Source organism: Bufo bufo, chromosome 1, assembly GCF_905171765.1.
Source record: "Bufo bufo chromosome 1, aBufBuf1.1, whole genome shotgun sequence".
NCBI classification, from domain to species: Eukaryota; Metazoa; Chordata; class Amphibia; order Anura; family Bufonidae; genus Bufo; species Bufo bufo.
In genome coordinates this window covers 761,743,225-761,810,922 of record NC_053389.1, presented here as the reverse complement: position 1 = coordinate 761,810,922, position 67,698 = coordinate 761,743,225, and the positions used below count along the sequence as shown (strand labels likewise).

General features: G+C 45.9%; 2 protein-coding genes across 2 annotated transcripts; both read right to left on the bottom strand.

Annotated features, from left to right (window-relative positions):
* Positions 1-7,437: 7,437 nt before the first annotated feature.
* LOC120986218 (PDZ domain-containing protein GIPC1-like) lies at positions 7,438-30,024 on the bottom strand. Its single transcript, XM_040414656.1, has 7 exons — positions 29,930-30,024; positions 23,498-23,819; positions 22,771-22,956; positions 22,506-22,686; positions 17,128-17,243; positions 16,926-17,007; positions 7,438-8,343 (listed from the first exon to the last, which is right to left on the bottom strand). Exons 2-7 carry the CDS (start codon positions 23,780-23,782, stop codon positions 8,192-8,194), a joined length of 1,002 nt encoding a protein of 333 aa, XP_040270590.1. The 5' UTR covers positions 23,783-23,819; positions 29,930-30,024; the 3' UTR covers positions 7,438-8,191.
* Positions 30,025-51,644: 21,620 nt separating this feature from the next.
* On the bottom strand, positions 51,645-61,292 carry DNAJB1 (DnaJ heat shock protein family (Hsp40) member B1). Its single transcript, XM_040414655.1, has 4 exons — positions 61,187-61,292; positions 59,504-59,755; positions 53,152-53,720; positions 51,645-52,642 (listed from the first exon to the last, which is right to left on the bottom strand). Exons 2-4 carry the CDS (start codon positions 59,712-59,714, stop codon positions 52,412-52,414), a joined length of 1,011 nt encoding a protein of 336 aa, XP_040270589.1. The 5' UTR covers positions 59,715-59,755; positions 61,187-61,292; the 3' UTR covers positions 51,645-52,411.
* Positions 61,293-67,698: the final 6,406 nt, after the last annotated feature.

Genomic DNA, 67,698 nt, shown 5'->3' with positions numbered 1-67,698 from the left:
TGAGAAATGTGGGCTGTTGCACATGTTTTGCATTGCGTGGGAGTGACTGATGCACATACACTGGGAAACTAGGTGCAGGGGCCCTATGAGATCTGCCCATGGATGCAGGTGATAAGGCCAGGTTTTAGTATCACAAGTTCAGTTCACTGTACGTCACTGAGACAATTGAATAGATGGTTCACACAGGCACTGAAGCACAGTCTTTACAGGTGGCATATGAAGTTTCCTCAGGCTGTGTATGGGAGGTGGGGGCTGAGTCTGTTTTTTATATTCTGCCATAGTCTTCCCAAATCGACCAAGGGGTACAACTTGTCTCTCTCAGTCCCACTAATATAGTACAGTCTCTACAGATGGCCAGTCAGTTTTTTTTTTTTTGTATGATGGGGAACTTGAAGTTTATTTGCTCCCACCACATGCAGAGAAGTCTATAGCCACGGTGCAGGCATTTACCTTCTCTGACCGATACACTGCAATCCTCCTTGAATGGCTGCTGAACTCGGTAACCCTTTCCATCAAAGGTTGGAACATATGCTGTCACTCTGCTGTTTTTGTAATCCACAGGGCAGGAAGTTTCCCTATCAGCTCTGCTCCTAGCTGCTTACACACTCACTGTCTACATAAGACTGATTCCTGCAGAGGAAGGGGTGGTGCCAGCCCAAGCCTAGCAATAGTAACCAGGGACTGACTCTCTCCATATACAGCCTATAGTAGTTCTCTCCCAGTGAGCCCTCATTAGTAATCATGCCCCCAACAGAGTCAATGCTCCTGAGAGTGCCCTCATTAGTAGTAGTGCCCTCCACAGTACCCTCAGTAGTAATAATGTCCCCATAGTGCCCCTAGTAGTAATAAACTCCGCCTACAGTGCTCCTAATAGTAATAAAGCCCCTTTATAAGACATTTCTATAGAGCCCCCAGTAGTACTAAAGCACCTCTATAGTGGCCTCAGACGTAGTGACAAAATAATCAAAATACTCTCCTCACTCCCAAAATATGTGATGCAGCTCTTATTTGCCTGCATCCTGGCCCAGGCAGAAGCAATGACGAAATCACTATGTGACCACCGGCGCCATTCTACTGCCTCCTAGGCTTTAGGCCTAGAGGCCTATGAGAGTGAGCAGCAGGGATGGGAGCCATCGTCTCCCACACCCAGCCCCAGCTGCAGTATTTAAACGCGGGGCACAGGGTAAAACATTCTGGGCCCAAGACCTGGATGTTTTAGCCTAGAGATGCCCAAGAACATTGATGGGCATTTTGGGCCTCAGGCCCCAGGTGGCTGCCCAAATTGCCCTATTGTAATTCCTTATTGTTTATGACATATCCATAGGATATGCCATAAATGTCTGATACATGCAGTTTCCACCTCCAAAAGGAGTCTCCATCGTCGTATCTTGCTTGGTAAGAGAGCAACTTGGTTTTGCAGCGCTCTAGAAAATAGAAGCAGCATCACTCTTATCTATGGCTGTGTTTCATGTTGCAGCTTAGTCCGATTCACTTGAACATCCGGGCATTATTCCCTTTCTGACTGATGATGTAGACACCTGGGGCTAATGTCTGCGATTGGCAATAATGCCAATTGCAGACATTTAACCCCTCAGATGCATGGTCAGTTGTGATCATGGCATCTGAAGGCACTTTATCCCGGAATGTTGTGCCACCGTAATGAAAAAAATAATTCTAAATGGCCGATTCTACGTTTTTTCGTTGCTTCACTTCTCCACAAAAGTTAAATAAAAAGTGATCAAAAAGGCATACACTCCAAAATGGTATCAATAAAAACTACAGATTCCATAGGGTGGACTTTGGGAAGCACTGTTACTACGTGGGGGACTATCTGTATGGCACTATTATTTCTTCAGTATAGTATTCAGGGATATTGAGGAGCACAGTGGGCACAGTATTGGGGGTAGCAGCAGGATAACACTATTGGGGAACCAGGAAGTGTAAAATGATGGAAAAGTGAAAAATCTAAGATGTCCATGTGGCAGACACTGCAGAGACAAGAAGTGGCTAAATGTCATCATGGCAGTCTGCTCCCAATGGAGAAGATGAGGAAAGAGAACGTCTTCATCAGAGGAGACATCACTGGAGGCACATAGTGCTGTATTCTCCTGTATGTTTGGTAGTGCTGATTGTAATGTTAATCTAAATATGTCTTTAGCACTAGGGCTGGGGGTATACTGTTCAGTATACTTTTTTTTTTTTTATTGTGAGGGCCAAGCTTCAGGAACAGCCCAGCACCGTTGGGCCACTTAATCTTCCCTTGTCCATAATTGGAATACCCCTTTAAGTTTGTTCTGTGAGTACACGGCCATGACTTCTACTGGTTGGGAGGTGCTTGATATTGACTCACTGGTACTAAGACTAACTTGACAAAAGTGAACGACTCAACGAGCCACTAAGGCCTCAAGCACGCGGCCGTTGTTCAGTTTTTTTTTTTCGCGGACCCATTGATTTTCAATAGGTCTGTGGAAAAATTGGAAAATGCACCGTTTGGCTTCCGCGTCCGTGATCCGTTTTTCCAGTCCGTGAAAAAAATAGGACCTGTCCTATTTTTTTCACGGACCCATTCAAGTCAATAAGTCCGTGAAAAATCACGGATGCACACAAGATAGTCATCCGCATCCGTGATCCGTGTCCGTTTTTCCTATCATTTTCAATGCAAACTTGACTTTTCTTTTTTTTTCACTTTTCATGTCCGTGGATCCTCCAAAAATCAAGGAAGCCCCACGGAAGAAAAAACGGTCACAGATCACGAAACAACGGAAATCCGTTTTGCGGATCGCAAAAAAAAAAACGGTCGCGTGCATAAGGCCTAAGTCGTATTTCACATACATTCTATAGCATCAGAGCGGATAAACGGCAGGCCCTGTGATGGATGCATGCTGTCTGCAGGAACGGCCGAAGCAGCTGGGAGCATTAGGAGTTACAGTAACAGCCTTTGATGCTTCAAGGCCTCTCACTTCATGACGTGCTGTGCATCTGAGAGGAGCGGTATGTCAATGACACAAGAGGTGACCCACGTCTTTATAGTCACTCTCCTTCCCAAGAGCTCTGACATAGTGCAGGCAACCAAGATGCAAGTCGCTAGCAAGGGTGGGGTTAACAGAGCGACGTTCTGCGGGTCTCTGGAGACTTAAAGGCTCTCAATGTTTAGGGAACTGCTAATCTTCTCACAGAGGCAGCTGACAAATTCCCACACACAACACGTCTCCAAACGCATCACATACACTACATACATATAGAAACACGCAGACATAAGCCAGAATCCAGGCCCGATCCATGCGGAGGTCACGTCAATCCCGGGCCAGGCCATCAACCATAGGCTCCATACATATCCCCCAGCCAGGACGCAGCCCTGAGCACACAATCATCGTCACCGCAAGCATCCATACATCCCGCAGCCACCTCCTTCCTGTAAATGTGGGTGTTAATAGCTCTGTGGTGATTACTCTTTAGAAATCGCACCGGAGGGACGTGAATTATTAATGAAGATGAGATATTTGTGCACAAAACCCGATCCCTATATAAATGGGAAGGGAAGGGGACAATAGGCTTAATAATTGCAGCTGAAGAGGAGCCGTCGCGCCTCTCCAGACCTGACCGCTTTAGTGAATACTTGCATGAAATAACAATCATTTTGGGGCATCATTTCTGCGTTGTGCTGTTCCTCCGTTATTCATCCTGGAAATGTATAAACAAAGTGACAACCAGATAGTAAAAAAAGAAATTATCACTGGTCAAGAGACGGGCGAGATACATTTTTAATTTACCCTTTCACAATGCAAAGTTCAATTTATTCAAAATTCCTTTCAATCCGGCATTAAGCGACGGATTAACAGATATTCTGGATTATTGGACAGTTCTATAAACATACATAATTCACTAGAGAACCCTCAGGAAGAAATTCTGCCCAATTTAAAGTGTTAATGGGTTGCCCTATTATAACAACTTAACCCCTATCCTATGGTTAAGTGTCTGATCGGCGGGGGTCTCACTGCAGTGCCCCCCTTTTGGAAGGGAGCAGCAGATGTACATCACTCCATTCAGCTCTGTCTACCTGATGGAGATAGCGCAGTAAGCGCTCGGCTATCGTGGGCAGCCCCAAAGAGCTGAATGGAGTAGCCGAACGCATGCATGACCGCCGCTCTAGTCAAACTGGAGGAACATAGGCCCCCGTTCTCATGATCGGCAGGGGGCCCAATGGTTGGACCTCTGACGATCAGATACTTATCCTGTGTATAGGGGATAAGTTGTTGTCATGGGACGTCACGTTAACTTTGCATTCTACAGGCGAACCCAAAACTGGCAAATCTGCAGCAATATCCAAATGTACTATGTGCAGATTTTGCTTTCAATCTGACTCTTTGTGAAGAGTAAAATCCCCAGCAAAAATCCATGGAGCGTAACAAATCACACATCTAAACGCGGCTTAAAAAGGAGCCGTCGCCTCTCCTGACATGTCTGTTCTAGTCACTACTGTCATCCCCCTGTAATCATTCTGGAGCATCTATTCTAAAGGACTCTAGACTTCGCTGTTCCTCCACTATTCTTTCTATAAAAGTATGAATGAATTGACAACTGGGCATCACCCTTATATCTGTTAATGGGGGGTGTCCCTGCACAGCCCAATACTGGCAGCACTGATTGGACAGTGTCAGACTCTTTAAAGGGGTTGTCTCATCTAAGATACCTCTAGGACTGTGAAGGCTAACCTCCGGCACTCCAGCTGTGGTAAAACTACATTTCCCAAATTGCACACTTGCTTGGCTGTTCTCAGAACTCCATAGAAATGAATGGCATCAAAACTATGAATTAACACATGTGGAATTATATACATAACAAACAAGTGTGAAACAACAGAAAATAGGTCATATTCTAGGTTCTTCAAAGTAGCCACCTTTTGCTTTGATTACTGCTTTGCACACTCTTGGCATTCTCTTGATGAGCTTCAAGAGGTAGTCCCCTGAAATGGTCTTCCAACAGTCTTGAAGGAGTTCCCAGAGATGCTTAGCACTTGTTGGCCCTTTTGCCTTCACTCTGCGGTCCAGCTCACCCCGTTTTTCTTTACTTAGCTGCTTTTTTCTTGCCATAATACAAATTCTAACAGTCTATTCAGTAGGACTATCAGCTGTGTATCCACCTGACTTCTCCTCAACGCAACTGATGGTCCCAACCCCATTTATAAGGCAAGAAATCCCACTTATTAAACCTGACAGGGCACATCTGTGAAGTGAAAACCATTTCAGGGGACTACCTCTTGAAGCTCATCAAGAGAATGCCAAGAGTGTGCAAAGCAGTAATCAAAGCAAAAGGTGGCTACTTTGAAGAACCTAGAATATGACATATTTTCAGTTGTTTCACACTTGTTTGTTATGTATATAATTCCACATGTGTTAATTCATAGTTTTGATGCCTTCATAGTCATGAAAATAAAGAAAACTCTTTGAATGAGAAGGTGTGTCCAAACCTTTGGTCTGTACTGTAGGTGTGGGTCCCAGTGGTGGGACCTGCACCTATAAGACAATGGGGGCATCTCTAAGAGATACAGTATGAGATGAGAAAATCCCTTTAAGGACACCCCCCCCCCAACTGGTAACAACCAGCTGTTAATTTATTCCTAAATTTTATAAGGAATAACAGAGGAATGACATAACAGAGCTCTAAGACACCCCAGAATTGTTATTTCATGGGGAAAACAATAATTTATTAGACATGCCAAGTGTAGGGAAAGGTCTTCTTTAAAGGAAGACATCCCACAAATACGGCTGTCTCCATCAGTCCCATAGACACTGAATAGGCTGAACATGTGTCTACCGCTCAGTTCTGGAATTAGGGGGCTTGGAACCCCATTCTAGTGATTGATGGGGTCCCAAACCACTGCCATGTCTTATGCCACCAGTAGTTGCCACTGTATTCTGATCCTACACTGCAGATGCATGTGACCCAGACTGCTCCATAACTGCGGACGGCAGATGATCTTCCATAGTCGTTTACGATCATACACGTTTTACATGATTTCATTTTCATTTTCATCCCTTTCTCTTGCAAAAGTTCCATGAAGGTGCACGGCCAGAAGGGAGGCTGAATGCAAAGTGCACATTGCAAGTCTGGAGAGGTGAGTGATAGTAGAAATAGATGGCTGTTTACCATCAAAAACAGCACCACCTCGTCCAGGCTGAGCAGTAATACCAGACACAGCCCATAGACCGGAACGGCGCTGTTTTTGGGCAAAGGGCATTTTCTACTCTTATACAACACCTTTAGTGCATGTGCACACAGTGCGTATAGCGCAAGGATTTTCCACATGAAAAATCCACAGCGTAATACGGAACCAGCTAAGTAGATGAGATTTTCCAAATCTTATGTACATGATGTAGAAATCTGACCGACAGCATGTCAACTGTTTGTGCAGGAATCCACGCCAAAATCCATGAGAAATTGGTGTGGAAATGCAGCAAAAAACAGACAAAAATCCACATAAACGACACTGCTGTGTGCATGTACCCTTAAGGGGGTTTTATTATCTCAAACATTGGTGACATATTGCTAGGATATGCCACCAGTGTCAGGTAGGTGCTAGTCCTACCTCTGGGACCTGCACTTATCTCCAGAACGGGCCCCCGAAAGTAAAGGAGAAGGCACTGCGCATGCGCTGCATGCTCTCCATTCCTTTCTATTGGAGTTCCAAAAATAGCCATGTTGACTGTTTCCGGATCTCCCATAGAGTCACCGCTCCATTCACCTCTATGGGATTGCGCTCGGCTATTTTCAGCACTTCCATAGAAATGAAGTGTGGCCGCGCATGCGCTGTAGACCTGTGTTCACTTTGGGGTACTGTTCTGAAGATAGGATCGTGTCCCAGAGGTGGGCTCTGCACCTATCTATTAGTGGCATATCTTGGCGATATGCCACCAATGTATGAGGTGTGAATATCCCTTTAACATGTTTGCTACCCCAGGCCACCAAGTAGTAACCATTGCTTCAACGTTGGAACACCAAGGAGTAATTAAACCCTTCAGTGCTCTCGACATGTTGTTACATAGAAGGCATATGCCCTGTCTGCCGATGCAAGTCTTAAAAATACCATGTTATAGCATGGTGCCCCCTATAGTCCAAATAATATGTTAGATAACACGTTCATGATACCGTGATGGCATGGACTTGTGCCCAGTAAAAGCCATATCAATACACTGGAAACATGTGGCATGAGATAGAAGCTTTGTGCACTTCGGGTATAAGACCAGGAAAAGAAGGAGCTAACCCTGCTGTATGCAGATCGGCACGGGGGGCGAGGTTCTCCTCTATACGCAGGTAGCGTCGCTGAGTTCTTACCTTTATAATTTTGGTAAATCGGTTGGATAGATCACATAAAATCCTAATTTCTGTACACTGGAACTATTCTTACCAACCTAAACAAGAAAGCGCAAGTTCCTACGTATAAAATCTTTAATAAATTCTGCTTTTCGCTTCTCTTACAGTCATAATAGGGAACACAGAAAATAGACTTGTGAGATGACGACATAAATTATCTAGCTCAATGACCCCTCCGATCCATCAAGAAGCATGGCAGCCATTATTGCAATTCTGCCAGTCTGCCACTGGGTGGCGATAACTCCCAGCCTCTTATGAATACAGAGGGTCTGTAACATACAGCTCTTTTAGTAGTTATAGACTTTAACGTTAGAAAAGTGTCCTGTACGGGTGGAATCGGTATGTGTTCTCCCTGTGAGATGTCCTCTTTTAGAGGGGAAGGATTCCAACTACCCCATTAGCTTAGCTAAATCTCAATTCACTAGATATTCTCCGGATCCATCCAAGGAATGTAGTGGAGTGTTACTCTGGAGGTTGTTGGGGTGCAGCATTGTCCTCGCCACCTCCTGTCTAGCTCAGTACATCCTGCAATGGGTTTGCATCTGAAAAATGTGAATTAAATGTTCATGCCCATTTGTCACCTAGGAGATCAATCAGTGCCAGGCTCCTCGGGACAGTCTCGACAAGCGTGAGGAGCACTTCCGGATGGTGATGTAATAGCAGGAGAGAGAGCGACATACTATGACCAGGATCTTGACAGCAGTGGTTTAGCCCTTAGAAGATCCCTCTCACCAGTGTCCTTGCACTTCCTGGGACTAGACACAGATGTAGATGGGAAGCAGCGGATACACCCCAGGGGTGGTGCAGGGGTTCAGGTAACTTAGTAGCGTCCAGCCTTGGCATCGCCTATAGCACCCCAGACATCAAAGACAAACTCATCTGGGAAAGCGAAGTCCCCTAGCGTGCGGTCCAAGGCCTGGGAGAAGTCGTCAGGGTTCTGTTTATCCATGCCCAGCTCCACCATGGTGCCAGCTGCAGGAGAGGGTAAAGAAAGGTCAGATTACTGCAGAATATCTGGCACAGATTTCATATCCAATCATCCAATTACACTAAATTAGATAAATGATGGATCAGGGGAAAAAAAAAAACAAACAAAAAAAAAAACATGAGGCGGTAATAATACGGAGCTGAACTGTACAGCTGACGGTTTACCCATCAGGGACCATTTACTACAAACATGTGCTCCAACCCCGCCAGATACCTGCTCTCATCATCCATCCATAGTTCACTGCAGCACGACTCACACGGATAGCTTGATCGGAAATTTAATTAGTCAAATTTGTATTTTAGAACATATGGCTTGTACTTCGTATTACTGCACCTCAGCTCTGCTACATTAGTCCACGGCTATAATTTGAAGAGGAGCTGCCACCTCTCCTGACACGTCTGTTTTATTAACTACTTGCATCTCCCATGTAATAACCATTCTGGAGCATCTCTTCTTAGGACTCTATGTTGTGCCATTCCTTTAGTATACCGTCTAGAAGTTATGAATGAATTAGTAGCCCTCTGCAATGAAAGTCCAGATGGGTGTTACCAGCTGGGGGTGTGTCCCTGCACAGTCTGACATTGTCCAATCGGTACTGCCAGAGTCAGACGGTGCAGTGACACCCCTCTAACTGGTACATCCACCTGGACACTCATTGCAAACTGCTAGTAATTCATTCATAACTTCTAGTAGGAATAATAAAGGAATAGCAGAACATAGAGCTATAAGAATAGATGCTCCAGATTTGTTATTACATGGGGGATGCAAGTGGTTACTAACACAGACATGTCAGGGCAGCTCCTCTTTAACCACCTCAGCCCCCAGTGCTTAAACACCCTGAAAGACCAGGCCACTTTTTACACTTCTGACCTACACTACTTTCACCGTTTATTGCTCGGTCATGCAACTTACCACCCAAATGAATTTTACCTCCTTTTCTTCTCACTAATAGAGCTTTCATTTGGTGGTATTTCATTGCTGCTGACATTTTTACTTTTTTTGTTATTAATCGAAATTTAACGATTTTTTTGCAAAAAAATGACATTTTTCACTTTCAGTTGTAAAATTTTGCAAAAAAAACGACATCCATATAGAAATTTTGCTCTAAATTTATAGTTCTACATGTCTTTGATAAAAAAAAAATGTTTGGGTAAAAAAAAAATGGTTTGGGTAAAAGTTATAGCGTTTACAAACTATGGTACAAAAATGTGAATTTCCGCTTTTTGAAGCAGCTCTGACTTTCTGAGCACCTGTCATGTTTCCTGAGGTTCTACAATGCCCAGACAGTACAAACACCCCACAAATGACCCCATTTCTGAAAGTACACACCCTAAGGTATTCGCTGATGGGCATAGTGAGTTCATAGAACTTTTTATTTTTTGTCACAAGTTAGCGGAAAATGATGATTTTTTTTTTTTTTTTCTTACAAAGTCTCATATTCCACTAACTTGTGACAAAAAATAAAAAGTTCTATGAACTCACTATGCCCATCAGCGAATACCTTGGGGTCTCTTCTTTCCAAAATGGGGTCACTTGTGGGGTAGTTATACTGCCCTGGCATTCTAGGGGCCCAAATGTGTGGTAAAGAGTTTGAAATCAAATTCAGTAAAAAATGACGAGTGAAATCCGAAAGGTGCTCTTTGGAATATGGGCCCCTTTGCCCACCTAGGCTGCAAAAAAGTGTCACACATCTGGTATCCCCGTACTCAGGAGAAGTTGAGGAATGTGTTTTGGGGTGTCTTTTTACATATACCCATGCTGGGTGAGATAAATATCTTGGTCAAATGACAACTTTGTATAAAAAAATGGGAAAAGTTGTCTTTTGCCAAGATATTTCTCTCACCCAGCATGGGTATATATAAAATGACACCCCAAAACACATTCCCCACCTTCTCCTGAGTACGGAGATACCAGATGTGTGACACTTTTTTGCAGCCTAGGTGGGCAAAGGGGCCCATATTCCAAAGAGCACCTTTCGGATTTCACTCATCATTTTTTACAGAATTTGATTTCTAACTCCTTACCACACATTTGGGCCCCTAGAATGCCAGGGCAGTATAACTACCCCACAAGTGACCCCATTTTGGAAAGAAGACACCCCAAGCTATTCCGTGAGGGGCATGGCGAGTTCCTAGAATTTTTTATTTTTTGTCACAAGTTAGTGGAAAATGATGATTTTTTTTTTTTTTTTTTTTTTCATACAAAGTCTCATATTCCACTAACTTGTGACAAAAAATAAAAACTTCCATGAACTCACTATGCCCATCAGCGAATACCTTGGGGTCTCTTCTTTCCAAAATGGGGTCACTTGTGGGGTAGTTATACTGCCCTGGCATTCTAGGGGCCCAAATGTGTGGTAAGGAGTTTGAAATCAAATTCTGTAAAAAATGACGAGTAAAATCCGAAAGGTGCTCTTTGGAATATGGGCCCCTTTGCCCACCTAGGCTGCAAAAAAGTGTCACACATGTGGTATTGCCGTACTCAGGAGAAGTTGAGGAATGTGTTTTGGGGTGTCTTTTTACATATATCCATGCTGGGTGAGATAAATATCTTGGTCAAATGACAACTTTGTATAAAAAAATGGGAAAAGTTGTCTTTTGCCAAGATATTTCTCTCACCCAGCATGGGTATATATAAAATGACACCCCAAAACACATTCCCCACCTTCTCCTGAGTACGGAGATACCAGATGTGTGACACTTTTTTGCAGCCTAGGTGGGCAAAGGGGCCCATATTCCAAAGAGCACCTTTTGGATTTCACAGGTCATTTTTTACTGAATTTGATTTCAAACTCCTTACCACACATTTGGGCCCCTAGAATGCCAGGGCAGTATAACTACCCCACAAGTGACCCCATTTTGGAAAGAAGAGACCCCAAGGTATTCGCTGATGGGCATAGTGAGTTCATGGAAATTTTTTTTTTTTGTCACAAGTTAGTGGAATAGGAGACTTTGTATGAAAAAAAAAAAAAAAAAAAAAAATCATCATTTTCCACTAACTTGTGACAAAAAATAAAAAATTCTAGGAACTTGCCATGCCCCTCACGGAATACCTTGGGGTGTCTTCTTTCCAAAATGGGGTCACTTGTGGGGCAGTTATACTGCCCTGGCATTTTCCAGGGGCCCTAATGTCTGGTAAGTAGGTAAATGACCTGTGAAATCTGAAAGGTGCTCTTTGGAATGTGGGCCCCTTTGCCCAGCTAGGCTGCAAAAAAGTGTCACACATCTGGTATCTCCGTACTCAGAAGAAGGTAAGGAATGTGTTTTGGGGTGTCATTTTACATATACCCATGCTGGGTGAGAGAAATATCTTGGCAAAAGACAACTTTTCCCATTTTTTTATACAAAGTTGGCATTTGACCAAGATATTTATCTCACCCAGCATGGGTATATGTAAAATGACACCCCAAAACATATTCCCCAACTTCTGCTGAATACGGAGATACCACATGTGTGACACTTTTTTGCAGCCTAGGTGGGCAAAGGGGCCCAAATTCCTTTTAGGAGGGCATTTTTAGACATTTGGATACCAGACTTCTTCTCACGCTTTGGGGCCCCTAAAATGCCAGGGCAGTATAAATACCCCACATGTGACCCCATTTTGGAAAGAAGACACCCCAAGGTATTCAATGAGGGGCATGGCGAGTTCATTGAAAAAAAAAAATTTTGGCACAAGTTAGCGGAAATTGATTTTTTGGATTTTGTTCTCACAAAGTCTCCCTTTCCGCTAACTTGGGACAAAAATTTCAATCTTTCATGGACTCAATATGCCCCTCAGCAAATACCTTGGGGTGTCTTCTTTCCAAAATGGTGTTATTTGTGGGGTGTTTGTACTGCCCTGGCATTTGAGGGTCTCCGCAATCATTACATGTATGCCCAGCATTAGGAGTTTCTGCTATTCTCCTTATATTGAGCATACGGGTAATGAGATTTTTTTTTTCCGTTCAGCCTCTGGGCTGAAAGAAAAAAATGAACGGCACAGATTTCTTCATTCGCATCGATCAATGTGGATGAAAAAATCTCTGCCAAAAAAAGAAAAAGGAGGGGAAAGGCGTCTGCCAGGACATAGGAGCTCCGCCCAACATCCATACCCACTTCAGCTCGTATGCCCTGGCAAACCAGATTTCTCCATTCACATCAATCGATGTGGATGAATAAATCATTGCCGGGATTTTTTTTTTTATATATACAAAGTGTTTGCCAAAGTATATGAACACCGCCACCTCCTCAGCTCATATGCCTCGGCAAACATATCTTTTACTGCAGAGGAGAAATCTCGTCTTGCAGCGCCGCATACACCGACTTGCGTGTAATCTGACAGCAGCACAATGCTTCTGTCCGAATGCACATCAGTGCTGCAGCTGGTCGATCGGTTGGTCCACCTGGAAGGTAAAAAAAACAAAACAAAAAAGAAAAAACCAGGCCGCAAAGCAATAACTTTATTAACTTTAGAACAGAACATATTAACTTTTTTAAACTTTTTTACTTACCGGTAATTTTTTTTTTGTTTAGTTTTTTTTACCTTTATAGAACAAACCTCTCCTTCCCCATGGGACAATGTGCAAAGCGCAAATCGCCCAAAGATGTGGCGAAGTACGTTATGCACTTTATCCCAGGTGAAAGGAGAGGTTTGCAGCAGCTGAGAGTAAAAGGGCCCTAATAGCCCTGTGTGCCTGTCCTGTGAGATGCAATCCCTATGCTAGGTGTACCTGTGTGTGGTACTTCCGGAAACACTCTCCATAGCATAGGGCAGGGTGGTCAGCACAGTCAGGACAGAAATAGCGGGTGTCACGCCTTATTCCACTCCTGCTACAGACACGACATCTTTTTCGGGGTGACGGTTGGGTTGAGGTACCAGGAACGACACTGGGGAAATGTCGCTCGTGTAGACGGCTAACTACACTGGTGGATGGGGCCACGGAACCTCCTGGGTAAAGGAGGTTCTCGATGATCTCTTCCTGGAATTTGAGGAAAGATCGTGTTCTCCCAGCCTTACTGTAGAGAACAAAACTATTGTACAGCGCCAATTGAATTAAATATACAGACACCTTCTTATACCAGCGTCTGGTTCTGCGGGAAACTAAATACGGAGACAACATCTGGTCATTGAAGTCCACCCCTCCCATGAGCGCATTATAGTCGTGGACACAGAGGGGCTTTTCAATGACACGGGTTGCTCGCTCAATTTGGATTGTCGTGTCTGCGTGAATGGAGGAGAGCATGTAAACGTCACGCTTGTCTCTCCATTTCACCGCGAGCAGTTCTTCGTTACACAAGGCAGCCCTCTGCCCCCTTGCAAGACGGGTGGTTACAAGCCGTTGGGGGAAGCCCACGCGACTAGTTCGCGCGGTGCCACAGGCGCAAATCCGTTCTAGAAACAAATGCCTAAAGAGGGCCACACTTGTGTAAAAATTGTCCACATAAAGATGGTACCCCTTGCCGAATAAGGGTGACACCAAGTCCCAGACTGTCTTCCCACTGCTCCCCAGGTAGTCAGGGCAACCGACCGGCTCCAGGGTCTGATCTTTTCCCTCATAGACACGAAATTTGTGGGTATAGCCTGTGGCCCTTTCACAGAGCTTATACAATTTGACCCCATACCGGGCACGCTTGCTTGGGATGTACTGTTTGAAGCCAAGGCGCCCGGTAAAATGTATTAGGGACTCGTCTACGCAGATGTTTTGCTCGGGGGTATACAAATCTGCAAATTTCTGGTTGAAATGGTCTATGAGGGGCCGAATTTTGTGGAGCCGGTCAAAAGCTGGGTGGCCTCTGGGACGGGAGGTGGTGTTGTCGCTAAAATGCAGGAAACGGAGGATGGCCTCAAATCGTGCCCTGGACATAGCAGCAGAGAACATGGGCATGTGATGAATCGGGTGCGTTGACCAATATGACCGCAATTCATGCTTTTTTGTCAGGCCCATGTTGAGGAGAAGGCCCAAAAAAATTTTAATTTCGGAAACTTGGACTGGTTTCCACCGGAAAGGCTGGGCATAAAAGCTTCCCGGGTTGGCGGATATAAATTGTGTGGCATACTGGTTGGTCTCTGCCACGACTAAGTCCAAGAGCTCCGCAGTCAAGAACAGCTCAAAAAATCCCAGGGCCGAACCGATTTGAGCCGTCTCAACCCGAACTCCAGACTGGGCGGTGAAAGGGGGAACTACAGGTGCGGCTGAAGTTGGTGACTGCCAATCAGGGTTTGCCAGCACCTCAGGGATTCTAGGGGCTCTACGGGCCTGTCTTTGCGGTGGCTGCGACGGGGTAACTAGTGCACGTGCCACCGTACCAGCTTCAACTGCCCTTCTGGTGCTCGCCACGTCACCATGTTGTACGGCAGTGCTGGTACTAGGTCCAGGGAGGGCTGCGCTGCTGGTGTATGCCTCACCACGTGATCCGGCAGCGACAGCCCCACTCTGCTGCTCTTGAAGCGGATCCTGCATAACCTGTGGTCTAGCGACATGGGGCCGGGTACGCCTGGTGCTGCCAGGGACCTCCACCTCCTCGTCCGAACTTTGGGTCAGAGAGCCACTGCTTTCCACAGGTTCATATTCTGACCCGCTAGATTCATCAGATGAGGGTTCCCACTCCTCATCCGACTGGGTCAGAATCCTGTAGGCCTCTTCAGAAGAATACCCCCTGTTTGACATTTTGGACTACTAAATTTAGGGGTATTCCCTGAGACTACCCAAGAAAAAAAGCAAACCTGTCTTACAAAGGGGAGGCTAGCGAAGTACCGGAGGCCGCTGCGGTTGATAAAAAATATCAAAACTGATTTTTTTATCGCCGCAGTGCGTGTAAAATGAATGTGCAGTGATCAAAAAATATATATTTTTTGTCACTGCGGTGGGGCGGGCGTGGGTGAACGCACGTGTGGGCGACCGATCAGGCCTGATCGGGCAAACACTGCGTTTTGGGTGGAGGGCGAACTAAAGTGACACTAATACTATTATAGATCTGACCGTGATCAGTTTTGATCACTTACAGATACTATAAAAGTACAAATGCTGATTAGCGATACGCTATTCAGCGAATAAAAGTGACTGCGGTGCGGTGGGGTGGGCGCTAACTGACGCTAACTACCTAACCAAGGGGCCTAAACTATCCCTAAAACCTAACAGCCAATACTAGTGAAAAAAAAAAAGTGACAGTTTACACTGATCACTTTTTTTCCTTTCACTGGTGATTGACAGGGGCGATCAAAGGGGTGATCAAAGGGTTAATTGGGGTGCAGGGGGGTGATCTGGGGCTAAGGTGTAGTGTTGGTGCTACTCACTGTGAAGTCTGCTCCTGTGCTGGATCCAACCGACGAAAAGGACCAGCACAGGAGCAGACAAGCCATATAACAGATCATATTTACTAATATGATCTGTTATATGGCTTGTGATTGGATTTTTTAAAAATCGCCAGCCTGCCAGCCAATGATCGTTGCTGGCAGGCTGGTGACTAACTTGTTCTTTAACTTTTGCCGGCCCGCGATGCGCATGCGCGGGCCGGCTTGGAGCGAAATCTCGCGTCTCGCGAGATGACGCGTATATGCGTGACTGTGCGCAGCGCTGCCACCTCCGGAACGCGAATCTGCGTTAGGCGGTCCGGAGGTGGTTAAAGGGGTTATCCTAGAAAAGATAATGATGACTTATCTTCAGGATAGGTCATCATTATCACATCAGTGGAGGTCCAAGTCCCAGCGACCCTGCCGATCCGCTGTTTCGGGGAGCCGCTGTGCTCAATGGAGCTCTGATGAGTGATGCAGACTCCAGGCAGCTTACCAAGCACAGCGCCGTACATCGTATAGTGGCCGTGCTTGGTATGGCAGCTCAGCCCCACTGACTTAAATGAGGCTGAGCTGCAACTAGGTCATGTGACCGATGTACGGTGATGTCACTGGCCTAGAAGAGGCTGCAGCACTGTACAACCACCCCCTAATCCAGCAGTGGCGGCTGTGCTTGCACACTATGGGGCTTTTTCCTATAGTGTGCAAGCATGACCACCGCTCCTTGATTACAGGGTGGTTGTAACGCATGGGAATGAGCCGGGTATAATGTGATGGAAAAATGAAGCAATATGGACAATCACAATACATTAGTAAGTGCCTTGTATTAACTTTCTCTACATGATAAATGCCTCTTGCTGAGGTGAGAGGACCCCTTTAATCTCTGACTCCTCGCTAAGTTCAGATCGGACCCATTTCTGGCTGTAAGGCATCTGGCTGCATCATAAGCCCTCCTCCACTGTCCTGTCGGCAGTAGGAGAGCCGGAGAGCTCTAAACCCTTAGACACTGCTCAGAGGTTTATAACCATTTATGGCGCAGCCTTTTTTTTTTTTTGAGCATTTTAGGTGGACTTCACCTCTTCTTCCCCTAGTAATCAGCAGTTACATCAGGCATCCTCAAACTGCGGCCCTCCAGCTGTTGTAAAACTACAACTCCCACAATGCCCTGCTGTAGGCTGATACCTGTAGGCTGTTCGGGCATGCTGGGAGTTGTAGTTTTGCAACAGCTGGAGGGCCGCAGTTTGAGGATGCCTGAGTTACATCATCAGTTTAACAGGCACACGGTTAATACACTCACCCAGATCACTGTCTCTGATCCCCATATAACTCTCCAGCAGATCGTCCACTTTCTGAATGGCTTTCTCCTCAACGACGGAAACCTGGACACGGGGAAAGGATATGTATCAGAGCCCAGTCTATCCCCCCTATATTACACACATTACATTTATCTACGCCCATCTCCAATCCCTCCACCACATACTTCAGTACACAGACCCCACCTCTCTCAGCAGCTCCTCCACGGTCGGTGGGCCCTTGGCTCTGAGGCGTAACGTTCCTTTACCTGATGATACCGCAGCGCTGGTAGCGGATGAGCTTGAGCGCTGACCAATCATATCTGAGAAGGAACAAGACGGTAAATACGTGCTGGCGATTACACACGCCTTATCTGTGCACTTTGCACATAATTACTGCCACTTATCGGATGAGAGAATACTGCGCTATACAGTCACATCACAGAGTACAGGCGCGAGCAGACACTAGGGGTGTCAGGACTGAAATGGGCAACCCCGCTGCTTTGAAAAGAAAATGGACCAGAGGATCATAGTTGTGGGAGAAACAGATTCCACGCGGATGGAAAGTTGTAGGTTTTTAGAGGACAGAACATGGACAAGTTTTACATCGACTGAATGAGCCCTTACTCCTATAATATTATCCACTGGACAACGGCTGTTATAGCAATGCCCATACCGCCAGTCACATCGGGGCCGCTATATAACAGTACCAGCCTTACAAACATCACTGTATCTAATTAATAGACATATAATATTCATATGTTGTACAGTTCTGGGCTCCTGTGAACAAGGCAGACATAGCAGAGCTGGAGAGGGTCCAGAGGAGGGCAACTAAAGTAATAACTGGAATGGGGGGACTACAGTACCCTGAAAGATTATCAAAATTAGGGTTATTCACGTTAGAAAAAAGACGACTGAGGGGAGATCTAATAACTATGTATAAATATATCAGGGGTCAGTACAGAGATCTCTCCCATCATCTATTTATCCCCAGGACTGTGACTGTGACGAGGGGACATCCTCTGCGTCTGGAGGAAAGAAGGTTTGTACACAAACATAGAAGAGGATTCTTTACAGTAAGAGCAGTGAGACTATGGAACTCTCTGCCTGAGGAGGTGGTGATGGTGAGTACAATAAAGGAATTCAAGAGGGGCCTGGATGTATTTCTGGAGTGTAATAATATTACAGGTTATAGCTACTAGAGAGGGGTCGTTGATCCAGGGAGCTATTCTGAAGTCTGATTGGAGTCGGGAAGGAATATTTTTACATAAAGTGAGGAAAAATTGACTTCTACCTCACAGTTTTTTTTTTGCCTTCCTCTGGAACTGGATGGACATATGTCTTTTTTCGAATATGTTACAATCCACATCAGTGCCCATGAAATCAGCTTCCCGGCATGATTATTCCCGAGATCACTCAGAGAGATGGGAGTTGTAGTTACACAGCAACACGTTCATGGATCACATCCAGCATCTGGACCTGCCACCTACCCGGCATTTCTGCTAGGCGTATGGATAGGACACCTGCACGTGGTGTAGATTACTGCTCACACCGAACACCATCATAGTATTTCAATGTATTGTATAGAAAACGTGGCCGAGTGAGGTCAGCCCAAACCTGCTATTCGGACAGCAGAATATAGCACTGAAAGAACAGGATGTTTCAGTCCTTATGGACCTTTCTTAACATATATATATATATATATATATATATACACATACATATATATATATACACACATACATATATATATATATACACACATACATATATATATATACACACATACATATATATATATATATATACACACATACATATATATATATATATACACACATACATATATATATATACACACATACATATATATATATACACACATACATATATATATATACACACATACATATATATATATACACACATACATATATATATATATATATATATATATATATATACACACACATATACATACACACACACATATACATACTGAAACAAAACATGAATAATTCTCGTCATCCATGTTATTTCATGACATAATAAGCCATGAAGCGATGCTCAAAGCACCAAAGGCAGCAATGCAATGTAATAAATCAAAATTACAGGGATAATTAGCTTAATGACCCGATCTTAAAATGTCCAAGAAATCAGTGTAGCAGCACTAAAGATGGGAAATTCTATGAATATACAGTAATTAGTTATGTGAATGTAAGTAGGTCTCTGTCAGATCCATGGCTACTGCTGAAGATTCAGTTCACTGAGCAGGTACATTAGCTGGCTGGTATAATAGGCCAGGGTTGACTTTACCACCACAGTAACCAAGCAGAGATCAGGGTGCCCCCCCCCCCTACTGGCCACAAGGGGTTAACTGGAAAAAAAAAAAAAAAGGTAAAGGGCGGACATACTGCCTGTACAGCTGGTTTGGCTGCACAAGGTCCCCGGGGGTGATGGGGGCCCTTTTCAACTGTAGAGCAGTAGCAGAACTGCCCCCAAGTGGGGATCAGAGGGCCCAGATGGGGGTGCAACTTAGCAGTGTTAGCAATGCCATGGGGGTGGAGCTTAGAGTGCAACAGGGGCCCCGAGAAATGCTGATCTGATACTGATTGCCTACCCTGAGGATAGGTCATCAACATTGTACTCCCAGAAAACCCCTTGAAAGCCACATTCAAGGCAAATCACAGAAGAATCGAGCGGCGTCCGCAATACTTGTAACCAGAGCTGCCTGCAATGGTCCGGCTGAAAGCTGGATCAGAATGGAGACACACCCTGTAAGTGCTTCAATGAGAGATACGTACAGTAGCGAGAATAGATAATCATCAGCCATAAAACAGCAAATCAGACCAGAAGCTGAACCAGCACAAAGCAGTGCGGCCAAGTACAGCGTTGGGTGTGACTGGAGCATACAACAAGAGTTTACTTAAGGAAAAGTGACTGCAATGTAACGTGGAAATGTAAATTTAAAGAAATTCACTTTAAATGGAAGCGGTGACATTGACAATTCAATCCTACCTGCAGGCAGCATGTTGTAGAGCCGGAGGAGCTGTGCAGATTGATGTATAGTTTTATGGGCCAGGATTCAGTATAACTTGTAATTCACTGATCTACATCTCTGATCTTTCCATACTTAGGAGTCCAGTGGGCGGTCCTACTCAGTGACTGACAGTGTACATGAAGAGAGAGCTGTCAGTGAGTAGGACCGCCCACTGGACTCCTAAGCACAAAACGAGCAGGGATAGAGAGCAAGAAATTACAAGTTGCTTTCCCATAAACTAGGCATCAGACTGCTCAGCTCCTCCTGCTGTATAACTGCTGTCTGCAGGCTGTATTGAATTCTCAATATGGAAGGATGCCTTTGAATATCTCAAATAAATGTCTACTAGATCCCACGTTTTTGTGATATTATATAAATTTTATCCCAAAAACAACATAGGAAGAAACATGACCTTACCTCTGAACTAGGGCTGCACGATATGTGAATTTTGTGCGATTGCGATTAGGGCCCTAAAAATTGCGATAACGATGTGCGATGCAATATTTTAAGGGAATTGTGCTAGAGGTCTATTTGCTTGGATTTTCCCATATGAGCCGCTGACGCGGCTGGGTATGACGCTGTTATGTGGGGGATCTGTGGAGGACGCTGTTATGTGGGGGATCTGTGGAGGACGCTGTTATGTGGGGGATCTGTGGAGGACGCTGTTATGTGGGGGATCTGTGGAGGACGCTGTTATGTGGGGGATCTGTGGAGGACGCTGTTATGTGGGGGATCTGTGGAGGACGCTGTTATGTGGGGGATCTGTGGAGGACGCTGTTATGTGGGGGATCTGTGGAGGACGCTGTTATGTGGGGGATCTGTGGAGGACGCTGTTATGTGGGGGATCTGTGGAGGACGCTGTTATGTGGGGGACCTGTGGAGGACGCTGTTATGTGGGGGACCTGTGGAGGACGCTGTTATGTGGGGGACCTGTGGAGGACGCTGTTATGTGGGGGACCTGTGGATGACGCTGTTATGTGGGGGACCTGTGGAGGACGCTGTTATGTGGGGGATCTGTGGAGGACGCTGTTATGTGGGGGACCTGTGGAGGACGCTGTTATGTGGGGGACCTGTGGAGGACGCTGTTATGTGGGGGATCTGTGGAGGACGCTGTTATGTGGGGGATCTGTGGAGGACGCTGTTATGTGGGGGATCTGTGGAGGACGCTGTTATGTGGGGGATCTGTGGAGGACGCTGTTATGTGGGGGATCTGTGGAGGACGCTGTTATGTGGGGGACCTGTGGAGGACGCTGTTATGTGGGGGATCTGTGGAGGACGCTGTTATGTGGGGGATCTGTGGAGGACGCTGTTATGTGGGGGATCTGTGGAGGACGCTGTTATGTGGGGGATCTGTGGAGGACGCTGTTATGTGGGGGATCTGTGGAGGACGCTGTTATGTGGGGGATCTGTGGAGGACGCTGTTATGTGGGGGACCTGTGGAGGACGCTGTTATGTGGGGGATCTGTGGAGGACGCTGTTATGTGGGGGATCTGTGGAGGACGCTGTTATGGGGTGGATCTGTGGAGGACAGTGTTATGGGGGATCTGTGGAGGACACTGTTATGGGGGATCTGTGGAGGACGCTGTTATGTGGGGGATCTGTGGAGGACGCTGTTATGTGGGGGATCTGTGGAGGACGCTGTTATGTGGGGGATCTGTGGAGGACGCTGTTATGTGGGGGATCTGTGGAGGACACTGTTATGGGGGATCTGTGGAGGACGCTGTTATAGGGGATGTGTGCTATGACACATAGGGCCATGAGGGGGGGGGGCAGCATAAGACACATAGCATCTTATGCTGGTCCCTCTCATGGCCCTATGTGTCCCCTCATGTGTCCTAAACTGCGCACATAACTGGCTTTGTGTTAAGTATTTTACTAGTGTGTGAAACAATCTCTCTCCTATTGATAACATGGCCGCCTCTGTTACTCACTGTCACTATAAATGCACTGCAGCGAGCGGCAGCGGGCCGGCCGGCGCGTGACTGACATCACTTAGTAACGCTCCTCCCACTTCAGGAAGCAGGAGCGTTACTAAGTGACGCCGGCCCGCTCGCTGCATTGCATTCATCATGACAGTGAGTACAGAGGCTGGACCTGTTATCAATAGGAGAGAGATTGTTTCACACACTAGTAAAATACTTTACACGCAAAGCCAGTTATGTGCGCGGGGCCCTTTCATATATAATCGCGGCATTTTCGGGTCGGCCAAATCGCCATATCGCATTTGCCGATTATCTTTTCGATTTATCGTGCAGCCCTACTCTGAACTATGCCCTCATTAGGATTGCTAACAGGAGGTCCTCTGGACTCCTTCCTATACCTCCCATTCTCCATATTGCACCTCACTGTGTACATCCGATTGTGATACGAACCCCCCACCCCCATCCCTCCTGAGCACTGCAGACTATGGATCCTGCAAACTGTTGGGATTTATGGAAGATATGATGTATTTGCACCTTTCAGATCATATCTCAATATCACCAGTACTGACCAAAGAAGCCATGGCTGTTTTCTCTAAAGGTAAATGTGGAAGGCATTAGCTTACCAAAGGCTTTTCTGGGTTCACACAGCTTCACTGTGAAGGCTCTTCCTCTGGGCAGTTCCTTCAGAGTTCGCGCCACTTCAAAGTGGCGGCTGCCCACTAGATTCTTCCCGTTAATGGATTCGATCATGTCCCCGACGTTGATGAGCTGCATCCGGTGTATGATGCTGCCTTCTTTAATACGCTGGAGATACAGCACAGGTCACAGTTTAGAAAGTCTGGGGTAAATCATACAATAGACTTGAATAACTTGGACTTACTATACTACCTTGATGAAGGCGTAACCGGCGCCGTTATCTGTGATGGTAAGGCCCAGCGAATCCTCAGACTTATACACCTCGAGCTCCTTTTTCTGGCCACGTATGTGAGCAAAGATGAAATCCTCCAGGCCTATCTGACCCCCAAGAAGCTTGTCCATGTCCAGGCGGTGAGTGTTCAACGTGCAGAACATTACCTGAAAGTCCCAGAGGGAGACTAATGGTAAGTATCAGCAATTACCGCCTAGGGCAGGCATGCTCAACCTGTGGCCCTCCAGCTGTTGTAAAACTACAACTCCCACAATGCCCTGCTGTAGGCTGATAGCTGTAGGCTGTTCAGGCATGCTGGGAGTTGTAGTTTTGCAACAGCTGGAGGGCCGCAGGTTGAGCATGCCTGGCCTAGGGGAATGCAGGGAAGACACAGACTGCGCCTCCTCTGCACTATCCAGAAAGGTGGTCATTTAACAAGCCAAGAAAAGTCATAATTATACGTTACACTCATGGAGCGAGTGGAGACACTGCCTGCCCTGTGATGACGCTGGCGGAAATGATTGCTTACACCGTAAACACAAGCTATTTAATGCACAAAGAGCGGTGGCAATCACAAAGCAGGATGACACGATATGTTGCAGGAAAGGAAAGTCGTCTCATATCTTCTTCCAATAACACTAATTACCATCAGCTTCTCTATAATGACGGAGGCAAGTCTCTTTGAGACCTCGTTAGACGCGTACTTACCTCACTCGTGGGTATATTAAATGCCTCTGCTATCTTCGCGTATAACTCCTTCACATTGCTGAAGCCTTCAATCCTTCCGGTAGGGCTCCCGTGAGCCAGCTGTGCATGGAAAACCAGGCGAGGTCGAAGGGCAGGAGCAGGGGGTGGAAGGCCTGGTATCTGTGGTGAATGAGTGCCGCCAGATACACTACCAGCATGAGATATTCCCAAAGCGGTGCGCTCGCCCACGTCGTCTTCCTCCATGAGCGGAGAAGCCTTCTTTCTTCGACCCAGGCCCAGCGGCATTGGGACTCCTTTGTAGTGGACAATCCGTAACAATGGACTGTGGGGAACAATGGAAGACTAAGTACATTTATGTCTATAGATGGAAACTTTGCAGATGCAATATATATACTTAGAGAGCCAATGACAGGCCAATCTGAGTCCTGAATGGCCGTTGTAGAAGTTAGAAGCCTAAGGTAGCTCAGCAACAACTACTGTGGGAGCAGGTCTGCAGGTCATGCTGATGGCTACCCAGCTTTCCTAGAAGCAGAAACTAAAGCTGGCCCTCCACTGTCGTTCATTTTCCTTCCAAGCCCTCCATACATGAATGCTTGGCCGAGCATGCATGAAGAGGGGGAGGGGGAGCGGCTGCTAGGCACCTTTGGCTGTGCAATATCTCCAGAGAACAAGAGGATCAGGCAAGGAGAAATACAAAACCAGCCTCACCCTTTCCATGAGATCTGCCACTGGGGTAGTCGGGACACTCCCATACACCTTAGATGGTTGGCCAGACCCACTGTAATCCGCAGGGTCCATCAAAATTAATCTAATGTGTATGGCCACCTTAAAGAGAGTCTGTCAGCAGTTTTGACCATGCTAAACTGCAGACAGCGCTAGGTAGGGGCCTGGGAGAGCAGGACAAACATACCTTTTGTGGAACTTTATTATCAGGAGTAGTCTGATTATGAAGGTTCATTCGGCCAGATTCTGCTCTTGCAAGTGCACCAGAAGCGGAGATTCACTGTGCAGTGCTCTCTGCATTAAAAGGGTTAACCCGGCATTTAATATTGACTACCTATCCATAGCATAGGTCAGAAAATATCAGATTGGTGGGGAGGTCCATCTTCCAGCACCCACGCTGATCAGCTGTGTGAAGAGGCTGCGGTGCCCTGGTAAGCGATGAGGCCTCCTCGCAACGTACCAAGAACAGCGCTGTACAATGTATAGTGGCTGTGCTTAGTATTGCAGTCCAGGATCACTTGAATGGGACTGGGCTGCTCCTAGGCCACATGATCGATGTCACTGGCTTAGGGCTCGTTCACACGACCGTTGGTGTCCTGTGCCCGTGCTGTGAACCGCGAATTGCAGTCCGCAATGCACGGGCACCTTCCATGGGGCAAGCGCATGGGGATCGCAAACGCATTCACTTGAATGGGTCTGCGATCCCTCCGTTCCTCAAAAAGATAGAGCATGTTCTATCTCTTTGCGGTGCGGAGGCAGTAGTGCTTCCGTAGTGTTCCGTGCTTCCATTCAACATCTCCAGATTTGCGGATCCATTGAAATGAATGGGTCCGCATCCGTGATGCGGAATGACAACGGAAAGGTGCCCGTGTATTGCGGAACCGCAAATGCGGTCCGCAATACGGGAACGGGACACCAACGGTCATGTGAACGAGCCCTTAGGAAGATGATTTAGCACTCACCTTAGTGCTGTAGTCTCTTCAAACAGCTGATCGGCGGGGCTGACAGGAGTCGGACCCCCACTAATCAGATACTGACAACCTGTCCTGAGGATAGGCCATCAATATCATAATCTCGGACAACCCTTTTAAAAAGGTTGTGTCCTGGGTGTTTATATTGATGACATGTCCTTAGGATAAGTCATTAAAATGAGATCGGTGGGGGTCCGACGCCCAGCGACGCCGCGATCAGCTGTCCTCAGCAGTAGCCAGCACTGGAGGCAGTAGGTCTCCGGGTTCTTGGATTGAGCACACAGATTCGTTAATGGGTGTGTGAATAGCCCCACTGACTTGTATGGCTCCCTGTGCCGCCTGTTTTTCACTGGTGAATGCGGTGCACCCCGGGCTCTGTACTCGCCGCATCCTGGTCCTCGACCGCTCGTCAGGTCACAGCACAATGCAGCAGGGAGAACAAGAAGAGAGCAGTACGAGAGGAGCGGCGGTGGAGGCCGGAGACGGAGGGGTACGTTGGTTTATTTTTTGTCTCTCTGATCTGAGGTCTGATTAATATGGGGGATGGGGGTCATCAACATGGAGGTCTGATTAATATGGGGGTCATCAACATGGAGGTCTGATTAATATGGGGGTCATCAACATGGAGGTCTGATTAATATGGGGGTCATCAACATGGAGGTCTGATTAATATGGGGGTCATTAACATGGAGGTTTGATCTGAGGTCTGATTAATATGGGGGTCATTAACATGGAGGTCTGATTAATATGGGGGTCATCAACATGGAGGTCTGATTAATATGGGGGTCATCAACATGGAGGTCATCAACATGGAGGTCTGATTAATATGGGGGTCATCAACATGGAGGTCTGATTAATATGGGGGTCATCAACATGGAGGTCTGATTAATATGGGGGTCATTAACATGGAGGTCTGATTAATATGGGGGTCATTAACATGGAGGTTTGATCTGAGGTCTGATTAATATGGGGCCTTATTAACATTGGGGTTCTGACTGGGGGCCCAAGTTAAGATCTGATGAAAAATATATTTTTCCATATTTTAAGCCTCTAAAACCTAGGTGCGTCTTATGGGCAGGTGCGTCTTATAGTATTGAGTATTGCTACAGGTCAGAACATTTCCTGACAGATGATACGGTATTTGGAGAACTCGGCTCGTTCATTACACAAGTATTTACTGCAGGCGGTAACACTCGCCCAATGTGTGTCAGCAGAAAATAATGAACAAATTGAATACCGCCCAGATATGCAACGTACAGGAGGTAAGTATATACAGCCAGCATGTATACAGCAAAAACCAGAGGGCTCAACATAGATAGATAGATAGATAGATATGAGATAGATAATAGATAGAGAGATAGATAGATATTAGATAGATAGACAAGCTAGTGGAAAATTAAAAAACAACACCTGGGAAACTTAATGCAATTGACCTGACACTGACAGAGTTGACAATTGACGAGACAGGGTCATATCGCTCCTTACTGTGATACAGGAGGCCACTCTGGCATGGTGACGTCATACAGATGCTGGATCTCCTCCTGTGGTGATTACAAGACACTACTTCATCTTGGACTTGTAGTTCAGCCAAGATGGTTGTTGGCTGTTGTGTATGAGAGATCCGTCACTCCATCCAGTCCCAGACATTCTCCATGAAGAAGAGATCTGGTGATGGAGTTGGCCAGTGAAGCTGCTGGAGAACCTCAAGAGCACGTTGTGAATCGTGGGCAGTGTGTGGCGGGCGTTATCTTATTGGATATCTTTTAGGCAGTAGGACTGGTTCCACGATGTCCTGGACATACCAAAGTCTGGTCAATGTTCCCTCAACAATACCAGATGGCAACAGCCATGGTAGGTAACAGACCACCACACCATGACACCCGGTGTTGGTCCTGTGTGTATTTCCACAGTATGCGTGATCGTAGTAGCGACCTCTTCAGCCCTCCTTTGAACTCTGATGTGGCCATCATTAGCTCCAAGGCAGAACCTGCTTTCATCACTGAACACTATAGTTTACCATGATGGTGACATCAAAGTTCACAGGAGGCCTGGAGAGCGCCTACTGCCATCATGCATGGTGTGGAGACACACTGGACCATGGTGTGGGACGCCATTAGTTACCATAGCCGTTCCCATCTGGTATTCATGGAGGTAACATTGGCCATCCTTTAGTATGTCCAGGACATTGTGGAACCAGTCCTATTATCTTTTTTGGAGAGACATGGGGGGGAGATTTATCATCTCCCTTGCGCCTGAAAAGTGGCATTAAAAAGTCGCAAGTGCGACTTTTAAAAAAACTTGTTGCATCTATCATTTTTACGCCGTCCTCGCCACTTTCCTTAAAGGGGGCATGGTAAGAGCGGGAAGGGGGCAAGGTAAGAGCGGGAAGGGGGCATGGTAAGAGCGGGAAGGGGGCAAGGTAAGAGCGGGAAGGGGGCATGGTAAGAGCGGGAAGGGGGCATGGTAAGAGCGGGAAGGGGGCATGGTAAGAGCGGGAAGGGGGCATGGTAAGAGCGGGAAGGGGGCATGGTAAGAGCGGGAAGGGGGCATGGTAAGAGCGGGAAGGGGGCATGGTAAGAGCGGGAAGGGGGCATGGTAAGAGCGGGAAGGGGGCATGGTAAGAGCGGGAAGGGGGCATGGCAAGAGCGGGAAGGGGACATGGCAAGAGCGGGAAGGGGACATGGCAAGCGGCTCCGACAAATTTATCTTCATTTACACCAATTTTCTGGTGCATGCTCCATCTTTTTTGCGGGGCTGCGGATCGGAACTACGGATGCGGACAGCACACAGTGTGCTGTCCGCATCTTTTGCTGCCCCATTGAAATGAATGCGGACCCAAAAATACGGTCGTGTGAATGCACCCTTAGGGCTCATGCATACGACCGTATGTATTTTGCGGTTCACAAAAAAACAGATCCACAAAAATACGGATGACGTCCGTGTGCATTCCGTATTTTGCGGAACAGAACAGTCAGCCCCTAATAGAACAGTGCTATCCATGTCCGAAATGCGGACAATAATAGGACATGTTCTATATTTTTTCCGGAACGGGAAAACGAACACACGGAAACAGAATGCACATGGAGTAACTTCTGTTTTTTGTGGACCCATTGAAATGAATGGTTCCGTATACGGTTCGCATATGTCCTGCGGACACGGAAAGAAAATACGTTTGTGTGCATTCCGTTCAGTATCCATCAGGATGTCTTCCGTTCAGTCCCTCTTACGGTATTTGGCTGGAGAAAATAGTGCAGCATGCTGCAGTATTTTCTCCGGCCAAAATCCGAGAACACTTGCCGGAATGCCAGATCCGCCATTAATATGTATTAATGCCAGATACGGTACCAAGTGTTCTGGAAAAACGGATCCGGTTTCCCAGTCTGCGCATGCACAGACCTGTAAAAATGTGAAAATAAATAAATACCGGATCCATTTTTCCGGATGACACCGGAGAGATGGATCCGGTATTTCAATGCATTTGTCAGACGGATCCGCATCCGGATCCAGGAACCTCTAATGCTAGTGTGAAAGTACCCTGCTGTGTCTAGTAAAAATAAAGAAAACATTCAATTCTGGTGTTGCTTACAAGCATGTTTGCAGGGTGGTGTTTTTTAGTTACACTTTTCCGACTTTTTTTCCCCTAGAAGACTATGGAAAAATGTCTAAAAAGGAAGCATGAAAATGAAGCTAGCAAAAAAAAATAAAAAAAATGCTAGCTCTTAAAACATTAGAGCGGAGATTTATCAAGACACCACGCTTTCTGCTCCGGTCTTGAAATCCCCTCCGCCATCGGAGGAAGCGCCATTTTTACGACAAGGTGCAGGCCTCGTCATAAATTAGACTCATCCTCTTGCAGTCCGTGTGCCCAAATCTACAACAGCTCAGACCTGATGTAAATGAAGAAAAACCTGTTGACGCCGATTCACACGCCGCCTTTAGAAAGAGTGGAGAGGGTGACGTAAAACTGATAAGATAGATAGATGGATGGATGATAGATAGATAGCTGCATTTCCTCGTGCTTCGTGGTAGTGAATCAATTTTTTCCTGAAATGGTGTAAAAACCACAAAAAAAATAAAAATAATAAAATCAGACTTACCTCCACCGTTTACTCGCGACATCTGGATTGAAGATCTCGCACAAAATCCTGTGCGCGGTCAACATAGGATGTAACCATGCCGGCGATATTTTGCACCAGATCTTCGATCAAGATGGTGGCGGCCGGCCCGACGCGAGTAAATGCAGGAGGTAAGTGATTTCATTTATTTAGTATTTTTATCAGTTTGACGCTGTTTTTACTCTCCGATGCAGCAATCAGCTATGAACGTGGCATCTTAGGGGTACAATGACGGGGAGCGGCGTAAACGCACCCGCCACTTACAAAAAAAAAAAGAGCAATTCATCACAAAGTAAAATTTTTTTGCGAAATTTGTAAAAGTAATTTTTCAATACTTCGCTCATCACTAAATCATAGAGCGGCCACCCAGTACACGCTATAGACTTACAACACACGGTGACATAGGTCTGTGACCACCCCTTAACACCTGTCACCCTGGGCAGGAGTCTAAAAAATGCATACATGCAATATATAAACTGCACACACATATTATACAGAATAATAAATAACCTGACTGTAAACTGCAGTGAGTGTGTACCTACTAATACACACACTGCGATAATAACCGCACAATAAAAAGCAGACGTATATGAATGAGCTCGCGGAATGGGTTATGTTCACACCTTTCTCGTTCCCCGCTCCTGCTGTCACCGGTCAGTATCCCGGGGCTTCCGCCTGTGCCTGTCGCTTCCCTGTCCCGCTTCCGGTTTCGGTGACTCTCCCCACATTAGTCACAAAGGGCGGGGTTACAGGAGGGGGAAAAAAACACTGTGTCAAGCCGTAACCAATCATAGAGGCAGGCTAGAGTGGGCGTGGCAACCTGTAGGCTTGCTCTGTAGTAAAGGCGGCTGTCAATAAAGCTTGTTTAGAAGGCATTGGTTAGTTAGAATGTGGTAGTTTAGCTCGTTGCCATGGTGAGGGCGATAGAGACGGGCAGGCTGCTGCCGCCATTTTGTTAGTTGTAGGAAGGAGAAATGGCATCTTTATGGAAGTTAATCTTATTTCAGTCACAATGTCATTAATAATGCAATAAATATTTTTCAGTTATGTGATAAAGACGCTTTAATAAACTAATTCTGCTAAAACATCTTTTTTTTTTTGTATGGTGAACTTCATTCCCATCCTTCCACTGGCTGTGAATTTGTATAATCGTGGTCCAGTCAAAGTGGTAGATGTGAAGTGTCCATAGCTCATGGTGTAATGGAGTGATCAGGCCTTTTTGACATGAGCAAGTTTTCCGTAGGGGACGGGGTGCAGTGCGTGAATTGAACGCATTGCACCCGCACTGAATCCTGACCCATTTATTTCTATGGGTCTGAGTACATAAGCGTCGATTTTTACGCATCATCTATACGTTAGATGAAAATCGTAGCATGTTCTATCATCTGCGTTTTTCACGCAGCCCCGGTCCCTTAGAAATGAATGGGGCTTCCGTGAAAAGCGCATTGCATCCAGATGCAGCATTTTCACTGATGGTTGCTAGGAGATTTTTGTAATGCTTTAGTTTTTTTTCGCGCGCATGAAAAACGCATCAAAACTGAAAGCACCCGCGCAGGAAAAAACGGAACCACTGAACGCAATCACAGACAAAACTGACTGAACTTGCTTCCAAAACGATCATTTTTTTTCTGAACAGATCCAGACACAAGGGGCTTAAAAGGATTGGTTTTCCTAACACTCTAAAATGACGGAAGGAAACTGGTGTAGATTTCCGTTATCATTTACCCCATTTTTCTGGTGTAAATTGTAATAAATGTGTCAGGCCTCAGTGGCCCCGTCCCTTCTGATACGCCCTTCTCATGGTTGCAGTCCAGGTACATAACGATCTGATGCTCTCAGCATTAATTAATGTAGGAGCATCAGGTACTTATACCCCTGGCCAGCAGCCACAGGTGCCCTCCTGAATTCCTCAGTATGGTGGTAAGGCAATATTTTATGCCGCACTGGTTTTGCTGGGGCAGTATTTTGTGCTGCACTACGGTATTGCTGGGGTCACTTTGTTTTGCCCCTACCTACTTGTCTTGCCCCTCATTCTGTTAAGGCCTCATGCACAACGGCCGTTGCTCGGCTATTCCGTGCATTGGGGTACCCAATGCACCGGCCCTATCCATGTGGCTGCCGTGATAGATCCAGACCCATTCAACAAGTAAAAAATTTTTGGTGGTGCGGCAGCACGGAGAGAATGGGTCCGCATATGTGATGTGGTGAGCACACTGCCGATGCTCACATATTGCCCGCAAGTGTGATCACGGCATTTAAAAGCTCAAAAACCCGGAAGCACTGGCTTTTTACCGGCATTCTCTGCAGCCAATGAGGATGCTGGTAATTGGTTTCAATATTTTGGGTCTCTCAGTAGAGACCCAGGGTAATGGAGCTGCCATTTTTATTTTGGCCAGCATAAGAAATGGGCAATTCTGCTCTCATCATTGATTTATAAGGCCTCCTGCACACGAACGTGTGCGCCCCGTTGCTGTATTGCGGACCGCATTTGCGGATCTGCAATACATGGGTGCCGTTCCGTTGGCATTCCGCATCACGGATGCGGACCCATTCACTTCAATGGGTCCGCAAATCCGGAGATGCGGAATGGTGCGGGACGGAAGCACGGAATGGAACCCTACGGGAGCACTAAGGTGTGCCTCCGTGGGGTTTCGTCCCGTACTTCCGTTCCGCAAAAAGATAGAACATGTCCTATCTTTTTGCGGAATGGCCGGATCGCGGACCCATTAAAGTGAATGGGTCTGCGATCCACTGCGGCTGCCCCAAGGACGGTGTTCGTGCATTGTGGCCCGCAATTTGCGGGCCACAGCACGACCACGGGGCGCACACGTTCGTGTGCAGGAGGCCTAAGAAACATGATGGTAGAGAGTAAAAAAATAAAAAATTGTGAGTCTTGTAGCCTCAAATACGAGCTACAAAACCATAAAAAAGTAAAAAGAAATGTTAAAAAATATATAAATTAAAAAAATATAAAAAATGTAAATCGCCCCCCCCCTTTCCTTAGAATAAAAAATAAATGCATAAATAACAAAAATATATAAACATCATGGGCATCACTGTGTCCGAAAAAGCCCGTACTATTAAGATATAAAATATTTTTCCAATATGGCGAATGGCGTAATGGAAAAAGGGTCAAAATGGACGATTCGCCATTTTTTCATCGCTTCATTAATAAAATGTGATCAAAAAGTCACACACACTCCAAAATGGTATAAAAACCTACAGCTCGTCCCAAAACAAATGAGCCTCTACACAGCTCAGTAGATATAACTATAAAAAAGTTATGGGGGTCAGACTATGGTGAATTAAAAAACCTATACATATGTGGTATTGTTGTAATCATACTGACCCAGAGAATGAAGGGAACAGGTCAGTTCTTCCGCATAGGGAACGCCTTAGGGACAAAACCAATAAAACAATTCCACCTCATTTGGAATTTATTTCCTGCTTCCCTCTACATTGTATGCCATATTAAATGGTGGCATTAAAAAGTACAACTTGTCCCGCAAAAAATAATCCCTTATATGGATATTTGAACAGAAAAATAAAAAAGTTATGTCTCAAGGAAGAAAAATGAAAGCGCAAAAACGAAAAAACCTACGATATCCAAGGGGTTAAAAAATAGCAATCTAGACACCTTATCTGTAGTGCTACTCCTGTACTACTGCAAATAATACTCCCTTTAAAGGGAACCTGTCAAAACGATCCCAAGCCGCCAGCAGTACCTGACAGTAGCCAGCAGCGTGTTTCCGACGATAATTTTCTTCCTGAAGGCCGATGCGGCTAAAGCTCAGAAAACTTTCTTTTATACCCTGCCAGCACGCTTCTCTAGTCATGCTTGAAGTCAAGGGGGCAGCGGCCTCTTTGTTTCAAGTCAAGATAACCACGCCCCCTTCCCTGCCCCTTCCCTGTCATTTCCGTTTTTTTGAGGTCCCATTGAAGTTGGCATTCCGTTGGCATTCCGCATCACGGATGCGGACCCATTCACTTCAATGGGTCCGCAAATCCGGAGATGCGGAATGGTGCGGGACGGAAGCACGGAATGGAACCCTACGGGAGCACTAAGGTGTGCCTCCGTGGGGTTTCGTCCCGTACTTCCGTTCCGCAAAAAGATAGAACATGTCCTATCTTTTTGCGGAATGGCCGGATCGCGGACCCATTAAAGTGAATGGGTCTGCGATCCACTGCGGCTGCCCCAAGGACGGTGTTCGTGCATTGCGGCCCGCAATTTGCGGGCCACAGCACGACCACGGGGCGCACACGTTCGTGTGCAGGAGGCCTAAGAAACATGATGGTAGAGAGTAAAAAAATAAAAAATTGTGAGTCTTGTAGCCTCAAATACGAGCTACAAAACCATAAAAAAGTAAAAAGAAATGTTAAAAAATATATAAATTAAAAAAATATAAAAAATGTAAATCGCCCCCCCCCCCCCTTTCCTTAGAATAAAAAATAAATGCATAAATAACAAAAATATATAAACATCATGGGCATCACTGTGTCCGAAAAAGCCCGTACTATTAAGATATAAAATATTTTTCCAATATGGCGAATGGCGTAATGGAAAAAGGGTCAAAATGGACGATTCGCCATTTTTTCATCGCTTCATTAATAAAATGTGATCAAAAAGTCACACACACTCCAAAATGGTATAAAAACCTACAGCTCGTCCCAAAACAAATGAGCCTCTACACAGCTCAGTAGATATAACTATAAAAAAGTTATGGGGGTCAGACTATGGTGACTTAAAAAACCTATACATATGTGGTATTGTTGTAATCATACTGACCCAGAGAATGAAGGGAACAGGTCAGTTCTTCCGCATAGGGAACGCCTTAGGGACAAAACCCATAAAACAATTCCACCTCATTTGGAATTTATTTCCTGCTTCCCTCTACATTGTATGCCATATTAAATGGTGGCATTAAAAAGTACAACTTGTCCCGCAAAAAATAATCCCTTATATGGATATTTGAACAGAAAAATAAAAAAGTTATGTCTCAAGGAAGAAAAATGAAAGCGCAAAAACGAAAAAACCTACGATATCCAAGGGGTTAAAAAATAGCAATCTAGACACCTTATCTGTAGTGCTACTCCTGTACTACTGCAAATAATACTCCCTTTAAAGGGAACCTGTCAAAACGATCCCAAGCCGCCAGCAGTACCTGACAGTAGCCAGCAGCGTGTTTCCGACGATAATTTTCTTCCTGAAGGCCGATGCGGCTAAAGCTCAGAAAACTTTCTTTTATACCCTGCCAGCACGCTTCTCTAGTCATGTTTGAAGTCAAGGGGGCAGCGGCCTCTTTGTTTCAAGTCAAGATAACCACGCCCCCTTCCCTGCCCCTTCCCTGTCATTTCCGTTTTTTTGAGGTCCCATTGAAGTGAATGGTTCCACATACAGGCCGCAAAAAAAAAATAGACATGGACAAAAAATACATTCGTATACATGCAAGCATACAAGCAAGTGCGGATGCGGTGCGATTTTCACGCACGGTTGCTAGGAGACGATCGGGATGGAGACCCGATCATTATTATTTTCCCTTATAACATGGTTATAAGGGAAAATAATAGCATTCTGAATACAGAATGCATAGTAAAATAGAGCTGGAGGGGTTAAAAAAATAAAATAAAAAATTTAACTCACCTTAGTCCACTTGATCGCGCAGCCCGGCTTCTCTTCTGTCTCCTTCTTTGCTGATTGCAGGAACAGGACCTGTGGTGACGTCACTCCGGTCATCACATGATCCATCACATGATCTTTTACCATGGTGATGGATCATGTGATGACCGGAGTGACGTCACCACAGGTCCTGTTCAGAAGAGAAGCCGGGCTGCGCGATCAAGTGGATTAAGGTGAGTAAATTTTTTTTGAATTTTTTTTTGACCCCTCCAGCTCTATTGTACTATGCATTCTGTATTCAGAATGCTATTATTTTCCCTTATAACCATGTTATAAGGGAAAATAATACAATCTACAGAACACAGATCCCAAGCCCGAACTTCTGTGAAGAAGTTCGGGTTTGGGTACCAAACATGTGCGATTTTTCTCACGCGAGTGCAAAACGCATTACAATGTTTTGCACTCGTGCGGAAAAATCGCGCGTGTTCCCGCAACGCACCCGCACATTTTCCCGCAACGCCCGTGTGAAACCAGCCTTACCCTGATTCTGCAGTTTATAGAAACATCCCATATGTTGTCGTAACTAGTGATGGACGAACATCGGCCGGGACGTTTTGCTAACGCGAACGCGCGTTCACGATCAAATGTTCGCGAACCGCGAGTTCGCGGCGGGCCCCATTCACTTTAATGGCAGGCGAACCTGAAAAACCTTCAGGTCATATTTGCAGCCACTAAATACTTACTAGAAGTGCACAAATAGTCCCACAACATGGACAGTGACATACTAGAGGGGGATCAATGGCAAAAATTCACACAAAAATATGTATTTTAATCAGGGGCCATTTTTTTGCGTCTTAAAGGGAAACTCTCAAAAATGTACCCTGCTGGAGCCTAGAAAGTTTTTGTTTTAGACCACGGGAATACAGGCCCCAAAAATTAGGCATTCACCTGACAGAAAAGAACAAGTGATTATGTGGCTGGAGGTATATTAGACGTTCACTGGATAACTATTTTACTGTAGGCCACTGGAGTAGAGGCCCCAAAAATTAGGCATTCACCTGACAGAAAAGGCCGCTGTATATACATAAGACAAGGACCATTCTTTGTTCTGGGTGGTGGCGGATATGTGTGGGCTGGCATGAAGAAATTAAATTACACGTGGTCATCACAAGTGTTGAATTCCTCCGAGATCCATGCCTCATTCATTTTTAGAAATGTGAGGTAGTCCACACTGTCGTGAGCTGGCGAGTGTGCTTATCGGTCACGATCCCCCCTGCTGCGCTGAACGTCCTTTCGGACAGGTCACTCAACGAGGGGCAAGCCAAGAGTTCCATGGAAAATTGTGCCAGCTCTGGCCACAGGTCAAGCCTGCACACCCAGTAGTCCAGGGGTTCCTCGCTTCTCAGAGCCTCCACATCGGCCGTTAACCCAATGTAGTCGAACACCTGTCGATCTAGGCGTTCCCTGAGGCTGGATCCGGAGGGCGGCTGTTGATGGATTGGCTGCAAGAATGATCTCATATACGAAGTGACCAACACCCAGTACTGGTCCCTGCCCTTTATGCTTTTTAGGGTCCATTCACACGTCCGCAAAATGGGTCCGCATCCGTTCCGCAATTTTGCGGAACGGGTGCAGACCCATTCATTTTCAATTTGCGGATCCACACTTCCGCATCCGTGCTTCCGTTTCCGCAAAAAAATAGAACATGTCCTATTCTTGTCCGCAATTGCAGACAAGATTAGGCATTTTCTATTATAGTGCCAGCGATGTGCGGTCCGGGAATTGCGTAATGCACATTGCCAGTGTCCGTGTTTTTACGGACGTGGGAATGGACCCTTATACGGGGGTCCCTCTTCAAACACTGGAGCATAAAGGCCCCCATTTGCACTAAATTGGAAGCGGTGGAGCGCCCTTGCTCCTGCTCATTGCCCAGCAGAATGTCGTCCTCGGTCTCCTCCCCCCAGCCACGGACAACACCAGGGATCCACGAAAAGTTTAAAGTCCCCCTCAAACCCTGCTCTTCTTGCTCCTCCTCCTCCGTCCCCCCTCCAGTCACCATCCTCCTCTGACTCCTCTTCAGACTCCTGCTGACTTGTCTCGGATGGAGTAGCCCCCCCCCCTGTGAATTCATTCAGCATTGCGACTTCCTCATCTTCCTGCTCCTGCTCCTTGACGGCTTGATCAATGACACAACGCAATGCATGCTCCAGAAAGAAGACATAAGGTACGATGTCACTGATGGTGCCCTGGCTGCGAATGACCAGTTTGGTGATCTCATCAAATGGCCGCAGAAGTCTGCATGCGTCGCGCATGAGCAGCCACTGGCGCAGTGAAAAGAAACCAAGCTCCCCAGAACCTGTCCTGCTGCAGAGTTCGTACAGGTAGTCGTTAACGGCACATTTCTGCTGGAGCAGCCTATCAAGCATATACCTGTACAAGGTGGAGTTCCAGCGCGTCGGGCTGTCACAAATCAGACGTCTGACCGGCAGGTGGTGTCGCCGCTGAACATCAGCAAGGCGAGCTATGGCCGTGTAAGATCTTCTAAAATGGCCAGAGATTTTCCTGGCCTGCCGCAAGACGTCTTGGACCCCGGGGTATTTGGCAACGAATCGCTGCACGACTAAGTTCAGGACGTGTGCCATGCACAGCACGTGTGTCATTTTGCCCTGTTTCAGCGTGCTCAGCAGATTGGCACCGTTGTCGCACACCACTTTACCAACTGTAAAATTGAGCGGGGTTAGCCACTGATCGGCCTGTGACCGCAGAGCTGAAAGCAGTGCAGGATCGGTGTGGCTCTTGGCTTCCAGGCACAACAGCCGCAGCACAGCATGGCAACGTCTCACCTGGGACGTCAAATAGGTTCTGGGGAGCTGGGAGGAGCAGCAGAAGAGGTGGTAGCAGTGTAAAAGGAGGAGTTAGCCGAGGAGGAGACGGAGGATGGAGTAGGAGGAGAAGGAGAGGCAGGCCTGCATGCAATCCGTGGCAGTAACACCAAATCCACACGGGTGCCACGGGTTACATGCTTGACGGCCGTCAGAAGGTTCACCCAGTGGGCAGTAAAAGTTATGTACCTTCCCTGCTCGTGTTAGCTAGACCTCGTGTCTGTAGTCTGATGTATCTTGGCACCGACACTGTGTGCCAGAGATATATTCACTTGCCACTAAACGTGGCCACATAGCTCTGGGATGCCCTTCTGGGAGAAATATTTTCTTCCGGGGACCTTCCATTGCGGTGTGCCAATGGCCACAAATTTTCTAAAGGCCTCCGAGTCCACCAGTTTATATGGCAGTAGTTGGCAGGCTAGCAGTTCTGACAAGCCAGCGGTCAGCCATTGGGCAAGAGGGTTATCCGGCGTCATCAACTTTTTAAGATCGAACATTTGAGCCACGGAAGCCTGCCTTCTGCTAGATGAACGCGACGATGGCATGTTGGAAGATGGAGTGGATGACAAATGGGAGGAGAGAGGAGAAGAAGAAGAGGCAGGACGTGGAGCGTGGCTTCTGACGGCGTTGCTCCCACTGGGCTCAGTGATGGGAGGCTAGGTGCCTTCTTAAGGCGGTCGTCCTTAGGTGACAGCACAGGCTGCAGACGGCAACACTATTGTCAGCAGCTGACACATAAAAAAAAGCCCACACTGCGGAGCCATGTGCCAACGTCCTGGAAGCGCAAGATGTGACCGTGCATGGTGGATGGCTCGCTCCAGATACATTTTCAGTCTGCTTTTTGCCTCCTGTGCACTGCGAGTTCTGCCTGCTTTTCCTCCCTATCTCCTGCTCCGTCTCTCCCTCTGAACTCCCCTCCTCTTCCTCTCTTGTGGGCACCCACGTGACGTCCATAGACACGTCATCATCGTCACCTTCACCACCACTGACGATAGAGATCTCGGAGTAGGCAGCAACAGCGGGGACCACCCTCCTTGGGCTGATCTGGGTACTGTCGTCGGTAAGGTCTGGGAATGGATGGGAAACTAATTCCTCTGACTTGAGTGGAGGGGCTATGGTGGTGGTGGTGTCTTTGGGGGTGCACACAGCAGAGAGTGAGGAGGGTGCAGATACAGAGGTTGAGGAGGGTGCAGAAGCAGAAGGCTGAGTGAGCCACTCAACCAACTCTGGTGCGTCCTTTGACGTAATCGCACGCACCTTCTCCAACTTTCCACTTAGGCTCCGGTATGGTGCACCTGCCCAACCCATACCACCCCTGCGGAACGGCCTGCCTCTTCCTCTGCCTGTCATTTTCAAAATGACCCTGTGCCAAAGTCCCTAGAGAAGAGCAGTATTTTGTGGAAGCACGTGTATCGCAGGCCTCAATCAATATTTGGTGGAAGCAGGTATATCAATCCCCTTAATCAGTATTTTGTAGAAGCAGGTGTATCGCAGGCCTCAATCAATATTTGGTGGAAGCAGGTATATCACACCCCTCAATCAATATTTGGTGGAAGCAGGTATATCAATCCCCTTAATCAGTATTTTGTAGAAGCAGGTGTATCGCAGGCCTCAATCAATATTTGGTGGAAGCAGGTATATCACACCCCTCAATCAGTATTTTGTGGAAGCAGGTGTATCGCAGGCCTCAATCAGTATTTGGTGGATGCAGGTATATCAAGCCCCCTAATCAGTATTTTATGGAAGCAGGTGTATCGCAGGCCTCAATCAATATTTGGTGGAAGCAGGTATATCAATCCGCTTAATCAGTATTTTGTAGAAGCAGGTATATAGAACCCCTTAATCAATATTTGGTGAAAGCAGGTATATCACAACCCTCAATCAGTATTTTGTGGAAGCAGGTATATCAAACCCCTTAATCAGTATTTTGTGTAAGCAAGTGTATCGCAGGCCTCAATCAATATTTGGTGGAAGCAGGTATATCAATCCCCTTAATCAATATTTTGTGGAAGCAGGTGTATCGCAGGCCTCATTCAATATTTGGTAGAAGCAGGTATATGAATCCCCTTAATCAGTATTTTGTGGAAGCAGGTGTATCGCAGGCCTCAATCAATATTTTGTGGAAGCAGGTATATCACACCCCTCAATCAATATTTGGTGGAAGCAGGTATATCAATCCCCTTAATCAGTATTTTGTAGAAGCAGGTGTATCGCAGGCCTCAATCAATATTTGGTGGAAGCAGGTATATCACAATCCTCAATCAGTATTTTGTGGAAGCAGGTGTATCGCAGGCCTCAATCAGTATTTGGTGGATGCAGGTATATCAAGCCCCCTAAACAGTATTTTGTGGAAGCAGGTGTATCGCAGGCCTCAATCAATATTTGGTGGAAGCAGGTATATCAATCCCCTTAATCAGTATTTTGTAGAAGCAGGTATATAAAACCCCTTAATCAATATTTGGTGGAAGCAGGTATATCGCAACCCTCAATCAGTATTTTGTGGAAGCAGGTATATCAAACCCCTTATTCAGTATTTTGTGTAAGTAAGTGTATCGCAGACCTCAATCAATATTTGGTGGAAGCAGGTATATCAATCCTCTTAATCAGTATTTTGTGGAAGCAGGTGTATCGCAGGCCTCATTCAATATTTGGTGGAAGCAGGTATATCAATCCCCTTAATCAGTATTTTGTGGAAGCAGGTGTATCGCAGGCCTCAATCAATATTTTGTGGAAGCAGGTATATCGCACCCCTCAATCAGTATTTTGTGGAAGCAGGTGTATCGCAGGCCTCAATCAGTATTTGGTGGAAGCAGGTATATCACACCCCTCAATCAATATTTGGTGGAAGCAGGTATATCAATCCCCTTAATTAGTATTTTGTAGAAGCAGGTGTATCGCAGGCCTCAATCAATATTTGGTGGAAGCAGGTATATCACAATCCTCAATCAGTATTTTGTGGAAGCAGGTGTATCGCAGGCCTCAATCAGTATTTGGTGGATGCAGGTATATCAAGCCCCCTAAACAGTATTTTGTGGAAGCAGGTGTATCGCAGGCCTCAATCAATATTTGGTGGAAGCAGGTATATCAATCCCCTTAATCAGTATTTTGTAGAAGCAGGTATATAAAACCCCTTAATCAATATTTGGTGGAAGCAGGTATATCGCAACCCTCAATCAGTATTTTGTGGAAGCAGGTATATCAAACCCCTTATTCAGTATTTTGTGTAAGTGTATCGCAGACCTCAATCAATATTTGGTGGAAGCAGGTATATCAATCCTCTTAATCAGTATTTTGTGGAAGCAGGTGTATCGCAGGCCTCATTCAATATTTGGTGGAAGCAGGTATATCAATCCCCTGTTTCAGTATTTTGTGGAAGCAGGTGTATCGCAGGCCTCAATCAATATTTTGTGAAAGCAGGTATATCGCACCCCTCAATCAGTATTTTGTGGAAGCAGGTGTATCGCAGGCCTCATTCAATATTTGGTGGAAGCAGGTATATCAATCCCCTGTTTCAGTATTTTGTGGAAGCAGGTGTATCGCAGGCCTCAATCAATATTTTGTGAAAGCAGGTATATCGCAACCCCTCAATCAGTATTTTGTGGAAGCAGGTGTATCGCAGGCCTCATTCAATATTTGGTGGAAGCAGGTATATCAATCCCCCTAATCAGTATTTTGTGGAAGCAGGTGTATCGCAGGCCTCAATCAGTATTTTGTGGAAGCAGGTGTATCGCAGGCCTCAATCAGTATTTGGTGGATGCAGGTATATCAAGCCCCCTAATCAGTATTTTGTGGAAGCAGGTGTATCGCAGGCCTCAATCAGTATTTGGTGGATGCAGGTATATCAAGCTCCCTAATCAGTATTTTATGGAAGCAGGTGTATCGCAGGCCTCAATCAATATTTGGTGGAAGCAGGTATATCAATCCCCTTAATCAGTATTTTGTAGAAGCAGGTATATAGAACCCCTTAATCAATATTTGGTGAAAGCAGGTATATCACAACCCTCAATCAGTATTTTGTGGAAGCAGGTATATCAAACCCCTTAATCAGTATTTTGTGTAAGCAAGTGTATCGCAGGCCTCAATCAATATTTGGTGGAAGCAGGTATATCAATCCCCTTAATCAATATTTTGTGGAAGCAGGTGATACACCTGCTTCCACAAAATACTGATTGAGGGGTGCGATATACCTGCTTCCACAAAATATTGATTGAGGCCTGCGATACACCTGCTTCCACAAAATACTGAATACGCAGGCCTCATTCAATATTTGGTGGAAGCAGGTATATGAATCCCCTTAATCAGTATTTTGTGGAAGCAGGTGTATCGCAGGCCTCAATCAATATTTTGTGGAAGCAGGTATATCACACCCCTCAATCAATATTTGGTGGAGGCAGGTATATCAATCCCCTTAATCAGTATTTTGTAGAAGCAGGTGTATCGCAGGCCTCAATCAATATTTGGTGGAAGCAGGTATATCACAATCCTCAATCAGTATTTTGTGGAAGCAGGTGTATCGCAGGCCTCAATCAGTATTTGGTGGATGCAGGTATATCAAGCCCCCTAAACAGTATTTTGTGGAAGCAGGTGTATTGCAGGCCTCAATCAATATTTGGTGGAAGCAGGTATATCAATCCCCTTAATCAGTATTTTGTAGAAGCAGGTATATAAAACCCCTTAATCAATATTTGGTGGAAGCAGGTATATCGCAACTCTCAATCAGTATTTTGTGGAAGCAGGTATATCAAACCCCTTATTCAGTATTTCGTGTAAGTAAGTGTATCGCAGACCTCAATCAATATTTGGTGGAAGCAGGTATATCAATCCTCTTAATCAGTATTTTGTGGAAGCAGGTGTATCGCAGGCCTCATTCAATATTTGGTGGAAGCAGGTATATCAATCCCCTTAATCAGTATTTTGTGGAAGCAGGTGTATCGCAGGCCTCAATCAATATTTTGTGGAAGCAGGTATATCGCACCCCTCAATCAGTATTTTGTGGAAGCAGGTGTATCGCAGGCCTCAATCAGTATTTGGTGGAAGCAGGTATATCACACCCCTCAATCAATATTTGGTGGAAGCAGGTATATCAATCCCCTTAATTAGTATTTTGTAGAAGCAGGTGTATCGCAGGCCTCAATCAATATTTGGTGGAAGCAGGTATATCACAATCCTCAATCAGTATTTTGTGGAAGCAGGTGTATCGCAGGCCTCAATCAGTATTTGGTGGATGCAGGTATATCAAGCCCCCTAAACAGTATTTTGTGGAAGCAGGTGTATCGCAGGCCTCAATCAATATTTGGTGGAAGCAGGTATATCAATCCCCTTAATCAGTATTTTGTAGAAGCAGGTATATAAAACCCCTTAATCAATATTTGGTGGAAGCAGGTATATCGCAACCCTCAATCAGTATTTTGTGGAAGCAGGTATATCAAACCCCTTATTCAGTATTTTGTGTAAGTAAGTGTATCGCAGACCTCAATCAATATTTGGTGGAAGCAGGTATATCAATCCCCTGATTCAGTATTTTGTGGAAGCAGGTGTATCGCAGGCCTCATTCAATATTTGGTGGAAGCAGGTATATCAATCCCCTTAATCAGTATTTTGTGGAAGCAGGTGTATCGCAGGCCTCAATCAATATTTTGTGGAAGCAGGTATATCGCACCCCTCAATCAGTATTTTGTGGAAGCAGGTGTATCGCAGGCCTCATTCAATATTTGGTGGAAGCAGGTATATCAATCCCCTTAATCAGTATTTTGTGGAAGCAGGTGTATCGCAGGCCTCAATCAATATTTTGTGGAAGCAGGTATATCGCACCCCTCAATCAGTATTTTGTGGAAGCAGGTGTATCGCAGGCCTCAATCAGTATTTGGTGGATGCAGGTATATCAAGCCCCCTAATCAGTATTTTGTGGAAGCAGGTGTATCGCAGGCCTCAATCAATATTTGGTGGAAGCAGGTATATCAATCCCCTTAATCAGTATTTTGTAGAAGCAGGTATATAGAACCCCTAAATCAATATTTGGTGAAAGCAGGTATATCAAACCCCTTAATCAGTATTTTGTGTAAGCAAGTGTATCGCAGGCCTCAATCAATATTTGGTGGAAGCAGGTATATCAATCCCCTTAATTAATATTTTGTGGAAGCAGGTGTATCGCAGGCCTCATTCAATATTTGGTGGAAGCAGGTATATCGCACCCCTCAATCAGTATTTTGTGGAAGTAGGTGTATCACAGGCCTCAATCAGTATTTGGTGGAAGCAGGTATATCACACCCCTCAATCAATATTTGGTGGAAGCAGGTATATCAATCCCCTTAATCAGTATTTTGTAGAAGCAGGTGTATCGCAGGCCTCAATCAATATTTGGTGGAAGCAGGTATATCACACCCCTCAATCAGTATTTTGTGGAAGCAGGTGTATCGCAGGCCTCAATCAGTATTTGGTGGATGCAGGTATATCAAGCCCCCTAATCAGTATTTTGTGGAAGCAGGTGTATCGCAGGCCTCAATCAATATTTGGTGGAAGCAGGTATATCAATCCCCTTAATCAGTATTTTGTAGAAGCAGGTATATAGAACCCCTTAATCAATATTTGGTGGAAGCAGGTATATCGCAACCCTCAATCAGTATTTTGTGGAAGCAGTTATATCAAACCCCTTATTCAGTATTTTGTGTAAGCAAGTGTATCGCAGACCTCAATCAATATTTGGTGGAAGCAGGTATATCAATCCTCTTAATCAGTATTTTGTGGAAGCAGGTGTATCGCAGGCCTCATTCAATATTTGGTGGAAGCAGGTATATTGCACCCCTCAATCCGTTTTTTTTGGGGGCAACAGGTATATCACACCCGTTGCAAATAGTTGTTCCAATAGCGCTTGTCCCTCTATATACCTGCGGTATCGCAGCAGAACCGCACACAACTGCTGCACAATACAAATTCACTATATACTTTCTATGTTAGAAAGTATATTATAGGTATATCACACCCCTTAATCAGTTTTTTTGGGGGCAACAGGTATATCACACCAGTTGCAATTAGTTATTCCAATAGCGTTTGTCCCTCTATATAGCTGCGGTATCTCAGCTGAAGCGCACACAACTGATGCACAATACAAATGCACTATAATATACTTCCTATATTCGAAAGTATATTATAAGTATATCACACTCCTCAGTATATCACACCTATCGATAGCACACCTATACCAGTCCTTAAAAGGACTTTTGTGGCCCTATTAGCTGGCGTTTTGTGTCCCTAACAGTCTGTCCCTGCTCCACACAGCAACCTCTCCCTACACTGGCAAAACACAGAATGTAATGGCTGCCAGATCGGGTTTTTTGATAGGGTGGGGGTGTGTCCATGTGCTGAAACATCTCAATTGGCTGTCCTGTCCCACCTGATGTGTGTCATGGGTAAAAGTTTGGCGCAGTATAAAAGAATATGGCGTTGGCGGACATCACCATATGTTCGCATGTCCGGCAAATCGCGACCGCGCAAAATTCGCCGCAAAATGACCGCCGGGCGAACCGCAAGGCCATCTCTAGTCGTAACCTGCTGTATGGGCACGCCGCACAATGCAGGAATTGAAAGAGCACCATATGGTTTTTGGAGGGCAGATTTTGCAGGAATAGTTTTCGGGTGCCATGTTACATTTGAGGAGACCCTGAAACCCCAAAAGTGTAAAACCCTCAAGGAATTTATCGAGTGGTGTATTGAGCGCTTTGACCCAACAAGTGTTTCATAGAATTTCACTCGGCTTTGAAAATGAAAAAATAAATTTTTCTCAATAAAATTTTGCTTTTTGGGGACACAGCAGCATTCAGAAGGGAAGGAGCGGCATCTGGATTTTTTAAAAGCAATTTGCTCAAATGGTTTTAAGAACAATAACTTTTTTTTATTTTTTGTTGGCTAAGGCTGTGTGAGGGCTCATTTTTTTGTAGGACAAGCTGTATTTTATATTTGTACCATTCCCGGGTACAAATGACTTTTTGATCACTTTTTATACCATTTTTTTGGGAGGTGAAATGGGCCAAAAATTGCAACTCAGTCAGTTTTGTCATATGCAGTATATTTAGGGCATGGTGGCATCTGTACAGGCCTCACAAACACAAGATCAGAGCCTATAAGCACCTTTTTGTCACTGAATTAAAGGGGTTCTCCAGGAATAAAAAAAATTATAAAAATACTAAAATATTATTTTATAATAATAAATATATTCATTACTTAGAATGGCTTGTTATGTCGGGGAGCAATCATTAGTAGAAATAAAATGGCCGCCATCCTATTAGTACACACAAAACCTGTCCTAATCATACAGCAGGGCAAGTTACTTCACAACACTGAGCTAAAGAGCTGCCTCATTCTCCCCTCTGCTCTACTTGTAAGGGGTTATGATAAATAAATACAGGTGAATCTCTGTGGGAATGGTGAAGATGAGGAGACAGTAGAGGAGGGTGAGGTGTGGGTAATGAGCAGCAGCTCTTGTTTGCAGTCTCCTTTACCACAGCAACACATTACCACAGCCTGTCCTGTCTATCCTCTCTGTACTTTATGTCTCCTCATGAACTAAATTCCCCAGAGATTCAGCTAAAGTTCTTATCATCTGTATTCAGTATCATAATCCCTTACAAGTAGAGAGGAGGAGGCAGCTCTTTACCTCAGTGTTGTAAAGTAACTTGTCCTCATGTGTGATCAGGACAGGTTTTGTGTGTGCTAATGGGCCAGCGCTCATTTTGTTTCCCCTGATGATTGCTCCCCAGACAAAACGAACCATTATAAATAATGAAAGGTTTTTGGGAATATATTTATAATAAAGTAATATTTAAGTATTTTCATTTTCTTAATTACCGGAGAACCCCTTTAAGCTCTGATTGGTTAGTCTGTACTCTGACTGGTCCCTTACAGGCTGCTCCGGAGGCTGTGCTGACAGCAGAGATTTTGGCGCTGTGGCACTTTCTCTTGTCACAGCATTGGTTAACAGTTTGGATGTAACTGTACGCCAGATTGCGCTGACTTACGCTCATTCTGGATGCACAGTTATGTTCATTTGCGGGAAGGGTTAAGTAGCAACACGCTTACTCCATTGTTTTGATGGTACATCCAACTTCCCTGGACGTCTCAAGTCTCTGAGTCTCCCATGCCGATATATGGTTTTAGAACAAATCATTGTTTTTTTGGGGGGGGGGGGGGGGTTTCAGACTGATTGCTAATGGCCATGCGGTTTTGCAGGTAAACAGCAGGTCCCCCTGCGAATATTTACAGACTGTATATAAGGGCTGTGCCTCTGCCTGAGCACCATTATGCTTGAACCTCAGGGCTACCGATGTAGTGTAACCTTCAAGCTGGGTGCCCGCACTGAGACTGTAACCAACATGAGAACTTTGGCTTCAAGGGACTAAATATAATGTCATAGACCAAGGAGGAGGCTGCTACAGCGCTCCCCCGCTACCTGACAGGGGTTGCGAGAGTCAGCCATCACCAATTCTATATTGAAGACCTCTCCTAGGAATATGTAAATGCCGAAACACCCCTATAAGCATTTTGGCCATCTTCTTTAAGAAGGCCACCACCTAGAAGACTACTTTTCAACGCAATTATGGATGGTCACCTGAAATCACTATACCAAGAAGAAGACATAACTGTGGCAGCCAAGTGTAAGAAAGCAATATGGCTGACTGTGGCATCGGCTGAGCTCTGTACATGTCCCTCTTCATAGAGAACAATATAGCACTGACTTATACAGTGGGGTTGTGTCATGCATCACAACTGGAAGCGCATCTGACCCTGGCATTTCATTTAGTGATTTTGATTTCCAGTGGGCGAATCTGAAAATTTACCGACAGTATGTGAGGCCATCCAAATAGCCAGATGTCTCTCAAGTCAGAAATCAGACCCATGGACTGCAAAACGGGAGATGACACCAATCTGGGATAACATCTCCCTGGCCAAATTCTATCCTGGAAGAGCCCGTTATTTTCCTGCCTGAATTCATGTAGTCTCTGCTGGTTCATGTAGCTGTCACTGACTCGCCCGGAGAGTGTGAGCTGTGCGGCTTATACTGGGGGGTGTTACAGGATGTGGACGGATATAATGGGTCTTCATGAGACCGCATACATGGACATTGCCATCTGGTGCACACCTCCATAGGGTGCACATCTGTGTAAGAGCTTTCTCAGCCAGACGATGCTTCCTGTTCATGGTGAGGAACATCCTGGAAGGGCTCCAAAAACAGGATTAGCTACTTCATCATTCTGTGATAAAAGGGCACAAGCCATTCAGAAGAACATTACACCATTTTGCCTGTCTCCAATTCAAGCTGGTGTAAAGGCAACAGACTAGACTGACATACTGTTGCTTGCACCTTTTCTTAAAGTGACTGTCCAGTGAGGAGCTCAAAATGATCTGCAAGCCAATACCTACAGGGGGTGATGGCCTGCTTTTTATTTTTCCTGAGAACTGCTTAGCTGCTGTGAGGTCATCTCCATCAGGGCAGAGCTATGATCTGTGACTACAGCTTAGCTACAGTGTCTACAGGGAGTCCGAGGCAGCCTGAGACACACCTCCTGTCTCATCATTGGTTCAGCCCCCTGCTCTTTCCCTCCCCTTGTAACTCTGCCTCCCGATTGGCTGCTGTGTATAAAGAAATCATCACATGGTCACTAGGAAGTCAGTGCATGAGAGCTGATTTTTATTACAGCAAGGGCAGAATGACTACTAAACCACTAGTGAGAAAAAGATGGACAGCTGGGCATTTTTGCCTATAGGGGTTTCCTTTGATACTGCCCCTATATGGATCGCAATACATGGGGTTATCTGAGTGGATACATTTAAACCCTCTGAGGACATGGTGATTTTCCATTTTCGTTTTTCACTCCTCGTCAGTGACTTTTTTTTTATTTTTCCGTTCACCTAGTCATATGAGGGCTTGTTTTTTTGCGGGACAAGTTGTACTTTCTATTGGTACCATTTACTATTGCATAAGATGTCGTGGGAAACTGGAAAAAATTCTTGGAGAATAAACGCAATTCTGCCAGTTTTCTGGGTTTTGTTTTTACAGCATTCCCTATGTCAGTGATGGCGAACCTATGGCACGGGTGCCAGAGGCGGCACTCAGAGCCCTCTCTGTGGGCACCCGCACTCTGGAAAAAGTCTATGGTGTGCCAATATGCCTTAGACTTTTCCTGACATTCATCAGCGCAGGGCGCACTATGGACAGCACAGGCAGCGCGCTGAATGTAGGCAGGTTATTATAGCTAAATGATAAAGTACATAGAGGATATACTATATTGGACTGAAGTATTCAGGTTAAATTGCTTTGTTGGCACTTAATAACAATAAATAAGTGGGTTTTGGGTTGCAGTTTGGGCACTCGGCCTTTAAAAGGTTCACCATCACTGCCCTATGTGGTAAAACTGACCTGTGTCTTTCATTCTCTGGGTCAGTAAGATTACAGTGATACCACATTTATATAGTTTTTCGTGCATTTTAATACTTAAAAAATGAATTAAAAATAAATAAAAACTTTGGAAAAAAAATGTTCTCTTTTCATTGCCATATTCTGACCCCCATAACTTTTTTTTTTTACATCTACGGAGCTGTGTGAGGGCTCATTTTTTGGGGGAGATCTGTACTTTTCAATGATACAATTTTGGAGTGTTTACTGTATGGGACATATATTTTTATAATTTGAATACGTTCATTTTGGGATGCAATGATGTTCATGTTTGTTTGTTTACTGTTTATTTTAGGGAAATGGGGGTGATTATTATTATTTTTTACACTTATTAAAAGTTCCCCTAGCATTGAAGTCTATGAGAAATTTGCTATGTTCCTACAGAGCCTTGCCACAGGTAGGGTCTCCATAGGAATACAGCTGTGCCAGCCTCAGATCCTTAAGGGAGCCAGAAGTTGCAGCAGGAAATGAACAGCTTCCCCGATCACTGCTAGGAGCAGAACTTCCTGGTTTTCAGCACTCAGATACCATAGATATAACACAAATGTCATCAAGAGGGTTAAAAGGGGTTGTTTTTTTTGGAGACAACAAAGTAATGTCCCCTAATTGAGAGTATCCCTCTCTCGTTACTATAAAAAAAAAAAAAAAAAATGTAAACTGCAAACTGTATGCAAATGCATGTCATTTTTTCTGACCGATCAGGCATTTTTCAGACTGATCAGGATCCTGATCTGTCAGAAAAATGCATTGCAATACCGGATCCGTTTTTCCGGTGTCATCAGGCAAAACGGATCCGGTATTTTTCTCTTTCATTTTTAAAGGTCTGCGGATCCGGCATTTTAATTGCCGGATCCAGCACTAATACATTCCTATGGAAAAAAATGCATCCGGCATTCAATCAAGTCTTCAGTTTTTTTCGCCGGAGATAAAACCGTAGCATGCTACGGTTTTCTCTTTTGCCTGATCAGTCAAAATGACTGAACTGAAGACATCCTGATGCATCCTGAACGGATTACTCTCCATTCAGAATGCATGGGGATATGCCTGATCAGTTCTTTTCCGGTATAGAGCCCCTGTGATGGAACTTTATGCCGGAAAAGAAAACCGCTAATGTGAAAGTAGCCTTACTTCACACGTTGCGGCCACAGTTTTGCCATTAAATAAGACAATTACATCACAGCTGCAACGTGTGAGCCCAACCTCAATCAAAAAAATACCATTTAAAGGGATTCTCCAGTTTCAGGAGGAAACTGGACAACACTTGCAATCTGCCTAGAAAGAATAGATGGTTATTTACACGACAGATTCCACGTTGCCACTCTGGCCATATTCGGTTTACCTGGCTGTAGTGGTGACATCACAACATGTGACTGCTGCAGCCAATCACTGGGCTCAGGAGTGCCACGAAGAGGCCAGCCATGTGGTGTTGACATGACGTCACCACTGCAGGCAGGTAAAACAGAGCCTGGCCGGGAGATCTATTCCTACCGATGACTGTGGTCCAGGGCACGTGCAAAGTTTTGCAAACAGGACTCTTCAGCCTCCAACAATTGACAGTAAGACTAAGAACTAAGACCCGCAGACAGGATTTATTGAAAATACTTTATTTAGTGTTGGAGATGTTTCCGTATGGTCCAGCGACTCCATGCCATCACACGACCAGTCGCTGGACAGATAGGCAGTACTAGGAAATGTCATCGTATACAAACAATACAACAAAAATATCTGTATCCAAACGTCATACGTCACATAGATCATTCACCAACCCTAACACTCCAGCATGAAACATGAACACAGAACTGGATTAAAATAAAAAAAGATATATATATAATATTTACAACACAAATACATATGTATTTATACAGGGGGCGCTGGAGTGAGCCAGCTAGTATTTCCATACGCCAGTCCACCTTCTCTGAAATTTACATAAGCCCGAAAGCTTTTAGGTTGGAGATTAAAAGCAACTCATTGGCACCACCTAGTGGCTGGTTCAAATAATTGCAACTCTGCAAGTAAATGGGGCATTAAAAAAATAAATAAATTGTGTCTCCCATTTAAAACAAAGTTCTGTAAGGCTACTTTCACACTAGCGGTTTTTGCGGATCAGTCATGGGTCTGCAAAAACGCTGCCATTACCATAATACAACCGCATGCATCTGTCATGAACGGATCCGGTTGTATTATGTCTTCTGTAGCCATGACGGATCCGTCTTGAACACCATTGAAAGTCAGTTTTCTATTGTGCCAGATTGTGTCAGAGAAAACGGACCCATCCCCATTGACTTACATTGTGTGTCAGGACAGATCCGTTTGGCACCTTTTCGTCAGGCAGACAGCAAAACGCTGCAAGCAGTCCGCCTCCAGAGCGGAATGGAGACTGAACTGATGCGTTCTGAGCAGATCCTTTTCCATTCAGAATGCATTCGTGCAAAACTGATCCGTTTTGGACCACTTCTGAACGGATCCCACAACCGGAAAGTCAAAACGCCAGTGTGAAAGTAGACTTACATGCGCAAGGGCACACCGATTGTTCATGAGATGAGAAGAAGTTTCTGAACTGGCCCCTTCCAGGAAAGACGGTAACTGCTAATCATGCTGATCTCTGTCCTAGTATTGGGCACTGTGTGGCATGGGCAGTACACCATGGGGCACAGTGATGCTGCACCTGTCAGCACAGAAATATCACAGGAAATAAAAGGGAGATGATACTGAATGAGATGACTGGTAAACTAATGGAATCTGCCATCAGACTTGACATAGGACTGTAGCTGCTGACATGGGACAGCAGCTTCCTCTCTGGACTTACAAATGCAGACAGACAGCGGATTGATTTCTAAACACAACAGTAATAAGGAATGCATGAATATACAACCGCCACGACTATGGGAGGCTTCTAACTACTAAGCGGAATCATAATAAGCGGGCTCTTAAACTCATCATCACCTTTAAGACGTTCAATGGTAGCTGGTTCAAGACTTATTGGTGTGAAGAAAAGAATAAAAAAAAAAAAAAAAAAAAGGAAACATGTATTTCGGGTCATTGGGTGCCTTGCTCATAAGCAGAATTCCTCTCCAGCTTCTCAGGCACTGCAGGCTTGTTGGGTCACGCCCGTCAGTACCACTTTGGTCTGTGTCATTGTACGTGGGAGTCAGCGTCACTATTATGCAGGCAGGACCCGTTCTAGAGTTTCCCGAGAAGAGGTGGGCAGACGTTCGGGAAAGCGTATATCAAACTCCACTATGAGATCCCCCCGCTGTTCGGGGGCCTTGGGGAATGGAAGTCCTTCTCCGTGAAACCTGCGCTTGGTCCCTGGGTTGATGATGTCTTTGCTGACGAGTGGAATGGTGCGACTGTCGAGGGTGGGGATGTTGATGGAGCAGCCGCAGAGAGCCTGGGACAAAGAGGAACAATGTTAGTGATGAGGAGACAACATTGTCAGCCATTGACGTAGTGCAAGGAAACCCCTCCATGAAAGTGTCTAAAGTATTGATCAGCGAGACCCCTACCGATCATTAGTACAAGGAGAGAGAGAAGAGCTTAAATATCACATGCTCTCTCATTGCTGTAGGAGAGGAGGCAAGATGGACTCAAAGTGTAAGGATCCATCTTGCTTCCATCTCCTCAATATGTGAGCGCTTCTCTCTCCTCCTTCTAGCGATCGCTAGGGGTCTCACTCAGACTTCCACCAATCAATACTTTTGATATGTCTCTATGAGATATCAAAAGGTTATCTTAAAACATAGTGACCCTTTAACTCTCAGTCAATGACCCAGCATACCATGCAGCCGTCACAGGTTGGAGGCCACTGCTGCACGTGATGACGTCACCGGACAGCATCACTAAGGAAAAAAGCAGTTGTGGATTGTATCTACTATGCTAGGCCATGACGTACGTCCTCACCTCTCGTAGGCTGATCTTCGCTGTGTAGATCACATTAGATGAATCTCTCTTGTACACAGAATGAGGTTTGTCTTTCAGCACAAACACAATATCTGCCGGGATGTTTCTAGGCGTCTCATCACCCTCCTTGGGGAATGTGATCTTGGTGCCCTCCTTCCAACCCCTCTTCACTTGGATGGTGAGGATCTTGTCCTCTGTGTGCATACTCCTCCCGTCTGGGCCCAGTCGTTTGTGAGAAATCTTCATCTTCTTGGTGCAGCCAGTAAAGACTTCTTCTAGAGAAACCGGTAGCTCTCTGATCACTGGAGGGTCTTGCTTCTTCTGGAGTGGCTCACGACGTCCTGGGGCAGCCCTGGGGAAGCCACCTAAATGACCGAAACCGCCCATGCCAAATCCCGAGAAGGGGTCGTCTGTCTCCATGTCCTCTTCTCCTCTTACAAAGAAAGAATCAAACGGGTTACGACCCCCAAAGAACTCTGAAAACATGGCATGAGGATCTCCATGGAAGGTGTAGCTGAAGGAAGGACCATTGGGACCACTGCTTCCTCCACCTGGGGCTCCTTTAAGACCTGTTTAAAAAAATAAAATCAAGAAATGTCACCAGTTTACAAGCAAATATTAAATAGCCTATTTGTGAATATTCTAGTTTTTTCCCCCCAAAAAACGTGTGGTTTTATGGATATGATTTTAGAAGTCACTCCATGTATTCTGCTTCCTGGCTCTTTGTTTATCATTTTTTTTGTGATTCTTTCTTTGTTAATGTGCAACTAAAATAACTTTTTAAATTATGTCCCCTTTTCACACCGGTCATTTTGATATAGGGTGATGCATGGATTATGCTGGCCGGAGGCGGCTAGAAGCTGTAGCGGGGTAGTGGTTTATTACGTTAATTTTTGTTTTGTGCAATTTAATTTTATTTTTACACTTTTTGCCCTCATAATGTCATACAAGACCTTTGAGGGAAGTCTCTGCCTTCTCTATGGGGAGCCCTGCTGTAACCTCTGCACGGTTAGCTCTACTGGGGCAGATTAACCACTTCATTACCGGAGTGTTTATCCCCCCTTCCTTAGGCTGCGTTCACACGGGCGAGATTTCCGCGCGGGTGCAATGCGGTAGGTGAACGCATTGCACCCGCACTGAATCTGGACCCATTCATTTCAATGGGGCTGTTCAGATGAGCGATGATTTTCACGCATCACTTATGCGTTGCGTGAAAATCGCAGCATGCTCTATATTCTGCGTTTTTCACGCAACGCAGGCCCCATAGAAGTGAATGGGGTTGCGTGAAAATCGCATGCATCCGCAAGCAAGTGCGGATGCGGTGCGATTTTCACGCACGGTTGCTAGGTGACTGTCTATACACTGTATTATTTTCCCTTATAACATGGTTATAAGGGAAAATAATAGCATTCTGAATACAGAATGCTTAGTAGAAGGTCAATTGAGGGTTAAAAAATAAAAAAAATTAACTCGCCTTGTCCTCTTGTTCGCGTAGTTCTCCCGGTCTTTAGTTCTTTAAAAAGATGAACTATGGGCTAAAGGACCTTTGATGACGTAAGATCACATGCTCCAATCACATGGTCCATCACCGCGGTGATGGACCATGTGATTGGAGCATGTGATCTGACGTCACCAAAGGTCCTTTAGCCCATAGTTCATCTTTTGAGAAGTAAAGAAGAGACCGGGACTTACGCGAACAAACGGAGAAGGTGAGTTAATTTTTTTTATTTTTTTTTAACCCTCAACTGATCACCTACTATGCATTCTGTTTTCAGAATGCTATTATTTTCCCTTATAACCATGTTATAAGGGAAAATAATAACATCTACACAACACCGAACCCAAACCTGAACTTCTGTGAAGAAGTTCGGGTCTGGGTACCACAGTCGGTTTTTTATCACGCGCGTGCAAAACACATTGCACACGCACGATAAAAACTGAACATCGGAACGCAATTGCAGTCAAAACTGATTGCAATTGCATTCCTACTCGCGCGGGTTTGCCGCAACACACCGGGACGCATCCGGAACTAATCCGGACACGCTCGTGTGAACCCAGCCTTACCAGGCCAGTTTTTCAGTTGTAGCAATGAGTCTAACTGCAAATAACGGATTCATTTCTGAGCCAGCCTACATGTATTTCATATTATTTTTCTCTGGACACCTTAGACCTTTCTTTTGTGCCATTAGATGATGGATATAATATAAAAAAAAATAAAAAAATAATTAAAGGGAAAACTGAAAAATATATTATAAGAATTTATATATAAATTATCCAAAATTTTTTTTCTAATTATTACTAAAGGTTTCAAGACAACATTTCTAAAACCGTTACCGTACTGTTGTGCTCTGAAAATAAGCGCCATTTATGTAACTTATCTACTGGCTGGGCCCGCCGCAAGACTTCAAAAAACTGGAGCGTATGTTGGATGTTGGCGGCCTATTTTTCTATTTCTGGTTCTATGGCACCGTACTGCCAGAAAAATTTTGTACAGCGCCAAAACGCAACAAGGCAAGCCCCTTGAAAGTGACTTTTTAATGTTATTTCCCTATGGTATTATTTCTTTTACATTTTTACGTGTTTGTATATTTTACACAGAAAAAAATAAAATCCTGCTATACAAAATAGATTTTTAAAATAAACAAATGTGTGTATGTTTGTATATTTTACACATACAAATTCCACTACCATTGCCAAAACTAATAAATCTAATAAATATATTTTTTATGAACGAAAAGGGGCAGGATGTTTGTATGGGTGTGTACGTAGTCTAATTACTATTGCTAATACTAGTAACTATCTATATCTTATTTTTTTTTAAAGTGAATGAACCCCTTTCTGCCACAGTCAAGGCAGGAAGAGGTTAATTTCCAGCCTGCAGGCTGACATTTCATTTTAAAGCCAGCAGGTGGCACTCTTACATAAGAAACGGCGCTGCCTGCTGGCTTTCACTTTCTCAATGTAAGGCTGCATTCACACGTCTGTGGTGTGTTGCGGGTCCGCAACACACCCGCCCGGCACCCTCATAGAAATGCCTATTCTTGTCCGCAAGCTGCGGACAAGAATAGGACATGCTCTATCTTTTTGCAGAGCTGCGGACCCAAAGATCGGGGCCGTGCACCGCAAATGCGGACAGCACACTGTGTGCTGTCCACATCCATTCCGTCCCCATATGAATGGGTCCGCACCCGTTCCACAAAATTGTGGAACGGATGCGGACCCATTTTGCGGACGTGTGAATGGAGCCTAATACACGCTTGTAGCAGAATGCTACAAGCATGTATTACAAGCACACCGCTCCCGCTGGCCACGGCACTTCTCCCTGTGACCGCAGCTGTCTAATGACAGCGCCGTCACAGGTCGCCAGCAGATCGCGATGTAACCCGACCCCTTTTATACGTCTGGTTACAGATAAGAGCCTACCACTGCGATGTAGAAAGTTGTGGGGCGGTAGTTAAGTGGTTAATCAGGCATTTCCTCCAATTTACTTCCTCCGATTGCCCGACTGGCACTAACGGTTGCCATTTAGTAGGTACAATTCTAAGCTTTCACAAAAAGGGAACCTCTCTCGATGCTTTTTTCTCTTAAAGGGGTTGTGCCACGAATAATGCTACAGCTTTCATACCAGCACCAGGGTCTGAACACTTTTGTAATTGGATGTAATTAAAATTTTGTATAGCCACTGAGTTATTCAATAAAACGTATCTGTATAGCGCCACCTGCGGTTAGTTTTTTTCTGTATTTCTTGTCCACCTGACTTAGATAGTTGCACGCGCTCAGTTTAAATCTTTAACTGTCACCAGCCATATCTTCCATTAGAAGCTGTGGCAGTTACAGTGAAAGATGCAGCGGAAAGGACGCGCCCCTGAGCGGCCAACTTGATATAAATCTAGCAGAGCAATGAATGAGGAGATCTCTGGATCCATGTGAGGTACAGGGCTGGTTCTAGCTTTGTTAGAAAGAGGTTGTCATGTACTATGGGACTTCTTCCGTTTATTTTTACATCAATCATGGCATAACCGCCGGCAACCGTGGCCATCAGACCTTTATTAGGTCTCGAAAGAGTATGCCTCTCTGGCTCATAGAGGAGGAAGGGTCCTGAGTGGATGCCAGTTCTGAGTATGGGCACCATGGAAGCGCCCGGTGCCTTCATTTTTCAGTCTATATAAGATTTCTTTCAGACTGGTTCCCTCCCCCAGCCATGAATACATGGGGAGTACAGTGCGAGGTCTAGTAGAGAACATTACAGGCCTATACAGCGATTGCTAATGTGAACCTAAAGGATAAGACAGAAGCAGCGACATGTCCTGATCTGCAGAAGCAGCGAGGCTCCGGCAGGACAGGACCTGCTCGGTGCACACATGTTAGTGCATATCAATCACTACAGAAGCACAAGTGGTCACCGGTAGGGCTGCAGCTATCGACTATTTTTTGTAAACGAGTATACTTTCAATTAATCCAACGATTAATCGAGTACTCAAAACCGTAATTAAAAGAATGGTTCTCTTTATAAAAATTTGCATCGAGGATTTTTGTGTGTCAAATTACTCAATTCAATCGAATAATCGTCTCAGCCCTAGTCACCGGGTTAGATGGCGCACCCGGCCGTCTGGAAGCAACGTCTCCCCATGTGGCAAAATAACAAAAAATAAATAAAAAAAGTGCTGGAACATTATTGGCACGATTTATCAGGCAGGAAGCTATGACATGGAGCTCTGCCCGCAATATGCCAAGAGAAAGGCCTCTGCAAAGCACGAGGTGAGCACCTACGAGATACTATGCGCTAATAAAACATGCCCACACAGGTTGCTTAGGGCGTGTGGGGTGGGAATGGATCATGGTAGCCAGGTGAAATCCTGACGCCACGCCTGTACCCGAAGGAATGCTCAGAACAGTCATTGTGGTCACCGCCTAATGTACGAGCGGGCACCTCAGGTCCCTGGGCACGCACAGAGAACTAGTGCAGGCTGCAGGAAGGATCACATCCCCTCTGCTGATTACATGCACAGATTACTGTATTAGACGTAGATTTTATGCTGAAAATCTGCAGCGAAATACAGAACCAGTTAAGTAGATGAGTTTTTCTAAATCCCATCCACATGCTGCCGAAATACGAGCGGTAATTGGCCTGCAGTGCAAAATTTTCGAATCCACAGCGTGCAAATTTTCACCCCTTGCAATGCAAAGGGTGAGATCAAGTAACACATGTGGATGAGAGGTGGAGCGAAAACCGCCCTGCTGTGTGCATGTACCCTTGGGGTACAGCCACTGGTCCAGTGTGGACATGCCCTTATAATAAATGAGGTATGTAGCTGACCAGGTGTTTGGCATTGGCCAACGAGAAGAGGGCAAAAACACCATCTGATGTGCAACGCCCGGTCCGTTACTACCATATCTGGGTTATGGAGGGGATTATATCGGATCATTAGATAATGCATTGACTGACAATCAGGGAAATTCTTAGAAATCAGTGTTCCCAGTCATTGCCCTGTGTCAATGTGCCGCCGATCGCACGAGGATCACAATGATTCACTATGGGCACAAACGATCACAACAGTGATCACTCATCCCCCATACAGTGGGGACGATTGCTGCCTGTGAAAGCAGCTCTTCCCTCTGCTCATCAGCGAGATATTGTCTGGAATGACTGGTTCATTCACCATAACTGCCTATTAGTCAGGCCTTAAAGGGGTTGTGTCATCTCATACTTTGGGGGGCATATGCGCTGGAACCTTCACCTTAGAACGGAGCCCGCAAAGTGAAGGAGGGCACAGCCGCCCTCCATTCATTTCTACGGGAGTGCCAAAATAGCTAAGCAGTCCCATTGAAATGAATGGGAAGCGCACCGCGTAAGCATGGCCAGCGCTCCATTCACTTCTATGAGCCTGATGGCCAGCGCTCTGCTACCTTCAGCACTCCCATAGAAATGAATGGAGGGCAGCTGCGCATGCGGGCTCCATTCTAAAGATAAATGTAGGTCTCAGCGGTGGCCGTCAGCCCCATAGAAGTGAACAGAGCGGTGGCCGCACTTCCCGTTCATTTCAATGGGACTTCCGAAACTAGCCAAGCACGCTGCTCGGCTATTTTCAGCAGTCCCATAGAACTGAAAGGAGGGTGGCCTCTCATGCGCGGTGCGCCCTTCACTTTACAGACTCCGTTCTAAACGCAGGCGAAGGTTCCAGAGGTGGGACCCGCACCTATCAGACATGTGATATGCCCCCAGGGTATGGAAGATACAACCCCTTTACTATATTGACCCAAGCACTTTAAACTGTGGAGGAGAAACGCCCCCACCGACTCCATCGCCTGCTCCGGACATCGTATGATGCCCACATATACACATGGCACGTACCCTCCTCGCCGTACTTGTCGAATATCTCCCTCTTCTTGGGGTCGCTCAGCACATCGTAAGCCTCAGCAATCTCTTTGAAGCGCTCCTCCGCCCCAGGATCCTTGTTTTTATCCGGGTGATATTTCAGGGCTTGTTTCCTGTACGCCTTCTTGATGTCTTCCTCGGACGCCCCCTTGGACAACCCAAGGGTCTTGTAGTAATCTTTGCCCATGCTTCTTGTTGACCTTTCCAGTTAGGGGTGCAACCAGACACCTGCGGAGGGGGAGAAATTGAGCACATCAGTATCACCCAGAAAAGGGGGCGCAACAAAGACGGGGTGACGTGAGGACCGGCACTGGCAGCCGCTCCTTACCCAGCAGGCGTCCCTGCCTCTCCACAGCAAACACCAGCTAAGACGCAGGTAAACACACCGCCACATACCGCATCTACATATACCATGCCAAGGCCTGTGCAAATAATCCCTCTCCGTACACTGAAGCTGCCTGAAAGGATCAGCTACCGATGCACTTTGTTTCACGCCTTCCACATTTTCAAGATCTGTGCTTGCTGACATAGTTTGACAAAATTTCTCTCCTGTCCCCATCGCTTTCTACCCGAAGGACACGGTCCAGGGGGTTCAGCTTGCAATGGATTGTCTAGACTGGATATAATTGTAACAAACCTTCAGCTGTGGAGACGAATTAAGTCAAGGGTTCTGTTCACTGACAGCAGGCAGAGATCTTGAGAGGTGGTCGAGCTTGTACTTCTCTCCGGCAGTCCCACGGAGTGACGTCACTGCTCCATTCACATGGGGTCTCCCTTTCTTATGAAGGGTGGGACACAAAGCGTTGGCTCCCCCCGCCGATCAGACACTTACCTCCTTTCCTGTGGATATGGGTCACACAACAGCATCCATCTAAGGGCCGGGGCCACATGACGACCGGCGATGGCAACCCCAGGACTAATCAGTGAGGGGATCAGACAGCAGGTTTGGATCTCCCCCGCACGTAGCGATCACGTGACCACCCTCACCGCCATTAGCTGCACGACGCCACAATCTTAAGGGGGGGGGGGGGGGGGGGTCTCGGGACCTGTGGAGAGAAGACACCTTCAGCAGTACCTACCTTTCCGCCGATCCCGGCTGCGGGGTTGTGACTGGCTGTGGGTTCTTCCTCCGACCGCTACAGGAAGAAGAGACGTCCGAGGAAGAACCCGCTGCCAGTCATGTGACCCCAGCAGAGATGGCGGAATCAGCAGAAGGGCAAGTACTGCTGAAAGGGTCTTCTCGTCACAGACTCAAGTTAGGCGCCGACCCGGAGGACCCCTTTAATGGCAGGCACATACAGTGTCGTTTTTTGACGCGGTCACCCCCAAAATGCAGCAGTTTTATGGAAAAAGTGTAATTTTGCGGAAGTTTGATGGAAACTTGCTGGGAACACGTAGGAGTGGCGATTGGTCATGTGAACAGTAAACGTCCCGTGTGAGAAAGTATGAAGACCCAGTCACTGGGGGGGAGGTACAATAGACTCACCAAGGGGAAGACTACCCTCATCATCCTGGACTACTACTATAATCAAACTGCTTCATCTCGGGAAGTGGGGATCATTAGCCAAAATTGGCCAAAAGCCAAGCGTGCCCACTGCCTATGTAGCAGCACGGTGCCCACACCTAATGCCAAACCCACCGTCCGCCAGCCCCACGTACCTGTATAGGGCGCTCGTAGAGACTCTGCTGAGGCTCCGTGACAGCCAGTCCCTTGAATAGACGCGGCTCCACCTCCAGAACCTTCCAGATCTTTCTTCCGCACTCCAGAAACTTCAGGAGCTGCCGACCAATCACAGCGCTCTCAGAGCGGAGTTAAACCAATCACAGGCAAGTGACTGTCGGCAGCCAATCATAACGCTGTAGGCTGTGGCCTATGGGAGGATCTGTCAGCGGCGTGACACGCCTCTCACACATGATTGGCTGGTAGGTGCTTTCGGGCCGGAGATCAGACCAATCAGAAACGGAAGTAGAGAAATGTTGGCGCCATTTTAATCTTGGGTTTTGTGGGCATGCCACCTTCAGTGCACCGAGTGGTTTGTACTATAATGCGCGGTGATCTGTACTTACGTGACAGCTGAGCAGGGCCACTTCATAGTAGTGCTGAAGGGCAATTGTGCCAAGCTTTGCATTGATAAAATACCCCAGTTTGCCACACAATAGATTGCCCAATCAAAGCACTGTAGCTGGAGGTAGGTGCGAATGGGGACAAGCGGATCAGTGATAACCGGCACGGTCAGGTATTTTAGGGAGACAATAGTACTAGTAGTGGATGAGTAGAAATCAAGTCTTTAAGTCAGCCATAGTGCCCCCACTGTCAGTGACAGCCTCAGAGAGCCCCATAATGTCAGCCATAGTGCCCCCACTGTCAGTGACAGCCTCAGAGAGCCCCATAATGTCAGCCATAGTGCCCCCACTGTCATTGACAGCCTCAGAGAGCCCCATAATGTCAGCCATAGTGCCCCCACTGTCAGTGACAGCCTCAGAGAGCCCCATAATGTCAGCCATAGTGCCCCCACTGTCATGGCAGCTACTGAGCCCCATAATGTCAGCCATAGTGCCCCCACTGTCAGTGACAGCCTCAGAGAGCCCCATCATGACAGCCATAGTGCCCCCACTATCAGTGACAGCCTCAGAGAGCCCCATAATCACAGCCATAGTGCCCCCACTATCAGTGACAGCCTCAGAGAGCCCCATAATGTCAGCCATAGTGCCCCCACTGTCAGTGACAGCCACTGAGACCCATGGGGGTGCAAGGACACTAGTGAGAATAGGTCACACAATACTGCAGGGACGGTAGGAATCCATGGTGCCCACTGTTTTCAGTCATTGCCATGACCTGCTTTTCCTCAGTGCCAGATGTTGCAATGGATTCAGCACCAGGCTTTAGCTACTAGAGGAGTGACTGCAATAGGGTATATAACAGGGGCCCCTCCAGGCCGCGGCCTGTGTTACATTCTGCTGTAAGGAGAAGCCAGTCTGAAGTGTAAATTGTATCTAAGTGAAGGTGGTTTCTGCTAATGCTTTGCTAAGTCCACACCCGTCACAAGTCACACAGGGCCCGCCTGACAGGAACATATCAGCTTGCAGGTGGTGAGGACGCCAGACTCTTCCCCTCAGAGATCCATGTCACCAGCTGTTCACACCTAGCACAGCTAATCCGGAGGGCACCGCAGCTACAGGTGGTGATATGGGCGCTGCTGCTAAAACAGGCCACCACTCTCCTAACCAAGCTCCAAAAAATAAGCCCCTTGTATTTTGTGTCATTCCAATCATAAAAGGGACAGGGGGAGATTTATTAAAACTGGTTTAAAGGAAAACTGGCTTAGTTGCCCCTAGCAACCAATCAGATTCTTCCTTTCATTTTCCAAAGGCACACTGAAAAATTAAAGGTGGAATCTGATTGGTTGCTATGGGCAACTCAGCCAGTTTTGATAAATCTCCCCCAATGTTTCTCCGTGAGTGGAACACACACTACAGGCGACCATAAAACAGCAGACCGGGCAGTGTCCTCTGAAAGCAGCTCCAAAGGATTTGAACCCCGTACAACTTTCCTGCTGAATTATTAGGGCATTTCTTTGGAGTTTGTTTTGAGGCAGATTTTCCTGCAGGTTTTTCAGCCAAAACCAGAAGTGGAGGAGCAGAAAGAAGTCCTTCCTGTATATTTCCAAATCCTTTAAAATATACTTGTGACTTTGCCTGAAAAATCTGCAGGAAAATATGCCTAAAAAAAAAACCTCCAAAAAACCTCTGTGTGAACCTACCCCTGGTGAACGATGCAGGCTCCTGGCAGCTTTCCAAGCACAGCGCCGTACATCGTATAGTGGCCGTGCTTGGTATTGCAGCTCAGCACCATTGACTTCTATGGGGCTGAGCTGCAACTAAGCCACGTGACCGATGTACGATAACATCACATGGCCTAGGATAGGTCCTCAATAGCTTTTCCTGGATAACCGTTTTAAATACTGATGACCTCTGGATAGGTGATCGGCACCTGATCGGTGGGGAGCGGCGCTCGCAGTAGCGCTGTGGCCTTCTCTCAGCTTTCCCTAGTCCAAGTGATGACACATTCATCAGTCACATGCAATACCAAGCACATCCACTATACAATGTACGGCGCTGTGCTTGGTGAGCTGTGTGAAGGCCGCAGCACTCACAGGAGCATCAGTGTCTTCTCAAACAGCTGATCGGTGGGGGTCCCAAGTGTCGGACCCCCACCAATCAGATACTGATGACCTATCCAGAGGATTGGTCATCAGTATTTAAGTCTCGGAAAACTCTTTTAAGTTTGTTATCTCATATGAGACTGTAACCATCAAGCCCCTTGTAAGAACGACCAAGCTTGTTGCCGCCCGTGGGATCAATAAAGTCATCTACACCAGTGGCGTAGCTAGAAATGACTGGGCCCCCAGTAATTTTTTCGCAACCCCTTCCTTTCATGCCGCCCCCATTCCTGTGGCTAGTAAAGATCGCTCTCTCAGACCGGGCCCGGCAGCTGTTCCATTCGTTTCCTACACTGTCTATACTGCCACTGTATAGCATTTCATTGTGTAATACTATTGAGGGGGCCCTGACAAAATCTTTTAGTCCTCCTCCTCCTGGATGGGCCCCAAAGCAGCCGCTTCCCCTGCTTCCCCTATAGCTACGCCCCTGATACACCTTTGTTTCCTACTGGTTTTCTTCCGCCATCCTTGACTGGTGAGCCTACGTAAACCATTCACTGGCCAAAGAGACCTTGGGTAAGGTTTGACACCCCTTACAAGTCATTAGGATCTTGGGAGACTGGCAGACATTGCAGAGCTGTGTAAGAGGCTGACACCTCCAGCTTCTCCTATTCCTATAACAACACTGCCATCAATCACTACTCCCTGTCTTCACCCTTTTTAATGAATGCAATAAAACATGTAGACAAATTAAAGAAAATGATGGATTTTACAGAGTTTCTATTTATCAATTTCATACACTATCTATCTACAAAGTGTAGTCCAATTCTTGTGACCACTTTCTACTACAAAGCACCAGGCAGAGTACAAGCAAATTCAGTGCAAACACATATTACAGGCAAGGAGCACTGGCAAATGGACAGACTACAGGAACCCAGACAGACAGATGCCCAGGATTAGTTTTTGTAGAGGATCCTTTTTTTTTTTTTTCCAGAAGAATAGAAAAATAATGTTCATTTGAACACTCCCTAACTAAGGCTACTTTCACACTACCATCTCCGGTAGGCTGTTGCGGGGCGAGGGAACAGCCTGCCGGATCCGTAACAACCACTGCCGGAAGTTCGTCCGGCCCTGTTTGCTATAATGGGGACCAGCGGAGATCCGGTTTTGGGAGGGTGCTCTCACTAAAATAACGTGAGCGGACCATATGCCCCGGAGCGGCATTGATCGTGTGCAGGGGAGCTGACAGCATCATAGGTTACTGTGAGGCTGTGAATGTTGGGCTGCCAGCGGGACTATTGTCTCGCACTCATAAGATCATATGAGCGTGGGACAATAGTCCTGCGGGCGGCCCGACGCGCACAGCATCATTGTAATCTATGATGCTGTGTGCTCCCCTGCACCATGATTAATGCCGCTCCGGGACCTATGGCCTGATCACAGACTGTATGTCTCGGAGGGCATGTGCATGGACCCTTAGGGAGGAGGACCCCCCTCTACCACCTCCCATACACTGGGGGGGGGGGAGGAATTCTGGAGGGGGGGGGGGGGAATGGGGGTGATCCCTGAGTCCACTTAGTCAGTGGAGGGCCAGTGACACATTTTATAATTTAGAATAGGTGTTGACTTGAGCAAGTGAGCATCATTCACATTAAAATATAATTATACCATGGCAGATGAATGTGATTCCCTCACTGCTTGCTCTGCTCTCAGGAACAGCTCATGGGTCAAGGCTGCGCCGCTCACACAGCAAGAAGATGCTGTGCTGATGGCCTGCTGACACAGCAGAGGAAGAAGCATAACGCGTTAGGCTTGTACCTGTAAACCACAAGCACTGACTGAATACAATGCAATGTTCTGTTCTGTTTATTTTTTTAGGGATTATTTTTTTATTTTTTTAGGGGTTTTTTAACAGTCATCATCGTTTTAATTGCTGTTTTAATTGCTGCTATTACTCAACTGTAGAATTGGCGGTCAATAAAGTATAGTTTGTTTGATGTGAACCACATAGTGAGTGCCAGTCGTTCTTTCATTTTTATTCATTACGCTTGGACTGACTGAGTGAGCAGTTTTTCGACTACAGCACCCTTACCTTATTGAGGAGGGTGGTGAGCTATCCACAAACTTTGCCATTTCCAATGTTCTGTTCGGTCCTCTAGCTCTGCCTCCGCCCCTCCCATGTCACATATTGCGCCCTCTCTGCTTGCTGATTGCAGGAGGCGTGCAGTGACTTGAGTCCCTCCCCTCTCACTACCATTTCTGCTTGGCGGTTTTATTACAGTACTAGCGCTGCATATACAAAATGGGACGGCGATACTCCTCTCTATAACCCGTGCCGAAAGAGAAGGCTCTGTGTGCCACAGGTTCGCCATCACGGTAGTAGTACAAAAGCCAGCAAGCTACACTGCTTGGATTAAGAATACTATTAAAGTCTGCTTCTTAATTCCGAGTACTCCGTTACTCAACTCCATCCACTTAGTCGCTTGGGCAGGGGAAAGAGGAAAAAAAATATTTGGGATCAATTATGCAGAGCCTCTACATGGTCTTCTCCATGCATCTTTACAAAACAATATCAGCCTTTGACAGACAAGTTATTAAGGCTGCGATTTCGACCCCTTCCCCCCCTTGTTTAATACTGCTTTTCAGATCCCTTTGTGTTGTGCTGCCTGAAGAATAAAGAAAGTCTAAATTTGCTTACCGAAATTTATCTTTCCTTGAGTCCCAAGGCAGCACAAATATCCCTCCCTGAAAAAGACATTGATTGGAAAAAACACATCTACCTAGTGGGTGTGCACTCCTTTATAGGGGGATTAATTAGTCTGATTTACTAATGATTTATCTTCTGTCCTAGACGGGAGGAGCAAGCCATTAAAGAGGACCTTTCATCTGGCAAAAAATTCAGAACTAATCATGATATGTACAGTGGCGCCCAGGGAACTCACTGCACTTACTATTATCCCTGTGCGCCGCTCCGTTCTCCCACTATGTCCTCCAGTATCTTCGGGGTCTTGGTTATACTGGGCGGAGACTGCCCTTGTTCTCCTGGGCGTCTCCAGCTCTGCGCTGCAATTGGCCAGCGCTACAGCCTGGGAGAAGGAGACGCCCAGGAGAACAAGGGCAGTCTCCGCCCAGTATAACCAAGTCCCCGAAGTCTCCGCCCAGTATAACTAAGTCCCCAAAGTCTCCGCCCAGTATAACCAAGTCCCCAAAGTCTCCGCCCAGTATAACCAAGTCCCTGAAGATACCGGAGGACATAGCGGGAGAACAGCGGCGCCCAGGGATAATAGTAAGTGCAGTGAGATCCCTGGGTGCCGCTCTACATATCATGATACTTAGTTCAGAATTTTTTGCCAGATGAAAGGTCCTCTTTAACCCTTTGTGTTGTGCTGCCTTTGGACTCAAAGAAAGATAAATTTCAGTTAGCAAACTTAGACTATCTAATCATCTGCTATATCTATCTGTCTATATTAGTGTTGATCGAGCATCAAAGTCCTCGGGTGCTCTGGCTGAACACATCGGTATGCTCGTGTGCTCTACCGAGCACCCAAGCACAATGGAAGTCAATGGGAGAATCGCAGGCACCCCCTGCTCGGAAGAGAATAGGGTGTCTGGTTCACAAAAAAAGGTTAGAAATTGATGGAAACCCCATCAAAATGGTTTGGAAACAGCATTAAGAGGATGGCTGGATGCGTCTTGGACTCCTATTATCTACAACATACAATATACCACCACACAAAAGCTATATGCCAAAAGCCAGGTATGTGCAAGCCATCAATCTATCCATGAGACAGATAACAGCCTTAGTCAGCATACCTTACAATGGCAGCCTTGTGCACTATGAGACATTCCAAACCAGCTCTCATCTGACTGAGAGCCAGTAAGCCTTAAAGTTACTTCAGATCTATTGGATGGCTTAGGTGGACCTGCAAACCTAGATCAATATCATTAGGGTGACAAAATGTTTTCTGATTGTCCTAACATAATATTCAATAACCTTTCTATACAGTTTTG

Bases quoted from the DNA above. Each gene is read 5' to 3' on its own strand.
- DNAJB1 (XM_040414655.1), bottom strand. From the start codon at position 59,714: ATGGGCAAAGATTACTACAAGACCCTTGGGTTGTCCAAGGGGGCGTCC. The intron at 53,721-59,503 runs GTACGTGCCATG...TTTTTTAAACAG, and splicing joins CGACAAGTACGGCGAGGAGG to GTCTTAAAGGAGCCCCAGGT. The intron at 52,643-53,151 runs GTGAGGACGTAC...TCTTTGTCCCAG, and splicing joins CGAAGATCAGCCTACGAGAG to GCTCTCTGCGGCTGCTCCAT.
- LOC120986218 (XM_040414656.1), bottom strand. From the start codon at position 23,782: ATGCCGCTGGGCCTGGGTCGAAGAAAGAAGGCTTCTCCGCTCATGGAG. The intron at 22,957-23,497 runs GTAAGTACGCGT...TGGGACTTTCAG, and splicing joins TTAATATACCCACGAGTGAG to GTAATGTTCTGCACGTTGAA. The intron at 17,008-17,127 runs GTGGGGTCTGTG...CCCCGTGTCCAG, and splicing joins TGGAGGAGCTGCTGAGAGAG to GTTTCCGTCGTTGAGGAGAA.